The 72,089-nt window shown below is 37.4% G+C and overlaps 3 protein-coding genes and 1 pseudogene across 3 annotated transcripts; 2 read left to right on the top strand and 2 right to left on the bottom strand.

The window, feature by feature from the left end:
* The first annotated feature begins 19,696 nt into the window (after window positions 1–19,696).
* LOC142173665 (putative B3 domain-containing protein At5g66980) lies at window positions 19,697–22,847 on the top strand. Its single transcript, XM_075239280.1, has 2 exons — window positions 19,697–19,858; window positions 22,596–22,847. Exons 1-2 carry the CDS (start codon window positions 19,697–19,699, stop codon window positions 22,845–22,847), a joined length of 414 nt encoding a protein of 137 aa, XP_075095381.1.
* A 1,065-nt stretch (window positions 22,848–23,912) lies between these two features.
* Window positions 23,913–29,624, bottom strand: LOC107825682 (SUN domain-containing protein 1). Its single transcript, XM_016652568.2, has 2 exons — window positions 28,409–29,624; window positions 23,913–24,503 (listed from the first exon to the last, which is right to left on the bottom strand). Exons 1-2 carry the CDS (start codon window positions 29,501–29,503, stop codon window positions 24,207–24,209), a joined length of 1,392 nt encoding a protein of 463 aa, XP_016508054.1. The 5' UTR covers window positions 29,504–29,624; the 3' UTR covers window positions 23,913–24,206.
* Window positions 29,625–40,226: 10,602 nt separating this feature from the next.
* Window positions 40,227–44,047, top strand: LOC107761442 (uncharacterized). Its single transcript, XM_016579662.2, has 5 exons — window positions 40,227–40,384; window positions 40,508–40,707; window positions 41,048–41,136; window positions 42,613–42,726; window positions 43,588–44,047. Exons 2-5 carry the CDS (start codon window positions 40,509–40,511, stop codon window positions 43,798–43,800), a joined length of 615 nt encoding a protein of 204 aa, XP_016435148.1. The 5' UTR covers window positions 40,227–40,384; window position 40,508; the 3' UTR covers window positions 43,801–44,047.
* A 1,336-nt stretch (window positions 44,048–45,383) lies between these two features.
* Window positions 45,384–52,893, bottom strand: LOC107761441 (protein argonaute 4A-like; annotated as a pseudogene).
* Between the last annotated feature and the right edge of the window lie 19,196 nt (window positions 52,894–72,089).

Genomic DNA, 72,089 nt, shown 5'->3' with positions numbered 1-72,089 from the left:
TCAAAAATGGAAAATGGGACGAAGTCCCATTTTTAGAACTTAAACTCTCTGCCCAGTCATTTGCTCTACGCGATCGCGAACAATCACATGCGATCTCGAAGAACAGTTTTCCACTGCCCAGGTTTAACCCTATGCGATCGCGAACAATCACACGCGATCGGGATGCACAAGATTCCAGCTCTATGCGATCATATCCCTCTTCACGCGATCGCATAGAGCAAACGCGTGGCCCAACTTCCTCTCAAGTTTCCCCTACGCGATCACAGCCTCTTCCACGTGTCCGCGTAGCACAGACTGGACCAACCTACGCGATCGCGATCGACCTCACGCGATCGAGAATAATAAAATCAACACTGCCTCAACTAAGCCTACGTGATTGCGTCCCAATCTTTGCAATCGCGAAGAAGGTCTAAAACACCAGCAAACAACAGCTACCAACAGTGCCAAAATGAAGGAAAATAATCCGAATACCATCCGAAACACGCCAAATATACCCCAGCCAAATATACCAACAAGTCCTAAAACATCATACGAACTTAGTCGAGTCTTCAACTCACATCCAACAACACTAAAAACACGAATCACACAAATATTCAAGCTTAATGAACTTTGAAACTTTCAATTTCTACAAATGACGTCGGAACCTATCAAATCACGTCCGATTGACCTCAAATTTTGCACACAAGTCATAAATGACATAACAGAGGTATTCCAATTTTTAGAATTGGATTTCGACTCCGATATCAAAAATTCAACCCCCCGGTCAAACTTCTCGAGAAATTTAATTTTCGTCATTTCAAGCCGAATTCCTCTACCGACCTCCAAATAATTTTTCGGACGCGCTTCTAAGTCCAAAATCACCATACGGAGCTATTAGAATCATCATAATTAAATTCCGAGGTCATTTACACATAAATAAATATCCTATCAATTTTTTCAACTTAAGTTTTCAATTATGAGACTAAGTGTCTCGTTTCACTCCGAATTCCTTCCGGATCCGAACCAACAAATCCGATAAGTCATAAAATAACTGTAAAGCATAAATTGAGCAGTAAATGGGGGAACAGAGTTATAATACTCAAAATGACCGGCTGGGTCGTTACATTCTCCCCCTCTTAAACAAACGTTCGTCCTCGAACGGGTTTAGAATCATACCTGGAGTCTCAAATAGGTGTGGATATTTTCTTCGCATCTCCCGCTCAATCTCCCAAGTAGCTTCTCTGACTGGCTGGCCTCTCCAATATACCTTTACTGATGCTATGTTCCTTTGATCTCAACTTTCGAACCTGCTGGTCTAAAATAGCCACCGGTTCCACATCATAAGTCAAATTACCGTCCAACTGCACTGTACTGAAATCCAAAATATGAGACGGATCCCCGACATACTTTCGGAGTATGGATACATGGAACACTGGGTGAACACCTGATAGACTAGGTGGCAAAGCAAGTTCATAAGACACCTCTCCAATCTTCTTAAGTATCTCAAAAGGCCCAATATACCGAGGGCTCAACTTGCCCTTCTTCTCGAACCTCAACACACCCTTTATGGGTGAAATCTTTAGTAGAACCTTCTCCCCAACCATGTAAACAACATCACGAACCTTCATGTCGGTATAACTCTTTTGTCTAGACTGTGCCGTGCGAAGCCATTCCTGAATCACTCTGACCTTCTCTAAAGCATCCTGAACCAAGTCAGTACCCAATAGCCTAGTCTCACCCGGCTCAAACCAACCCACCGGGGACCTGCTCCGTCTCCCATACAAAGCCTCATACGGAGCCATCTGAATGCTTGACTAGTATCTATTATTATAAGCAAACTCCGCGAGTGGCAGGAATTGATCCAAGAACCCCCAAAATCAATAACACAAGCAGATAACATATCCTTTAATATCTGAATAGTGCGTTCAGACTGTCCGTACATATGAGGATGAAATATTGTACTCAACTAAACATGTGTGCCCAATTCTCGCTGCACTGCTCTCCAAAACTGTGATGTAAACTGCGTACCTCGATCAAAAATGATGGACATTGGCACACCGTGTAGGCAAACAATCTCGCGGATATAAATCTCAGCCAACCGCTCTGAAGAATAATTGGTACCAACTGGAATAAAATGCGTGGACTTAGTCTACCGATCTATAATCACCCAAACCGTATCAAACTTCCTCAAAGTCCGTGGAAGACCAACTACGAAGTCCATGGTAATACGCTCCCATTTCCACTCCGGAATTTCAAGCCTCTGAAGTAATCCTCCTGATCTCTGATGCTCGTACTTTACCTGTTGACAATTTAAACACCGAGCTACAAATCCAACTATATCTTTCTTCATTCGTCTCCACCAATAGTGTTGCCTCAAATCCTGATACATTTTCGCGGCATCTAGATAAATGGAGTACCACGAACTGTGAGCTTCTTGGAGAATCAACTCACACAAACCATCTACATTAGGCACACATAGTTTGCCCTGCATCCGTAATACACCGTCATCTCCAATAGTGACTTCCTTGGCATCACTGTGCTGAACCGTGTCCCTAAGGACAAGCAGATGTGGATCATCATACTGGCGCTCTCTGATGCGATCATATAAAGAAGACCGAGAAACCACATAAGCCAAAACTCGATTCGGCTTGGAAACATCCAATCTAACAAACTGGTTGGCCAAGGCCTGAACATCCAAGGCTAAATGCCTCTCTATTACCGGTAAGTATGCTAAGCTGCCCAGACTCTCCGCCTTACGACTCAAGGCATCGGCCAATACATTGGCCTTTCCGGGATGATAGAGAATGCTGATATCATAATCCTTAAGCAACTCTAACCACCTCCGCTGCCACAAATTAAGATCTTTCTGTTTAAACAAATGCTGTAGACTCCGGTGATCGGTATAAACCTTACAATAGACACCGTACAAGTAGTACCGCCAAATCTTCAAGGTATGAACAATAGCTTCTAACTCAAGGTCGTGGACTGGATAATTATTCTCATGTACCTTTAACTGTCTGGATGCATAGGAAATTACCCTACCGTCTTGCATCAGCACTGCGCCGAGACCAATACGTGATGCGTCACAATACACAGTATAAGACTCTGAACCTGTAGGCAACACCAATACTGGAGTTGTAGTCAAAGCTGTTTTGAGCTTCTAAAAGCTCTCTTCACATTCATCCGACCACCTGAACGAAGCACCTTTCTGGGTTAATTTAGTCATAGGCGATGCAATAGATGAGAAACCCTCCACGAAGCGACGATAATAACTGGCCAAGCCGAGAAAACTCCGAATCTCAGTAACTGAAGATGGCCTGGGCCAACTCTGAATTGTCTCTATTTTCTTCGGATCCACCTTAATTCCTTCACTAGACACTATGTGTCCCAAGAATAACACTGAACTAAGCCAGAACTCACACTTAGAGAATTTGGCATAAAGTCTCTCCTCTCTCAATCTTTGTAATACAATACCCAAGTGTTGTGCATGCTCCTCCTGGCTACGTGAGTACACCAGGATATCATCAATAAATACTACGACAAATGAATCAAGATATGTATGGAATACACTATTCATCAAGTGCATAAATATTGTTGGGGCATTGGTTAGCCCAAAACACATCACAAGAAATTCATAGCGGGCATAACGAGTTCTGAATGCTGTCTTTAGAATATCTGAATCCTAATTTTTCAACTGGTGATACCCAGATCTCAAATCAATTTTGGAGAACACCATCGCTCCCTAAAGCTGGTCAAATAAGTCATCAATAAGTGGCAAGGGATATTTATTCTTGATTGTAACTTTGTTCAACTGCCTATAATTGATGCACATACGCATAGTACCATCTTTCTTTTTCACAAACAGAACCGGTGCACCCCAAGGTGACACACTAGGCCTAATAAACCCCTTTTCAAAGAGAGTTTCTCTTTGAATTCTTTTAACTCAGCTGGTTCCATACGATACAGAGGAATAGAAATGGGCTGAGTTCCCTGCAGCAAGTCAATACCGAAATCAATATCCCTGTCGGGTGGTATACCTGGCAGGTCTGCAGGAAATACATCCGAAAAGTCTCGCACGACCGGTACTAAATCAATAATAAGAATATCTACATCAATATCTCTCACAAAGGCCAAATATGACAAACATCCCTTTCCCACCATACGTTGGGCCTTCAAATAAGAAATTACCCTGCTAGGAATAAAATATAGAGAACCTCTCCATTCAACCTTTGGAAACCTCGGCATAGTCAACGTCACGGTTTTTGCGTGACAGTCCAGAATAGTATGACATGGAGACAACCAATCCATACTTAGGATTACATCGAAATCAACCATACCGAGTAATAAGAGATCCACTCTAGTCTTTAGTTCCCCAATAGTTACCACACACGACCGATACACATGGTATACAGTAATAATATTGCCCACCAGTGTAGACACACAAACAGGTAAAACTAAGGACTCACAGGGCATGTCTAGATAATGAGAAAAATACGATGATATATATGAATAAGTGGATCCAGGGTCAAATAATATAGAAGCCTCCATGTGGCACACTAAAACAATATATGTGATCACTGCATCTGAAGCAACAACATCTGGCCTGGCAGGAAAAGCATAAAATCGGGCCTGACCACCATATGACCGGCCTCCCCCTCTTGGGTGACCCCTAGCTACCTGACCCCCATCCCGAGCTTGGTGGGTGGGTGGTGTAACTGATGGTGCTGGTGTTGTTGGTCGATAACTCTGCTGTAGAGCCCCACTCAACAACCTAGGACAATCTATCTTGAAATGACCCGATTATCCGCACTCGAAATAACCCCTCCTCTGACGGAACTGTTATTTCTGATAACCCGAGGAATTACCTGTAGAAGCCTGAGCGGACGAGGCATGATGAAAACTCTGTGCTGGCAATGCACTGAATGAAGACTGGCTTGAGTGAGCACTGTAAGAACCGTGTCTAGATAATGCACCATGATGAGATGGATGAGTCGCCTGAGCGTGTCTGAAAGAATGACCCCTACCACGGTAAAACTGACCCCTTGAAGGAACATTGCTGAAATCACCTGAATCACGAGGCCTCTTAGCCTCCCTCTCAACTCGCTCCTGACTGCGAAGCATCTCAATCTGACGAGCAATGTCGACCACCTCATCAAAATTGGCACCAGACACTCTCTCTCTAGTCATGAGTAATCGTAGCTGAAAAGTGAGGCCATCTATGAACCTCCTGATCCTTTCTCTATCTGTGAGAATCAACCAGATAGCATGACAGGCCAACTCTGAAAATCTCATCTCATACTGCGTCACAGACATATCACCCTAACGAAGCTGCTCGAACTGCCTACGCAGCTCCTCTCTGCAGGACTAAGGCACGAACTTCTCCAGGAATAGATCGGAGAACTGCTGTCAGGTAAAGGGTGCTACACCGACCGGCGTACACCTCTCGTAAGCCTCCCACCATCTGAAGGCAGCCCCAGAAAACTAAAAAGTAGTGAACGAGACCCCATTGGTCTCCAGAATACCCGTTGTCCAAAGTATCCACTGACACCTATCAAGAAAACCTTGAGCATCCTCTGACTCAGTGCCGCTAAATGGTGGAGTTCGAAGCCTCTCGAATCTCTCAAGTCTCCTCTGCTCATTGTCTGCCATAACAGGAACTACCGAGGCCTGAGCAGCTGCAGCCGACTGGACTGGTAGTGCCCCCGGTATCTGAAGCCCCTGTACTACCTGGTTTGGAGTACAAGCAATAGGGGTATGAGTACCTCCCCCAGCCTGAGAAGTTGGCAGGTGCGGCCTGAGCCGAAACCACCTGAGCAAGACCAGTACAAACTGTCAATATATGGGCCAGAGCCTCGTGAAGGCTTAGACATAATAGGTGTAGGTGGTGCCTGAGCTGGTCCCGCCGACTCAACTGTATCTGGAATCTGCTCCTGAGCTGGAGCAACTGGTGGTACTACAGGTGCTGCTCCAACTGCTGCACGAGCTATACCTCGATCTCTACCTTGGACCCGGCCTCTACCACGGCCTCGACTCTCACGGCCCTAACTGGTGGCACTAGTGGCTGGTCATCCGATCCGGTAGTACGTGTCCTTACCATATGTGAGAGAATAAAATAACAAAAATTTAGTTTCCGGAATCAGCAAATTTGCACGACAGAATACAAGAAAGTGAAATTTTCCTAAGGGTTCTGCTGCCTCTCTCAGATAAGTATAGACGTCTTCATACCGATCCGCAAGACTCTACGAAACATGCTCATGGCTGGTGAGACCTATGTAACCTAGGCTCTGATACCAACTTGTCACGACCCAAATTCTCACCCAATCGTGATGGTGCCTATCTCAATACTAGACAAGCCGACAATCTCAATAAACCACCATATCATTTAATTTTAAAAACATAATGATTAAATTCAGTGGAAGAAAATTCACAAATACATATATAAACACTCCCAAAATTCGGTGTCACTGAGTACATGAGCATCTAATATGAATAAAAATCTGGAAAATACGGTCCATAATAGTCTGAGACCAAATGCAGTAAATAAGGAGATAGGGAAGGAGAGGCAAGGTCTACAAAACATGACATCTAACTCTGAATCTCCGAAAAATCAGTCATGCGAAAGAAATCAACACCCGCTATGGCCGGGAACACCTGAATCTGCACACGAAGTGCAAGGTGTAGTATGAGTACAACCAACTCAGTAAGTAACAATAATAAATAAGGAACTGAAGATAGTGACAAGCTACACAATTATAGTTCACTTTCAGTAATTCCAACAAAGAATAGACATGCTTTCAAATCCAACAGTTTAAGTCAAATCAATTTTATACAGTTCAAGTTCATGTATTCCGGATATAAAATCTTTCAGAAAACTTTACCACAATAACAGATAGCAACTAAGTGCAACAACAAATGAAAAGCAAGTACAACCTCTCAGGGCAAGAGGGTTTTCTAAATTTTCCAACTTGATTCAGCCAATAAATGATAAAAATAACTATGGATTCGGGTAATTTAACCAATATTGAGTTAAGAATACTTACCCCGTTGTTTCCTCTAAAAATCTCCCAAAAATCGCCTATTTCCGAGCTCCAATCCATCAAAAATAGAAAATGGGAGAACTTAAACTCTCTGCCCAGTCATTTGCTCTACGCGATCACGAACAATCACACGCGATCGCGAAGAAAAGTTTTCCACTACCCAGGTTTAACCCTACACAATCACGAACAATCATACGCGATCACAATGCACAAGATTCCATCTCTATACGATCGCATCCCTCGTGGCCCAGCTTTCTCTCAAGTTTCCCTTATGCGTTCGCGTAGCATAGACTGGCCCAACCTACGCGATCGCGGTCGACCTCATGCGATCGCGAAGAACAAAATCAACACTACCTCAACTAATCCTACGCGATCGCGTCCCAATCTTCGCGATCGCAAAGAAGGTCTGAAACACCAGCAAACAGCAACTACCAGCAGTGCCAAAATGAAGGAAAATAATCCGAATACCATCCGAAACACGCCCGACCCCCTCGGGACCCCAGCCAAATATACCAACAAGTACTAAAATATCATATGAACTTAGTCGAGTCTTCAACTCACATCCAACAACACTAAAAACACGAATCACACAAAGATTCAAGCATAATGAACTTTAAAACTTTCAATTTCTACAAACGACGTCGGAACCTAACAAATCACGTCCGATTGACCTCAAATTTTGCACACAAGTCATAAATAACATAACGAAGGTATTCAATTTTTAGAATCGGATTTCGACCCCGATATCAAAAAGTCAACCCCCTGGTCAAACTTTTCGAGAAATTCAATTTTCGTCATTTCAAGCCTAATTCCTCTACCGACCTCCAAATAATTTTTCGGACATGCTCCTAAGTCCAAAATTACCATACGGAGCTATTGAAATCATCGAAATTAAATTCCAAGGTCGTTTACATATAAATAAATATCCGATTAATTTTTTCAACTTAAGTTTTCAATTATGAGACTAAGTGTCTTGTTTCACTCCGAATTCCATCCGGACCTGAACCAACTAACTGAAGGCAACGATCTCATTTGTTACCGGAGAGAATGATATTCATAAAGATAAAATAAATGTCTGTCACCTGGTAGCATTTAATGAAGAATATTCTATAGCATTTAGTATACTGCCCGTTACAAATATGGCATTCATGTCCGCCGTTACACATTCTTCAATGGCCCTCATAATTGACATTAAAGAGGGGCTTGATCCTAGTACCTTATTCTCTAGGTACAACTATAAATAATGAGCTCTACTATCATTGTAAAGGACACGAATTTTCTGGCAAACTTACGCTATACTCTATTAAAAGCTTAATATAATCTTATCTTCTTGCTTTTAGATTTTATTATTGTTGTGCCCGGTAGCCCCGCTCCCGGAACTATTATTTTTGTTATTTCGTCTCCATCTCAAGGCTAAGTATTGCATATTTATATAATTCATCTATCATTTCAGGATCAAATTAATTCACTTGTCTAGAAACCACGCATAAATTCAACTATACTATTTTACGGGTAAACAGTTTGGCGCCCACCGTGGGGCCTAGACAGTTGTGTGATTAAGTTGGTCCTTGCCTCTTTTACTAATGTGTCTTGATTATTTGTTCTTAGCAAAATCCATAAAAAAATGGCAGATAATAGTGTTAGCAACACACATAATCTTGAGGCCCAAGGAAACCAGCCTCGGCATGAGGATTCAATCAGTGATACCCGCAGCGAGGGAACGAGGCCACACCAGTCCATGGCAGACAGTATTCGCAATATGTTCGGGAGGCGACTCCTGATGATGCTGAAGAGGAGCATATCGTTGAAGCGGTAAGGGTCCTGCAGGAGAAACAAGAGGCCATTCTCGGCCATCTCACACAGCAGGATAAGGTTATGACAGAACTAAACCAGGTGTTATCAGGTGCTTCCAATAACGTGAACGGACGAGGTCCAGTTCCTCCCGGTGCTCCCGCAAATCAAACAATGCAGAGGGTAGACAACAACACCCCGAGGGGTGAGGTTGTCTTCGATGGGGCCGGGGGGAGATGATACGGTCACAACAACGAGAGCAATCCATTCAAAAGCGAACTCATACGGTTTATAAAGGAAGTGAACGCCCGCATGGACCAAATCCTGGGTGCACCACAGGTGCTGAAAGGACCGAACTCTAAGAAGTACTCAATTGTTGTACAAACCGAGCGCGACACCAGAATTGATCCCGAAGCGATTTAAAATGACCGACGTGCCGAAATATGATGGGACTTCAGACCCTCAGAAGCATATCACCACTTATACGATGGCGGTGAAGGGGAACGATTTAGCTCCCCACGAGATCGAATCAGTTTTGCTAAAGAAATTCGGAGAGACTCTCACGAGGGGAGCCTTGATGTAGTATTCGCTGTTGCCTGAGCATTCCATAGATTCCTTTGAGATGCTCACGGATTCTTTCATTAAGGCCCATGCCGGAGCCAGAAAGGTGCAGGCCCGAAAGGCCGATATTTTCCAAATTGCACAAGGAGAGTTTCTGTTGCTGCGGGAATTCGTGACCCGGTTCTAGAAGAAAAGGATGTTACTCCCAGCTGTTCCGGATAAATGGGCGGTTGAAGCATTCACCAAGGGTTTGAATCCGAGAAGTTCCGATGCTTCCCGAAAGTTGAAGGAAAGCTTGCTCAAGTTCCAAGTGACGACTTGGGCGTATGTTCACAACTGTTACGAGTCAAATATAAGGATTGAGGATGATCAGCTCGTCTTCCCGACGTAGGCTAAAGGTAGGGAGAAGAATAAAGAGAAATGAAAAGATGATTTCGACACAGATAGATGGTCTTCGATGAGCCAGTTTTTTCCCTATGAACGGGCCGAAGGACGCGGCAGAGGTTTCCGGTCGGCAGACAAGTTCGTTACTGATAGAAGAATTGATCGTGACCGGAACAACAGTTCATTACAGGACAAGGAAACGTTAGGTTCTCGAGATCCTTCCTACACCAGACTATCAGAATACAAAGTGTAGTAGAGTTGGTATCGGCTATGAGGAACATTAAAGAAGCACGGTTCCTAAAGCCGATGAGGTCCGATCCCAGCCAGAGGGACCATAATTTGTGGTGCGAATACCACAGGACAAACGACCACCGGACTGGGGACTGCCGACATATGTGTGAAGATGTGGAGACACTACTGAAAAATGGCCATCTCAAGTAATTCTTATGTGGTCGGGCCAAAAACAATTACGGTCGCAACCGTGATAACATGGAGCCCTCAAAAGCAGAAAAAGATCCCTCGCGCCAGACAATCAACATGATTTTCGGGGGGAACGAGATTAACGGGATTACTTTCCCAGCAGCAAAAAAGATGAAGGTATCAGTAACCCACAGCAAGAGGCTCCGGGAAGTCGCTGAAGATGAAATCACTTTCGTGGAGAAAGATGCAGATGGATTGTTACTACCGCATAACGACGCACTAGTAATTTCTTTAAATGTATTAGATTTTAAAATCAAACATATTCTGGTGGATCCAGGGAGTTCGGCCAATATTATACAATAGAGGGTATTGGAACAAGCCAAACTTACCGGAAGCATCATTCCGGCCACGAAACTCCTCATCGGGTTCAACCTCGCAAGCATGACCCAAAAAGAGTTCTTGCTGCCCACAAATGCCGAGGGGGTGATGAAGACGACCCTTTTCGAGGTTGTAGATGGTGATATGGGCTACAACATTATCCTAGGAAGACTGTGGTTGCACGAGATAAAAGTTGTACCATCGACATATCATAAGTTGCTAAAATTCCTAACTCCCAAGGGGATTAAACAGATAAAAGGCGATCAACCGGCGGCAAGGGAGATGAATGCTATTTCTGTCTCTAGTAGCAAAGGGAAGGAGCATACGGCATAGCAATTACAGGAGCCGGAGCCTACTCCTAAATCAAGTTAAGTCAACCAGGGGGGAAAAGTGTCAGAATCTTATCAGGTGCCAAGATATTTCCAGGTACCATAAGAGATGAACGCAACGAAGTCCACAACCTAAGAGCTTGAGCAAGTCGCATTGTTCGAAAAGTTCTTGGAGAGGAAATTCCACCTGGGGACAGGACTGCACCCCGAGCTCAGGTATGGAATTATTGAATTTCTTAAATTTAATGCCGATTGTTTTGCATAGTCGCATGAGGATATGACAGGGACAGAAGTGGCCGTACAAAAGCTATGGATAGATCCTAGCATCCCTACGGTAAGACAAAAGAAACGTCCTATTGCCGAGGCCAGAAATAAATTCGTCAAAGAAGAGGTAACTCGACCACTCGATATCGGTTCGATCCAAGAGGTAAAGTATCCAGACTGGCTAGCTAACGTAGTAGTAGTTCGTAAGAAGAACAATAAATTTCGCATGTGCGTAGACTATAAGGACTTGAATAAGGCGTGCCTAAAGGACTCGTTCCCACTACCAAACATCGATCAAATGATTAATGCAACGGCTGGGCACGAGTTAATGAGTTTCCTCGATGCTTACTAAGGGTACAACCAAATTAAGATGAACCCGGAGGATCAGAAAAAAACTTTGTTCATAACGAATTTCGGCACATCGTGCTAAAATATGATGCCCTTCGGGCTAAAGAACGCCGGAGCCATTTATCAACGGCTCGTAAACAAGATGTTTGAAAAGCAGAGAGGGAAAACAATGGAAGTTTATATAGACGATATGCTTTTTAAGTCTTTGAATGCAGGTGATCATCTTAAACACTTGCAAGAAACTTTTGACATCCTAAGGAAGCATAACATGAAGCTTAACCCCGAGAAGTGCGCATTCGGGGTCAGCTCCGGCAAGTTTCTAGGATTTCTATTGTTATAAAGGGGGATTGAGTTTAACCCGATAAAATCAAAGCCATCGAAGACATCCCGGACCAGCTATCAAGTGTAAAAGAGGTTCAAAGGCTTACAAGGAGATTGGCCGCTTTGAGCAGGCTCATTTTCCGGTCATCACAGAAATGCCACTGTTACTTCGCGCTGCTCAAAAAGAAGAACGACTTCGAATGGACCCCGAAATGCCAGCAGGCTTTGAGGGATTTAAAAAGGTACTTGTCAAGCCCTCCGTTACTATCAAAGCCGGAGGAAGGCAAAAAATTATTAATCTACTTAGCAGTCTCGGAGGTAGCGGTAAGCGTCGTTTTAGTCCATGAGGACGAAGGTACACAATCTCTCATTTATTACATTAGTAGAATTTTAACGGGAGCAGAAACTCGCTACCCGCATTTGGAGAAGTTGGCCTTAGCCCTTGTAGTCGCCGCTTGAAAGTTAAGGCCTTTTTTCCAATGTCACCCGATAGCGGTGGTAACCACCTTTCCCCTGCGGAATATGCTTCATAAATCCGAACTTTCGGGTAGGCTAGCCAAGTGGGCCGTCGAAATGAGTGAATTTGACATAGAATATAAACCTAGGACTACGATTAAGTCACAAGTTTTGGCCGACTTTGTGGCCAATTTTAGTCCAGGATTGTTACCTCTGGCTACCAAAGAAGTAATGATGGTGTCAGAATCGACATCAGGAGTTTGGACCCTATATACGGATGCAGCTTCCAATATAAAAGGGTCCAGGCTTGGCATAGTATTGACCACACTTTCGGGAGAAACCCTAAGTCAGACTATAAGAACGGTTCCTCTGACTAACAATGAAGCGGAGTATGAAGCTTTGATTGCAGGACTCGAATTGGCCTGGGGACTAGATTTTGAGGTTATAGTAATCAAATGCGACTACCAGTTAGTGGTGAATCAGGTCTACGGGATCTTCGAAACCAAAGAGGAACGCATGCAACAATACGTAGCAAAGGTTCAGGCTATTCTTGCTCGGTTCCGGGAGTGGTCGATTACACATATCCCAAGGGAGGAAAATGCAGAAGCAGATGCATTAGATAACCTTGGCTCATTAACAAAATGAAGGTATCGGACTATGGTACGATTGTACAGCTTATGCACTCGGTTCTGGACGTAGATAACTATTTTGAGTTAAACGCGACTAATTTGGTCTAGGACTGGAGGAATGAGATAATTGATTACATCGAGCACGGAAAGTTGCCTGAAGATCCTAAGGCATCCCGGGCGATGCATGCCAAAGCAACACGGTATAACTTCAAAGGAGGTCAATTGTATAGGAAATCTTTCCAAGGCCCGCTGGCCCGATGCTTGGGAGCCTCTGAAGCGAACTATGTTATGCGAGAAGTTCATGAAGGAATATGTGGAAATCATTCGGGCGCAGATTCCTTGGTACTAAAGTTTGTAAGGGCGGGATATTACTAGCCTCGAATGGAGCAAGACGCCAAAGCTTTAGTTCAAAAATGCGATAAGTGTTAACGCTACGCACCATTGGTACATCAACCAGCAGAACTGTTGCACTCGATTTTGTCTCCATGGCCTTTCATGAAGTGCAGAATGGATATCATCGGACCACTGCCACCGGCCCCTGGAAAGGTAAGGTTTCTTTTGATTTTAACTGACTATTTTTCTAAATGGGTTGAAGCAGGTCCTTATCAGAAGATTGGTGAACATGAAGTGGTGAATTTCTTATGGAAAAACATAATTTGCAGAATTGGAATACCAAAAGAGATAGCCTACGACAACGGGCCATAATTTATAGGCGCAAATGTAACAAAGTTCCTTAAAGACTTGAAAATCAAAAGGATCACATCTTCGCCCTATCATCTAAGCGCAAATGGTCAAGTGGAGTCAACGAACAAAGTGATTATACAAAATCTCAAAAAGAGATTGGAAGTAGATAAAGGCAGATGCGCCGAAGAACTGCCCAGAGTACTATGGGCGTACGGAAAAACGACCAGATCGAGCACCGAAGAGACTCCTTTTTCCCTTGTGTATGGAGCAGAAGCCCTGATCCCGGTGAAAGTAAGGGAACCTACCCTGAGATACTTTCAGGCGAATGAAGAAGCGAACAACGAAGCAATGTTGGTCAATTTGGAACTACTCGATGAACACAGGGACTTGGCACATATAAGGATTGCAGCTCAAAAGCAAAGAATAGAAATATATTATAATCGAAGAACCAACCTCCGTTATTTCAAAGTAAGAGATTTGGTTTTAAGAAAAGCAACTTAAAACACCCGGGAACTCAATGCAGGGAAGTTAGGTCCAACTTGGGAAGGCCCCTACCGGGTTTCAGCTGTCACCGGGAAAGGATGGTACGAGTTGGAAAATCAAGATGGAGAAAAGTTGCCAAGCAACTGGAATGTAGCATACCTCAAGAGATATTATTGTTGATGAAAATCACGTGTACTAAAGGTATGTGCATCACTCTTTTTCCCTTCGCCCAGTTTTTGTCCTAATTGGTTTTTTCTGGCAAGGTTTTTAACGATGCAATAACGAAAAGCATTCTACGAAGAAAAGTTTCAACAGCAGCAATAAGACCTTCTAATAACAAGGCACACAAGCGAATAACCACTCCGGAGAGGTTAGATAATCTTTTGCTCGGTAGCAAAGTTCCCACCGGGAAGTTAAGTTTGCTATCGAACTAAGGTTACCCGACCGTTCACAAGTGCAAGCCACTAGGGGATTGTTAGATAGTCTTTGGCTCGATAGCATAAATTCCTAAGGGGAAGTGAAGTTTGTTACCGAACTAAAGAATATTATCTAGCAGTTCATTGGTGGAATCCTCGAAGGTGCAGAACTTCCAGTGTTCAAATTCGCATTCGAACACTAGGGGAAATGATATGAGGATGCGACAACAATGACTGCTAGGTCAACCGAAATACGAAAACCGGAAATGTAGTTATATCATCGAGACTGGGGACTGCGTGGCCAGCCCCGTAGAAATAAGTTGTACAAGTAGCCACAAGAAATGGCAATTTCTTATTTAGCATAACGAATGCATATGTGCTTTTTGAAATTGGAAGGAATAAAGTAAAGTCCTTTTATTTCTATCTTGTTTCTTGTCGGAATGATGAATTTTTTTGTCATTTGAAAGTTAAACAAGTACTTTAAATGCTAGTGCTGTAATGAACAAGAGACGTCCTCTTCAAGAGCACCGTAAACATAAGAGGGTCCTCTCATATGAAAACCCTCACGATAAAGGGTTGATTTCGGAAGAACTTGTACCCGAAATCCAAATGCTTTCTGGGGAAAATACACCCAAAGCCTGCATAATCAGATACAAACAGTAAAACTTGCGCAAAACACTTAAGCAAGAAAGAACGCAAAGATTAAAACTTGCACAAATGTTCAAACAAAAGAACGCAGAAAGAATCATGAAATACTTGAGCAAAAGATGTTTTTATTTACAATAATTGTTCCAAAACGGCACAAGTACAAAAGATAGGAAAAGAAATGAAAAGCTAAACGGCTGCATCTCTGGAGTCCGGAGGAAGAGAATTATCCGCGCCCCCAGGGGAAGTGGGTAGATCTGCCACCGGCTCGATATCTTAACCTTCATCATTTTGGCCTTCAATATCTTCGCCTTTTGGTTCCTCTTTAGTTCCTGAGAACTCAGAACCGGAACCAAAAGAATCAGAAGCATCGGGCCTGGCCGGAAGACCCCTTTTAGTAGCTGACTCCTGCTCACGGGCTTTAGAGATTTCGATATCAAAGTCGATATCACCTGCTTTAGCCTTTTCAAGGTTTTTCTCCTCATGATATACATAACATATGTTGTTTCAACAACGAGGGAAGCCGCTCGACGCTTGAGTTCTTCTTTAAGTTGGTCAACCTCAGCAGAAAGATTTTCTCGTGCGAGTCTAACGGACCGAAGGCTAACATCGAGATCACTGACAGTAGAGTTGAAAAGTTTGTTATGCTCAATGGTCCTCTTATACTTCTCCTCCAATAGGGCATATTTCACCCCGACAGCAGCAAGCTCTTCAGTTTTGGAGTTCAAGGCTACCTCCAAATTATTTAATCTTTCAGTGGAGGCTACCTCGCGATCGGATGCAGCAAGTACGACACTATGGACTTCAGCCCATTTGGCCCTAGCCTCTTCGAAATTGAACCCTCAGTGGGGTGATCTCTTGGCTAAGGGTCTCTACTTCTTTCTCACTTTGCTGCAAACGAGACTCTTACACAGCAATCTCAGTAGCTTTGGCTTCTAGTTCTGAGAGGCGAGCAACAGTTTCGTCCCGCTCGGCCAAAAGTTGATCCCGCTCGGAGGTAAGTTCTTACTTTTCTTGAATCAACCTTTGGAGACCCTCGGAAGCAAGGAAATTGGACTACGAAATAAGAAAGGAAAACTCAAAATACTGCTAAATCAAAGATAGAAGAAATGACAAAGGAAATGAAGAGTATACCGTTGCAGCATTGTGTATAGCATTGTTCAACAAGCACTCTCCCGAGAGAGCCTGTATCTTTTCCTAATCTTTTTGTGAAGCCAAAAGCTTCAGATAGTTTGCAAGTTCCACCGACCGGGATAACATATTGCACCTGGTAGAGACCGAAAGAGTAACGCTTCTCCTACTTTGCGGATCTTCTGAGGGGGCGGCGTAATTTTTCCCCAAATTCCTATGAACCGGGGACTGGGGAGAGGAACATCCTCTTCTCGGATGGACGCGGCCGGTGGAGATGTTGTAGAAGTTGCTGGTGGAAGAGTCAGTGAAGAAGGAGATGAAGCTGATGGCGTTGAAGGATAAGAAGTGTCTACGGCAAGCGCAGTGCTAGGTGTTGGTTGCTCGTTAATCGAAGACGGCAGGGACCCGGAACACAGCCCCACAATACCGGGCGCAACGACTGGGATCTGAAAACGGGAGTTGGCATTTTCCACCATCTCAAACCCCCTCAGAGCGCCGAGGCATCATCCTCGGTTAGTGTAACTAACTCAACAGATTGAGTAGTTTGTTGAGCTGAGGAAGGTCGTCATCTTCTGTGTAGAGAAGCTCCCTCCTTGTTGGCTTCTCCATCATCGTCAATCATCACGGTATCTATGGCTGGCCCGGGTAGAGGGCTCGTCACAACGACTTTCGGAGATGACTCGGGGGTGGCATTCTTTGCCCTCTTATTCTTTCCCCCGACCACGGAGGAACGCCTTCTTTTTGGTTGCTTGTTCTCCAGCTGTGGACTCCAAGGAGAAGCACTCGCACCAGAAGCAGGCCCGGAGATACATGTTCGATTAAACGCCTCCTGAAGCAGCCTCGCCGTATCAGAAGGATCAGCCAAAACATCCTCCTTGGGGATGACAACCGAGCCATGGGATAGACCTGAATTCACGAAAGAGAGAAAGGATTAATTAATCTCCTCACACAAAAAGCAAAGACGAGACGAGTTTAAGTTACCATGATTTTTGGTCTTCCACCCGTATTTAAGGGCCAGTTCTTTCCACGTACGGGTTTCGAGCGTAGTGACGTCCAAGATTTGCTGGACCCACTGGTCCAAGCCTTCAACCCTAGGTGGTACCCATCGAGTTGATGAAACAGGCGAAACAAGGGGGATCAATAATGATATGAGATGATCTCTAATGAAGGAAAGATTAAACAAGGAACTTGCGAGTGCAGTTCCATGATTCCGGAAAGGATGAAGCCGTTTCCGGAATGATATCATTGGTGGTAATTGCAACGAATTATTCCATCCACCCACGGTCGTTGTCATCATCCATGTTACATAGTAGAGTATGGAGGCCACGTTTGCTGAAGTTCACCATTCCCCCACAGAAGATCTTGGGGGAATAGAGGTTCATCACATGAGCTAGGGATAGCTCATCTCCCGTTTCTTGGCACAGGCGCCGAAGACAAGCAATCGTTCTGCACACGGAAGGACTTACTTGTGCTAAGCACACCTGGTAGTGGAGGCTGAACTCCACGATAACGGAGTCAAGTTCTCCACTCAGAGAAAACGCCCCCAAAGTGAAGGGATATATATAGAAATATGTAAAACCCTTCTTGGGTAAGGCTACCCGCTCCGTCAGATCAAGAGCGATAATGTCTAAATCCTGGCAATGGCAATCTTCCTTCACAGCAGGAATACTGAAAAGATGGATGAAAGAAGGGTATCTGCCAACGGCCCATGTACGAGGGTTAGTGGAAGGAAATTTCCCTTCGAATTCTTTAGTTGTGACAAGACTTCTGGGGATGATGGTACTCACTGTATAAGGAGTAGCCTTATCGGCTTTGCCTTTGTTCTTTGAGGAACTAAGGTTTTTATAAAAGAAGAAGTCATTCTATGTTAGAAAAGAAGGAAAAACTTTTTTCTTATGAAGAAAACAAAGAAAGGTTGAAGAACAGAGTACGAGTTGAATGAAGAGAGTTTGAAAGAGTTTGAAGAATTATGAGGTTTGAATGAAGGAGTTTGATGCGTATAAGTGAAGAAATAGGCGGCTAAAATCGTGGCCATAATTACCTCGATAACCGGCAAAACTAATGCTAAATCATGGGATGACGCGTGTTTCGGGCATTAAATGCGGAAAGACGTGCATCTAATCAACCGTCAGAAACTTTTCAGAGGGGTCAGTAAATTTTTCGCCAAAAAGAATATTTCTACCAACCTCCCGGTGACACAAAGTTATGCCACCGGAAAGTAGAGGGACTAGAGTATGGGGTAAAATATGTTATATTAAATGATCGCATGAGAAAGTGACACATGGAGTCGAAGATAGAGGATTGCTGAAACCGAAGGCAACGATCTCATTTGTTACCAGAGAGAATGATATTCATAAAGATGAAATAAATGTCCGTCACATGGTAGCATTTAATGATGAATATTCTACATCATTTAGTATACTGCCTGTCACAAAAGGATATGGCATTCATGCACGCCGTTACACATTCTTCAATGGCCCTCATAATTGACATTAAAGAGGGGCTTGATCCTAGGAACTTATTCCCTAGGTACAACTATAAATAGTGAGCTCTACTATCATTGTAAAGGACACGAATTTTCTGGCAAACTTACGCTATACTCTGTTCAAAGCTTAATATAATCTTATCTTCTTGCTTTTTGATTTCATTGTTGTTGTGCCCGGAAGCCCCGCTCCCGAAACTATTATTTCTGCTATTTCGTCTCCATCTCAAGGCTAAGTATTGCATATTTATATAATTTATCTATTATTTCAGGATCAAATTAATTCACTTATCTAAAAATCACGCATAAATTTAACTGTACCGTTTTACGGGTAAACAAAAACTTCATTCGAAAAGTTTCTTCTGATTCTAGAAGATATTATAAACTTCAATTTGTAGAGCTGAAGTATTAGAGTATATGTAAACGTGAGTTTTTGACCAAGAAATTTAATAAATATAGTGCAGTTTTCTGGAAATTAACTATTTTAACATGATAAGTGGAGTAATTTTCAACTGATATTTAACAAGTTTAATTGATTAAATCAGTTTCATTAATCGCATTCACTATCAAGTTATCACTCTATTGAATATCAGAAATTGTTTGTGATATGTATACACACATAACTCTCTCTCTCACTCAAACACACACACACTATTAACCAAATGGGAGAAATGGGATCTTTATGTTGCAGTTGTCAAATTTTACTATGTTTAGCTTTCCTCCTTCCCACCTTCTGCAATCGTACTAAATATAAACGTCAGAGATAGTAGTAATTAATCAATCAAAAAAAATTCTAGTTTGACAGGTCTTTTAATAAGCTGTGTTCTTTTTAACTTTTATACCGTTCTCTCATTAAGTTGTTTTTCCTTGTAATTCTTTGAAGCTCTATATAAATAAATAACCATTCTAAAGCTGTCCAATTTTTATTCTTAATTAGTTAGAATTAAAGAAGTAAAGAATGAAGAAAGGGGGAAGAGGAAGACCGAGGAAGAAGCAGCCTTTGGTTTCAGAAGAAGAAGATCAACGAAAACTCATCATCTCAACTTCCTCCTATTCTTCCTCACTGGACAGGCCTGAGTTCTTCAAGCTCTTCGATCCTCATCGCAGCTCTCATCAACTTGTACTAATTTCTCGAACTTAACACATATATTTTCGTATTGTTTGAACCATTTCTGCTCATAAATAATGTAGGTCGATGAATATATAACGATGTTGTCTAAGTATTTGTTTCTGTTTTTTTATTTTTGTGTACTTCTTGATGTATATTTACTACATGTTGTGTTATTATAATATATACGCGTGCATTTCCTTTTTATCAGCATATATATATATATATATGTCCCAGTATTTGTGTGTGAGATTTGCTTGTGGTGTGGGGTGAAGAATGGTGAAGGGTTACATATTTGCACATTTTATGTGTGATTTTGTGTCCACATTAGATTCACGAGTTAAGTTTGATGAATTTAACTTTAAGATATTTTTAGCACGAAGTTACTGGAGTTTTAAATTTGGGGGTTCACAATTTAATATCTCTTGATATTTTAAATTAGAGCTCGAATGATCTGTAAAAGTTTAAAACTTAAGGTTTAGAAGGAAAAAAGTTCAAATAACTTTTAAAATTATTTCAAAAAAATTCTTTCAACCAAACACTATTAGAGACATGTCATTTAGTTTTTTACGAAACTCAAAATACAATAACAACAACAAACCTAGTGTGATCTCATAGGTGGGGGCCTCTATAGACCCTTGGCGTTTGGTTCAAGGAAAAATATTAGACAAAAATTTTCTCCTATTTTTGAATAAACGCCGAACATAGAGATGTCTTACAGTTTTGAGTTGGTATGCTACCTCTGAAATCGGTCAAATCAGTCGCAAATCGGTCGAAAAATAATAAATTAGCGACCGTCAAATCAGTCGCAAATCGATCGAAAATTGTGTTTTTTCGATCGATTTGCGACTGAAAAGTGTCAGTCAGAGAACACGTGGTCGCAATATATTTGCAACAGAATCAGTCGAAAATTGGCGATAGATTTAGTCGCAAACTGAAAAATATGGGGACATTTGAAATTAAGTCATTTGCGACCGAATCAATCGCAAATTTAGCGATTGATTCAGTCACTGACCAGAGTTAAAAAAAATATATAAATAAAAAGTTCCGATTGATTTCGTCGGAAAATTAGAAATAAAATTAATTTTTAATTAATTATTCCGACTGAAACAGTCGTAAATATTGATTAATTTTTTAATTTGCGACTGAATCAATCGCAAATCTGGGTAATTCCTGGTGAAATTTGTGACGGATTCAGTAACAAATCTAAGCATTTTAAAGCAAAATCTTGCTGTATTTCTAATTACACTGCCTGCCAAATAAAACATCCAACCAAACACCTAACAATCCAAAATTCAATATTTTACTACAAAATGAACAGTAATATTTATAACAATTCAACCAACTAATCAAACAACCAACTATCAAACAACATAAATTAAACATATCTCTAATTTCAACTCTAAAACATTCAAATAGCATATTCAGAATCAGTCTCCTCCTCAGACTCAATTGCAGCTCCTTTCTTGCTTTTCTTTTTTAATAATTTTTGGATCAAATCATGAGTTGCTTGAAATTCTTGCGACATTTGATCCACTTTTTGACGCATAGCTTCTATGTATTCTTGGGAAACTGATGCCCCAGTGAATAATGTTGCTGGTGGACGATTGGAAGTATTAGCACTTAAGTTGTTTCTTAACTAACATAACTTGAATGTATAAAAATTTTAACTCTTTAAAATATTGTTCAACTTTAACTATTATAACCTAAATTATAAGAAGTATTAACACTTAAGTTGTTTTTATATAAACAAGAATTCCATACTTATAGAACATACCCAAATTATTCTAAATTTTTTCTTGATTTACTATTGGATACATACAAGTATACTAGCCATTTTCACAAGAACATCTAACTAAAAAGAAAAAAAAATAGCTAATTAATCTAAACAAGTAAATTTTTAACAAGTCACTATATACATATTATATTGCAAAAATTATTGCTAATTTATCTATACTATATTGCAAATTATATAGCTAATTTATACATACTATTTTGCTAAATTAATAAAAAAAAAAACCTGAAAAACGGCCAACGGATCTGCTGCCGAACCACCACCGGAGGGGAGATGAGCAGCCGGATTCCTGCACCAAAAATGAGTTAAACAACTTGGGAACAAACGATTTGGGTGAGGTGGGGTGGAGGATGGAGAGGGAAAGGGAGAGGGAGAGGGAGAGTGAGGAAATCATACCTTATATGGTTAGATTAGAGGGAAGAATCAAGAAAAAATCAAGAAATATAGCGGGTGGGGGCAGAAAAGGAGAGGGGAGGAAAGAGGGAAAAACTAGAGAAGAAAGAAGAAAAAATGGGCTAGGGCTATAACTAAAAATAGATTTGCGACCAAATCGGTCGCAAATTTGAAATTTGAACTTTCAAATTGCGACTAATTCGGTCGCAAATCCCGTTGACCAGTCAGACCTCGTTTTTATTGAAGATTCCGATCAAATCGGTTGAAACATTTAATTTAATTTTTTTAAAATTTTAATTTTTGCGACTGATTCAATCGCAAACCATAAAAAATATTTTCGCGGTAATTGCCGCGTAATTGAGCGACTGAATCAGCCATAATTTTGAGCCAAAAAAAAATAATATGTATTTTTAATAAAGTTTCCGACCGAATCAGTCGAAAATTGCGACCGATTTAATTTTGTCACAATTATTCAGTCGCAAATTTGCTGTTTTTTTAGTAGTGAACCTTTTGTATTGCAAAGCATAACATTTAAAAGGTCTAACACTTTGGTTTTTACAGAAATTATCAAAGGACTTCACTAGGAAATTTGGGGAAACTATCAAAGAAAGAACCACAATTAAAGACTTGTGTGGGCATGTTTGGAATGTGTCTGTGGAAAAGACAGAAGATGGACTACTTTTTATTAGAGAAGGATGGGAAGATTTTATCAATTATCACTATGTGAAGGGTGGCTACTTCTTGATTTTCAGATATGAAGAGGACTCTTCCTTCACAGTCAAAGTACTTGGCTCAAATGGTTGCAAGGAATGAGTGCCTATTGCTATAGAAAATATTGAAGGAAGAGACTCTTTGATATATAGTTAATGTTGTAAACTTAAGACACTGTATCTTTTGAGTTATCATCATTATCAAAAAAGAAGATATCTTTAAAAAGGATTTCTTTTGCTCCAATATTTTATCCAAACAGAGAAATGAGATCTTTTGGAGAAGAAAGAGATCATTATACCTTTAACCTCGTAGATGTCAAAGTTACCATTTTTAGCTTTCGTATCTCCTTCCCCCTTCTGCACACAAAAGACATCGCTTTCAGGTTAAAAGAAGCCAATAAGAAATAAATTCTATGTACCCTAGAACCTACCGTTTTTGAAATTTCTTCTATAAATCACTGCCAATCTGATGAGAAAAGAAAAAAAGGCATCCTATTTAAAAGCTAAGGTCTTGATATAGGGCTCTGCTTTGCTATTTAGTATAGTGACCCTCAATGACACTGATAATAATCGTAAGTACTCTTGAGGGGAAAGCACATCAGAAGTGGCTTAAGGAGACGTGAATTCTTAAGTTATTATATGCTATCGCAAAAGAAAAAAGGAGATTCAATGCGACTTATGTAACCGGATGAATGAAGGCGGCAAAACTTCGCTCCTGTTGCTATATTGACACTTTCTTCTGCTGCTGAGATGTATTTTATAATATTGATATCTCAATCTCCCCATAAAGTCTAATACATGTGATAATGCTTAGAAGCATACAAACATCATACAAAAGTCGAGCAATATAACGTCCATGATTTTAATTTGATCACCTTCAAGTATGTGTTTCTTTCTCTGTCCCTCTTTACCAATTTTCTTTAATGGAGAATAATCCCCGGTAACTCAACAAGGAATTCATCAAGTTTGAACCATAATGAATGACTCTTATGCCGTTTATTCCAGTACAAGGTGGGACTAATTCAATCGCTCCATCCCACCCCACTACACCACCACCAAAAAAGAAAAAGAAATAGAAGAAGAGACAATGTTGTAATGATTTAGAAAGCATAAATTCGCATCTCTAAAAGCAAGATTGTCAAGAAAACAAGTACTAAAAATGAAAGGGTTTACAGGAAAGTCATAATCTTTACATCGCATAGAAGGGAATCTCATTTCCAAAAAAAAAAAAGATACAAGGGAATCAAATCATCAATTTTACAGTTCGGGAGCTGAAAGGAACAAGACATTTTTACACCTAGCCCCAACTCAGTACTGGTCAATGACAGAGGAGAATGATCTTAAAATCCATACTTAGCCAAAAGATTACAACTCACACGTCGGATTGGGTTCTACCAGAAAGACACAAAAGCACTACATTGTTAAGGAGAGGAATGTCAAAATAATTTATATTATTTTACCATCAAGACTGCATTACCAAAGAGTTTGGTTCACGGCCATGTACCCTCAACCTATAAATGCATGTGTGCGGTATCCCATGGTTGGACGTAAAATCAAACCGGATTGTGTCAACGACACTAGAGCCTACAGATTCTAAAACACTGAAAGTCTGAGCATTGCTCTTGTCAAGATCATATATGAACTCCGTCAAAAGGAACATCTTCTCGCTATCAGCTGCTAGATCAGTCTCCTTTTTATCATGAAGCCATCCGGATATCCTGCAGTTCTTCGGAGCACTGGACCTATCGTAAGCAACACTCTGTTCAAAAATATCCAGGAGTTGTTAGTACCTTGGATACCTAAGAAGCATAACAGCAGAGAACCAGAAATCTTTTTTGTGATAAGGTGTGGTGTATGCAGAAGCTCCACCGGTTACCTGTTACCTCCCGCCAACACAAGTACCGAGTAACTCTGCCCACCTAGGCTTAGGTAGATAGGAAGAAATCACCTAGTGTTTGTCCCTTATTGAGTTAAGGCCACATCCTTAGGTGTCGGAGCACAAGAAATCATTCAACATATAGCAAGTTAATGATATAAATTGCTCATCAAGTACACTGCAATACTGCATCATTAAGTGGCGCTGCAAATTCACTAGCATCAATAGAGTGCTAATCACAGCAGGATAGACACAGTGGGCAGAAAAATCAAAACTTCATGGTGGTCATAAATAATCGAAGCTAAAATGTGGGAAAGAGGACAAGTACTGATACATAGCAAACATGGTGAAACTTTCTTTTTGATAACCAAGAAATCTCCAAGACCTTGCGGCCCATGGTTTGAAACTAGGTGGATAATAGGCCATTAAACTTGTCGCTATGAATTTTTCAATTTAAGTGTTTGAAAAATCAGTCTGTGCGGCTCGGGGGGGGGGGGGGAGCATGCAGAATGCTTACAAATATATGCTTATGTCCAATGGACACAAAACTTGTTCAATATGAAAATTCACTTCCCAAATGTGATAGTACTTACAAATATATGCTTCTGTCCAATGGACACAAAACTTGTTCAATGTTTTCATACCATGTCTCATGAAAATTCACTTCCCAAATGTGATAGTTTGTTCACACAGTTTCATCCTACATTAGCCATTAGGACCGTTCACTGAAATATCTCAAAAAATGTGATTTAAGGTCTACAGCTGCTCAGCAAGGTCAACACGCATGTTACTTCATGCCACACTTTTGCTGATAAATCTTTTTCCTAAGACCTTTGGTTAAAATTATTGACCGGTCAACCAGTGTTGTTAAAGGCGCGCTTAAGCCCTGAAGCGAGGCTCAAATTATGTTGAGCGCTTCGCCTCGCTTTGTGGGCGCTTCAGTGTTGCATTAAGGCTCTAAACCATACTTTTCCTTGCCAATGAGTGAAATCCCGAAAAGACGACACTAAATAATTGATACTTCACCTTATCATAATTTTTTCCAATTTCTTTGTCCATATATTTGTTATTCATGCTTATAATTATTGGTGTTAGACTACATATACATATTTTTACTCTTTCTCTAGTTGCGCATTTTTACATTAAAGTCCACGCTTTATTTGCGCTTAAAGCCCCAACGGACCTTGGAGCTTTTTTTGCGCTTTTCGCCTTTGATAACACTACGGTCAACATAATATTGTACATTGCTTAGAGCTATGAAACTCCTAGCCTTCTATTCAATCTAACAGAGTAAGAATTCTTGCTCAAGGTTCACCCTAATTGCTAGAGTTCAGGTCTCAAGTATGAAGCATCACAAAAATAGTTTGCGAAAGAAATAAGGAAACTCTTAATTTTAGGATTCCAATATCACCCTTAATGCGAAGATTTCACCACCACACAAATGGTATGAATTTTTTCACCACGCGTTTCAAAAGATTTTATAGTCACACAAATAATTTACAACCACAAGTTACAAAAGTTTTCCCTTTTCCTTAAAATCCTAAGGGGAGCCTTGGCGTAACTGGTAAAGTTGATGCCATGGGATCAGGAGGTCACAGCTTCAAGCCGTGGAAATAGCCTCATGCAGAAATGCAGGGCAAGGCTACGTACGATAGACCCTCGTGGTCCGGACCTTCCCCGGACCCCGCGCATAGCGGGTGCTTAGTGCACTGGGCTGCCCTTTTTTCCCTTAAACTCCGTGCACAGTCAAATAGGTTCACATAAATTGAGACAGAGGGGGTAAATAACATTTGTAACAAAGCATGAGTGCTCACTAAACCTAGGTAACTAATAATATTCACTTATCACAGTTCAACATATTCACCAATGAGAACGGAATTGGCCAATCATCACGGATATCAACAAAATTAAGAACTAAAGATATGGCTGGAGTACTTGTTCTCAAGAGAACAATGGTGCACTAAAGAAACAGTAGAAACTAAAATAGGCTGATCGGGCACTTCAACAATGAGAAAGTAGAAAGGTTCAAGAAGGCGTCTAGAAACTTTTCAATATGTTCACCAAAAGGTAAAATGGACAATAAAACCGTTTGAGAAATGGGGGATAGAACCCTTCTCTTCTTTTTTTTTTTGATCAGGTGGGGGATAAAACCCTTCTTTGATGTTATTACCAATTTAGAGCCAAAAAGGCACACTGTAATCAGGACAGGTGATTTCTATAGTCATGCTACTGATCAGTAGACAAGAAAGCAAGTCTGGAGAATTATCCAAACAAAATAGACTACCAAGTATCACTTAAAAAGTAGAAATGGACAGAAATCGAGGTCCACTTTAAATAATGGAAGAGATCAAATGATGAAGATAGGCAAGCAAAACAAAAACAATGATGAACAGATAAGCAAAAGTACACAGAACAGAATACATCTTGGTCTGGGTAAGAACCTACCCCAGACAATTCTCAGCAATCAAACCATAATGATCCAATATGAGAGGATACCAACAGAATCAGTCATGTGCCCGGGTCAAGATTAGCGCAGTTATCTGGTATAGTTGGCAGATTAAAGGTTTCCAGGGCTCTAGAAACTGAAAAAGACCCAGGCATTTCAAAATAACACAAACAGACATAAACTTATAAATATAAACACATAACTGCACGTATGTACCTATCACAAACATAAGCAAACAACCATATAGTGGAGAAAGTTTGCCATAATAATCACACTTGTGGATGCAAAAGCAATTGAATATATTAGTTCAAATGATCATAGCTAGGAAAGGAAAAGATAGAGATGAACAGGATTTTCAGGTATGTATGTGAAAACAGAGGTGAAAGGCTACGAGAGGGACACAATGAAGGCAAATGAGGATGTACTGAAGAGAACAACTCTCAGCTATTACAGGTGTATCTAAAGCAGAATACTTGATAGTGCCGATATGACTGATTAGTATGAAAACCATTCACCTGCGATCTATCACTAATCTTCAATTAATTTTCCAGCCAACAATTGCCTAGTTTGGGGCCCAAACCATCAGTTTTGGATCAGTCCAATCAGTTATCCAAGTTACATTCCAATAAAAGGAATATATACAAGCATTATAGTATCTCCAGATAAAGCTCCTCTCATTAGAATGCAGGGTATGCCAATTGTAGAATATATCCCTCGATCATTAAAAACACAAACATGAGGTAGGACGGGCTTGCCGCTTCTAGGTTAAAGATTCTCACCCCCCACAAAAAAAAACTCTTACTACGAAAGAGAAGACTCACTAAGGCCTTGCCTGAGCATGCACTTTCTAATTTCGAGTCCTTACACTTAAGTTGCACGTTAATTGGAGGCTTGAGGTGAATTTATGAAGCATGCAAATTAGTAAGCAACACTAGATGGAACATACTTTCATTCTGATTAAAACTGGAAAACTTACTTTTAATTGTACACATTTATATATAATCTACTTGTGCTTCTTTTGATATTCTCAATTTCCATAAACATATTCAAATATGTTGTCTAGGCACAAAAAGGCTCAATTCATGCTGACCCAACCTAGGCTCAGACCGATCAATTTCAATTGAAATCTGAAAGTCATGCTCAAATTCAATTGTGCTCATAATGACTAAGATGTCAGAAGATTCCTAAATTCATGCTTTCTGAGTTACTCATCACATAAAAAGTCACATATACTCATGAAGCTCAGATAAACGCATCATACTAAACAGTCAGCATCCCCATAAGCAGAAAGAAAAAATGATACAATAGAATCATCACTACTATCCAATGGAAAAAGTGTTACCTTTGCAACATGTTCCAGGGTGACAGCTTCGGGTATAATAGGTGTCCGGAGTCGGATCTGGACAAAGCCCCTATCCCCTTTAAGGGGAAAACACTGACCAGGTTCTCCAAAGCTGGGTGTAAGAATCTTCTGAGCATCATTACTAACTGCATTCCGGTTTAACAAACTCCAAACATCACCACCACCAGACTTCGTAATAAATGGCTCTGAATGCTTCACTACGCGAGCCCCTCCCGAAGCCAATGCATAATCCACCCTCCCTAATCCATCAGCAGCATGTTTCTCTATCTCTTTTTCCACTACCTCTCTCGCATATGCCCGAAATTCATCCAAACTCTTATCATCAACTTCCGTGTCACCTTTAGTCTTCCTATACTCCTCAAATAAATTATTTAGCTCGTCCTTGGACACCCAATCTTTCTCTCGAAATTCATTCATCAACTTCTCCAAATTTTCACTTCTGCCACTCACTTCCTTCAACTTCAACTCCAATTCCTCCCCTTTCTCATGCACCTTCACGCTCAACTCATCCCTCACATTCCTAATCCCTGAATCGAGTTTTTGATCAATTACTTCGATTTGCACTTGCATCATTTTCGTAGTTTTCTTAACAAACGACTCCATTTCAGCGAATTTTCCCTCAAAATCCCCAGAAATTACAGCGAGACCATCAGAGTCGTTAACATTATTCGAATTCATAACAAGTCTACGGACCATCTGAATTAAACCAACTAAAACAAGCAGCAGCAACAAATTCTTAGTGAATACACTAACCACAGTCAACCACCTAGGCTTAGGCGGTTTCGAGGGTTTCTTCGCTGCTGCTGCTGCTGCTGAGCCGCTAGCACGGCGAGTAGAGGATGTGGGAGCATTTGTATTGGGCAAAGGTTTCTTCACCACTTGAATCGCATCTCGGCCGTCGCTTCTGAAGGAAATGTTGGGGGTTGAAATTGGATCGGCCGCGGCAGCAGCGGCGGCGGTCGCTAAGTTGGAATCGGCTAAATCTAGGGCGGAGGGTTGTTTCTTCTCGACGGCTCGGCGACGGGTTGAGCCCGAGGCTGGATTGGCTGTGATGGATACTGTGGAAGCTGACATTGTTGCAAAAAAAATCTCAAGAAAACCCTAGAAATTGAGAGAGGGAATTTGGAGAGATAATGGAGGGACGTGAAGACTTCAAGTTCAAAGTGGGAGTGAAATTCAAATGAACCGGTTCGATCCTTTTGACTTTTAAAGGCGTCCCTTTAAGTTGAAATTTTGACGAGGCTGTTTTTTCCGTCTAAACGGCTGTTTGAATTGGAGATTAATTTGTTTTTTGTTGGTGAGTCTACGTAAGAAAATTAACTAAATAAAATTCTTAAATTCTTTTTTTAAATCACGTGAAAAAAACTTTATTTCCTAAAGAAACTTCATTTTCTAAAGCGCACTCTCCGAATTATCAATCTTATTTATGCTTGTATTCTTCACTCTTCAGAAAGTATGCACATGTCTCCCTCCAAATATATTTGATAGTAATTTTATTTGCTTCCAACAAATATTACGATCTATAAACAATACTTTGTATAGTTGCTTGAATGAGGAGAATTAATCTCCTCTTAAATTCAACATACTTTATATATGTTTGTTCTTTGCATCTTTTTATACTTGATGTGTGGCTATATTTCCATAGTTTCGTACATTATGTGCCTTGCATTTTACATGCTTTAATGATAAATTACACTTTATTTGTGCATAAGAGAGTATATTTCATGTGTAGGTGAATTGGAGATGAAAGTAGAGCAAAAGGGGTACTTAAACGTTGAAAGTGTGCTCGAGAACAGTGAAAATGAGAGACCAGGCTTTAGCCTAGCGAGGCCAGCCTAACGCCAGGCTGGACTAGGCTTTAGCCTGGCGAGGCCAGCCTAACGCCAGGTCCAATCCGAGTTTTTGAAGACTTAATTCGTTCCGGGTTTTGACTAGGACCCGGCCTACATGTTTAGCGTTTCTTCTACACATATAAATAGACCTAAAACACCACTCGGAAGGGGGTGGTTTTCAGCAGCCAAAGGGGTTCTATCAGCAGCCATGTTTTTGGGAAGCTAGAGGCAAGGAGAGCTGGTGGAATCACCTCTTGGGAGTTAGAATCATCTATTTGTACATCTTTTCATCTTTACTCTGTATTTTAATTATGTAAAATATTTGGGATATTGTTAATATAAGTATGAGTAGCTAACTTTCTAATCTAGGGTTTTGATGGAACCTATTGAGGGATGATTTTCTTGTTATGTTAATATAGATTTGTCGTAGTATTTTCTCTATTTGTTCAACTATATTATTCTTGTGGTTGATTGAAGGGCTCTCAATTAGATGTGCCTATTTAGTATGTATTACTCGGGAGAGAGTGCATATTTAGGTAGTTGTTGAACAACATCACTCCTAAACGTATATGAGGGATCAATACGGAGGTTTAAAGGTGGAATTAGGGATAACGAAACCTTGGTGCGATCTGAGTGAGCTGTGCTTAATGCTAGCTAGCGTAATTTGGGAGAATATGTCTAGTAAATTATGGTAATTACTCGGAAAAGAGTTACGACAATTAGAGTGCTCATGGTCGATAGAGAAGACTTAGGCAAATTTGTAGAAAACGTAGCGGAAAAGATTCTGATAATTAGGGAAATTATAACTCTAGACCTCCTTAGTCATGTCTATAATTTCATCCATGTTAATTGATAGTTTTAGTGCTTTCTAGTATTTGTTAGTTAATTAGATAAAAACAAACATTATAATCTTTATAATTAGGAAATTATTCGAACTTGTGTTTCTTTGCAATATTGAACAGCTGTAGCTAAGCCTTAGTTCTCTATGGGATTCGACTCCGGACTTGTAAACCGGATTATATTTGCAACGACTGCTTAGTCCTTTTTATAAGGCATAGTTGGGCGTGATCAAATTTTGGCGCCGTTGCCGGGGATCTAACGGTATAAATGTAGGTGTACGTATTGCTAGGTTGCAAGTTTGAACTTTTTTTTTCTTTTTTTTTCTTGTATTTGATTTTTTTTTTTTTTTTTACTTGTTGATTTTAGAAACATGGCATCTTGGAATTATGACAGTTTTGATGCTGGTAATTCTACTTTTGATCCTCCTTATGCATATTGTGGAGGAAATCACCCATGGCAAAATTATCAAAATATTCTTGAAAGCGAGTTATGTGCACCAACTCAATCTTATGTGTAGAATGCGTGTGATATGTGTAGTGGTCAAGATGGTCACTTTCATGGTTGTGCTTATATATCTTATCCTCCCCCAATCCCTTACTTTGATGGTTCTTCTTTTTCTTGTGAAGTTAATAGGAACAAAGAACCCAGGGATGATGACCCGAAAGAGATCAGTAATATGCAAAAGTGCCTTGATATGTTAAAGTGCCTTGTGGAACAAAATAGTAAAAGAGAGCTGCAGATAGAAAGGCAAGAGAAAACTATTCACAACTTGAAAGTTCAAGTGAATCAACTGGTTGAAGATCTTAATGCTCAACAAGCCAATATTGTGAATAGTATCCAAGAAGAGCGTGAATTAAATACAGAAATTGAGGTAACAATAGAGGGGTCCATAGTAGAACACCAACAATCAATCAAACTAGAATTTGAGGATGCCGATATTGTAAAAAAGATACTAGAGTCAAGCAAGGACATTGATGATACATATTTAGTTGACTCTAGTGTCATTAGTGTTGAGGATGTAGACAGTCCCAATGTTCATGTAGTTGAACGCATTGGTCCACACTCCAAGCATTTTTCCACATTGTGTTTGGATGATGATATAGAAATAGAGTCATCCGAGCCACTTGAGGAGTCAGGGAATGAGGATCAAAGCGCCTACATTCTGAAATGCTTCTTGCGAGAAAGTCGGGAATACACATATCATCTAAAGGCCAAAAAGTGCAGAATACTACATTGTTTTATTGGGCCAGTCAGATTCATTCCACCACCCCAGGAGCATGATCACAGAGTAGAATCAAAACTTGGGGTCCAATTCATATGTTCAAAGTGGAGGCAGAAAGTGATTCGTGTCATGCCGCGACGTTAAATCAAGCGCTTGTTGGGAGGAAATCTAACTTTACTGCTTTATTTTATTTTTTATTTTATTATTATTTTTTGTAGTGTCAATTTTTACTTTTCTAGGAGCATGAAAAGCAAAGCTATTGGAAGGATGCAACAACAAACCAGATAGTTGGAACTAAGTGTGAGGTACCCGCACGAAGGACCAAGCGTGGAAGAAGTCTGAGTATCCCATGAGTTGCTAGTGTTTCGGCCTTTGGCCTACCATGGAGTCTCTTTTACCCTCTTATTAGTTATGGTGTGCATTGGGGACAATGCACAATTTTAAGTGTGGGGTGAGGAGATTGTCTAGGTAACTTTCTATGCTATTTTAATTATGTTAGTTTAATTGAATATTTTTTTATTTTTTTTAGAGAACAAAAATAGAAAAGATTGGACTTTTCCCAACGATGGATCAATTAGACAATTTTCTTGAGGGATTTAAGTCGAAAGGAAAAAAGACAAAAAGATTTTATTTTGTTAGGTAGTGTAGTAATTCCCCCTTGGTTTTTCTTTGTGTCGCGGTTCTTTTCCAAGGATTTTGTTTGAATCGGGTGTAGTTAGTTTTATTTGTTTTTAGGAATATGAACCATTGTGCCATGAATTGAATTGAAGTAATATCTCTTAGATTTGTTATGCCATGAGAATAGTTAGTAATATGGTTGTGACGCTTAGGCTCGGGTTTTGACTCTCGCATAAGTGCCTTAAATCGTAGATTCCTAATTTGCTTAACTGCTTTGACTGGAATGTCGCGATGAAACCAATCCTGATTGAGTTATGTACCATGTATGTGTGAGGTTTTGTATGTATTCTATGCATTGCATTTGATGTCTAGAACTTTTCTCGTGTGTTTGCAAGCAAAATAGTAGTATTGTTCAGTCTAGGAAGTGATATAGGCGTTTCTTTGTTAAGTCAGATATATAAAGTTTACCCACCTAAATGTTATGTACCGTAGTTAACCCCGTTGAGCCTATAATCTTATTTCTTTGGTAACCACATTACAAGTCGTACCCCTTTGTTTTAATCGACCATATATTTGAACATTTTCACCTCTCATGAGCACTTGAATTGTTATGAACTTTGTAAAAGTTAAAGTGTGGGGTGGTTGGTTCGGCTTTGGCGTGGAACTAATGAAATAAGGAGAAAGATGCACTGTTTTGAAAAAGTAAGAGTCACTTGAATTGAAAAAGAAAGAAAAGAAAAATCAGCTATATTGTTGTGAAAAATATTCCTTGATAGTGGTGACTCTTGATGTAATTGTGGTTAAAAAAATATATGGAGTTAATATAAATTGAAGTGAAGGTGGAGTGTTTGGTTTGGCATTAGTATGGGATGTGTGTTAAAGTATATGTATTGAAGTGCTTAAGGGAGGTGTAGTCACTCATATCCAAATGTATCCTACCCGGCCCGCAACCTACATTACAACCAATGAAAGTCCTACTTGATCTTAGACTGAATAAACTCGATTAGTAGAGTATTACACTACGGGCAAGCCTATGGTGCATCTTTTGTAGCATATGAATGTTATTTCTGAGAGCGAGTGAATTCTTCCTATATAGAGTTCCTACGGTCTTAAAATTCATTGTGTGTGGAACTAATCTCTTTGATTGGGTGAGGGCACATGATTCATAAAGAAAAGGTAATGTTGTTGACATCCATGTTAGAGTAAGTAAGTGAATTGTGAATAAGGCATGGTATTTGTGAGTCGAATCTTGAGGCGAGGATGTCACACTTGTGTGCTTAAACTATTTTAAAAATTCTTGGTGTAATGAGCTAGGAGAATTGCTTAAAAAGGCCGCATCCATAAGTGTAGTTTGATTGCTCCAGGACGAGCAATGTTTAAGTGTGGGGTATTGATGTGTGGCTATAATTCCATAGTTTCGTACATTATGTGCCTTGCATTTTACATGCTTTAATGATAAATTACACTTTATTTGTGCATAAGAGAGTATATTTCATGTGTAGGTGAATTGGAGATGAAAGTAGAGCAAAAGGGGTACTTAAACGTTGAAAGTGTGCTCGAGAACAGTGAAAATGAGAGACCAGGTTTTAGCCTGGCGAGGCCAGCCTAACGCCAGGCTGGACCAGGCTTTAGCCTGGCGAGGCCAGCCTAACGCCAGGTCCAATCCGAGTTTTTGAAGACTTAATTCGTTACGGGTTTTGACTAGGACCCGGCCCACACGTTTAGGGTTTCTTATACACATATAAATAGACCTAAAACACCACTTGGAAGGGGGTGGTTTTCAGCAGCCAAAGGGGTTCTATCAGCAGCCACGTTTTTGGGAAGCTAGAGGCAAGGAGAGCTGGTGGAATCACCTCTTGGGAGTTAGAATCATCTATTTGTACATCTTTTCATCTTTACTCTGTATTTTAATTATGCAAAATATTTGGGATATTGTTAATATAAGTATGAGTAGCTAACTTTCTAATCTAGGGTTTTGATGGAACCTATTGAGGGATGATTTTCTTGTTATGTTAATATAGATTTGTCGTAGTATTTTCTCTATTTGTTCAACTATATTATTCTTGTGGTTGATTGAAGGGCTCTCAATTAGATGTGCCTATTTAGTATATATTACTCGGGAGAGAGTGCATATTTAGGTAGTTGTTGAACAACATCACTCCTAAACGTATATGAGGGATCAATACGGAGGTTTAAAGGTGGAATTAGGGATAACGAAACCTTGGTGCGATCTGAGTGAGCTGTGCTTAATGCTAGCTAGCGTAATTTGGGAGAATATGTCTAGTAAATTATGGTAATTACTCGGAAAAGAGTGACGACAATTAGAGTGCTCATGGTCGATAGAGAAGACTTAGGCAAATTTGTAGAAAACGTAGCGGAAAAGATTCTGACAATTAGGGAAATTATAACTCTAGACCTCCTTAGTCATGTCTATAATTTCATCCATGTTAATTGATAGTTTTAGTGCTTTCTAGTATTTGTTAGTTAATTAGATAAAAACAAACATTATAATCTTTATAATTAGGAAATTATTCGAACTTGTGTTTCTTTGCAATATTGAACAGCTGTAGCTAAGCCTTAGTTCTCTATGGGATTCGACTCCGGACTTGTAAACCGGATTATATTTGCAACGACTGCTTAGTCCTTTTTATAAGGCATAGTTGGGCGTGATCAAATTTTGGCGCCGTTGCCGGGGATCTAACGGTATAAATGTAGGTGTACGTATTGCTAGGTTGCAAGTTTGAACTTTTTTTTTCTTTTTTTTTCTTGTATTTTTTTTTTTTTTACTTGTTGATTTTAGAAACATGGCATCTTGGAATTATGACAGTTTTGATGCTGGTAATTCTACTTTTGATCCTCCTTATGCATATTGTGGAGGAAATCACCCATGGCAAAATTATCAAAATATTCTTGAAAGCGAGTTATGTGCATCAACTCAATCTTATGTGTAGAATGCGTGTGATATGTGTAGTGGTCAAGATGGTCACTTTCATGGTTGTGCTTATATATCTTATCCTCCCCCAATCCCTTACTTTGATGGTTCTTCTTTTTCTTGTGAAGTTAATAGGAACAAAGAACCCAGGGATGATGACCCGAAAGAGATCAGTAATATGCAAAAGTGCCTTGATATGTTAAAGTGCCTTGTGGAACAAAATAGTAAAAGAGAGCTGCAGATAGAAAGGCAAGAGAAAAACTATTCACAACTTGAAAGTTCAAGTGAATCAACTGGTTGAAGATCTTAATGCTCAACAAGCCAATATTGTGAATAGTATCCAAGAAGAGCGTGAATTAAATACAGAAATTGAGGTAACAATAGAGGGGTCCATAGTAGAACACCAACAATCAATCAAACTAGAATTTGAGGATGCCGATATTGTAAAAAAGATACTAGAGTCAAGCAAGGACATTGATGATACATATTTAGTTGACTCTAGTGTCATTAGTGTTGAGGATGTAGACAGTCCCAATGTTCATGTAGTTGAACGCATTGGTCCACACTCCAAGCATTTTTCCACATTGTGTTTGGATGATGATATAGAAATAGAGTCATCCGAGCCACTTGAGGAGTCAGGGAATGAGGATCAAAGCGCCTACATTCTGAAATGCTTCTTGCGAGAAAGTCGGGAATACACATATCATCTAAAGGCCAAAAAGTGCAGAATACTACATTGTTTTATTGGGCCAGTCAGATTCATTCCACCACCCCAGGAGCATGATCACAGAGTAGAATCAAAACTTGGGGTCCAATTCATATGTTCAAAGTGGAGGCAGAAAGTGATTCGTGTCATGCCGCGACGTTAAATCAAGCGCTTGTTGGGAGGAAATCTAACTTTACTGCTTTATTTTATTTTTTATTTTATTATTATTTTTTGTAGTGTCAATTTTTACTTTTCTAGGAGCATGAAAAGCAAAGCTATTGGAAGGATGCAACAACAAACCAGATAGTTGGAACTAAGTGTGAGGTACCCGCACGAAGGACCAAGCGTGGAAGAAGTCTGAGTATCCCATGAGTTGCTAGTGTTTCGGCCTTTGGCCTACCATGGAGTCTCTTTTACCCTCTTATTAGTTATGGTGTGCATTGGGGACAATGCACAATTTTAAGTGTGGGGTGAGGAGATTGTCTAGGTAACTTTCTATGCTATTTTAATTATGTTAGTTTAATTGAATATTTTTTTATTTTTTTTTAGAGAACAAAAATAGAAAAGATTGGACTTTTCCCAACGATGGATCAATTAGACAATTTTCTTGAGGGATTTAAGTCGAAAGGAAAAAAGACAAAAAGATTTTATTTTGTTAGGTAGTGTAGTAATTCCCCCTTGGTTTTTCTTTGTGTCGCGGTTCTTTTCCAAGGATTTTGTTTGAATCGGGTGTAGTTAGTTTTATTTGTTTTTAGGAATATGAACCATTGTGCCATGAATTGAATTGAAGTAATATCTCTTAGATTTGTTATGCCATGAGAATAGTTAGTAATATGGTTGTGACGCTTAGGCTCGGGTTTTGACTCTCGCATAAGTGCCTTAAATCGTAGATTCCTAATTTGCTTAACTGCTTTGACTGGAATGTCGCGATGAAACCAATCCTGATTGAGTTATGTACCATGTATGTGTGAGGTTTTGTATGTATTCTATGCATTGCATTTGATGTCTAGAACTTTTCTCGTGTGTTTGCAAGCAAAATAGTAGTATTGTTCAGTCTAGGAAGTGATATAGGCGTTTCTTTGTTAAGTCAGATATATAAAGTTTACCCACCTAAATGTTATGTACCGTAGTTAACCCCGTTGAGCCTATAATCTTATTTCTTTGGTAACCACATTACAAGTCGTACCCCTTTGTTTTAATCGACCATATATTTGAACATTTTCACCTCTCATGAGCACTTGAATTGTTATGAACTTTGTAAAAGTTAAAGTGTGGGGTGGTTGGTTCGGCTTTGGCGTGGAACTAATGAAATAAGGAGAAAGATGCACTGTTTTGAAAAAGTAAGAGTCACTTGAATTGAAAAAGAAAGAAAAGAAAAATCAGCTATATTGTTGTGAAAAATATTCCTTGATAGTGGTGACTCTTGATGTAATTGTGGTTAAAAAAATATATGGAGTTAATATAAATTGAAGTGAAGGTGGAGTGTTTGGTTTGGCATTAGTATGGGATGTGTGTTAAAGTATATGTATTGAAGTGCTTAAGGGAGGTGTAGTCACTCATATCCAAATGTATCCTACCCGGCCCGCAACCTACATTACAACCAATGAAAGTCCTACTTGATCTTAGACTGAATAAACTCGATTAGTAGAGTATTACACTACGGGCAAGCCTATGGTGCATCTTTTGTAGCATATGAATGTTATTTCTGAGAGCGAGTGAATTCTTCCTATATAGAGTTCCTACGGTCTTAAAATTCATTGTGTGTGGAACTAATCTCTTTGATTGGGTGAGGGCACATGATTCATAAAGAAAAGGTAATGTTGTTGACATCCATGTTAGAGTAAGTAAGTGAATTGTGAATAAGGCATGGTATTTGTGAGTCGAATCTTGAGGCGAGGATGTCACACTTGTGTGCTTAAACTATTTTAAAAATTCTTGGTGTAATGAGCTAGGAGAATTGCTTAAAAAGGCCGCATCCATAAGTGTAGTTTGATTGCTCCAGGACGAGCAATGTTTAAGTGTGGGGTATTGATGTGTGGCTATAATTCCATAGTTTCGTACATTATGTGCCTTGCATTTTACATGCTTTAATGATAAATTACACTTTATTTGTGCATAAGAGAGTATATTTCATGTGTAGGTGAATTGGAGATGAAAGTAGAGCAAAAGGGGTACTTAAACGTTGAAAGTGTGCTCGAGAACAGTGAAAATGAGAGACCAGGTTTTAGCCTGGCGAGGCCAGCCTAACGCCAGGCTGGACCAGGCTTTAGCCTGGCGAGGCCAGCCTAACGCCAGGTCCAATCCGAGTTTTTGAAGACTTAATTCGTTCCGGGTTTTGACTAGGACCCGGCCCACACGTTTAGGGTTTCTTCTACACATATAAATAGACCTAAAACACCACTTGGAAGGGGGTGGTTTTCAGCAACCAAAGGGGTTCTATCAGCAGCCACATTTTTGGGAAGCTAGAGGCAAGGAGAGCTGGTGGAATAACCCCTTTGGAGTTAGAATCATCTATTTGTACATCTTTTCATCTTTACTTTGTATTTTAATTATGCAAAATATTTGAGATATTGTTAATATGAGTATGAGTAGCTAACTTTCTAATCTAGGGTTTTGATGGAACCTATTGAAGGATGATTTTCTTGTTATGTTAATATAGATTTGTCGTAGTATTTTCTCTATTTGTTCAACTATATTATTCTTGTGGTTGATTGAAGGGCTCTCAATTAGATGTGCCTATTTAGTATGTATTACTCGGGAGAGAGTGCATATTTAGGTAGTTGTTGAACAACATCACTCCTAAACGTATATGAGGGATCAATACGGAGGTCTAAAGGTGGGATTAGGGATAACGAAACCTTGGTGCGATCTGAGTGAGCTGTGCTTAATGCTAGCTAGCGTAATTCGGGAGAATATGTCTAGTAAATTGTGGTAATTACTCGGGAGAGAGTTACGACAGTTAGAGTGCTCATGGTTGATAGAGAAGACTTAGGCAAATTTGTAGAAAACGTAGCGGAAAAGATTTTGACAATTGGGAAAATCATAACTCTAGACCTCGTTAGTCTTGTCTATAATTTCATCTATGTTAATTGATAGTTTTAGTGCTTTCTAGTATTTGTTAGTTAATTAGATAAAAATAAATATTATAATCTTTATAATTAGAAAATTATTCGAACTTGTGTTTCTTTGCAATATTGAACAGCTGTAGCTAAGCCTTAGTTCTCTGTGGGATTCGACTCCGAACTTGTAAACCGGATTATATTTGCAACGACTGCTTAGTCTTTTTTATAAGGCATAGTTGGGCGTGATCAATATTCTATATAATAATAATAATAATAATATAAGTTAATAATAAATGCACTATTAATTTCCACATAACAATCACTTTATCATTTATTATCATATCAATATTTATTTTACTATAATCTTCTTCAAATGATTCCTTAATTTATCTTTTGGTTACTTAACTTAAGTTTATCTTAATTTAGTGACCTATAAAACATCTTATGCTACAAAAATGGGACACAATTCTAAAGGAGCAGGCGACCATAATAAGAGTGTATTTTAAGTTGTTTACTCATTTGTAGTTGGAAAATGAATAGGCAACAATAGTTTGTGTTGTTCCTTTAATAAATTTAATTTTCATTTTTAGGTTATTACCAAAAAAAGAAAAAGGAGTTTGAAAAAGCTCTTTTCTTTTCTCTCTCTTTTTCTATACCCAAATTCCGCCAAAATTCGAGCCCTAATTTACTCCGCCAGTAGACACCACCACCTGCGCCTCTGCTCCCAAAACCTTTGTTCGACTGTAAGTTCGTTTTTTGTTTTCTCAACGAACACTAAACTCCCAATTGTGACTTATAATTTCTCTGTATCTGTTCCCACTAATCTTCTAAAACCCTTTTTTCTCTGTGCTGTTATTTTGGTTCAGAATGGACAACGGCAACGGCAACGCATCAGCTCAGCTGACGGCTGAGGCGGCTGCACAGCTACAGGAAGGTATCGGGTTAGTGCTAGGTAGATGGACGGCCCTTCAGATGGCTATCGAGAACGACTGGGGTTGCCGTGGCTCTCGTGAAAAATCCAATCAGCTCAATCTCGACATATTTTCCGCTTTCACAAATTCCAAAGGTACTTCAGCATATGATTAATACTCCCTCCGTCTCAATTTATGTGTTTTAGTTTTACTAAGCACGAAATATCCTTTGATCTTGGCATGTCATTCAGAGTTTCATCAAGGGTAAAATGAAAATGCTGAAATTTATAACTTACTAAATATAAAAAGAGGCAACTTTTTTTGGATCAAACTAAAAAGAGAAGCAACACATCAATTGAAATGGAGGGAGTAACATATTAAATCCATTCCCAGCTGCTAATGTATATTTGTTTTCTCCCTTCTTTATTAGTATTTGATTAAAAACTTTGCTTTTCGTTTATTGTTTTGTGGGTTGATCCTTGTTTTCTTATGCAGAAAAAGTATATATGGATGATATAGAAGAGATTCTAGATGAGTTCATGTTATCTCTAAATACTGAAGTCAATGATGGCAGCCTTGAGGAGGTACGGTGCCCACTCCTTGTCCTGTAATCCTTATCATTTTTGTTTCCTGTGTTAACAACAACAGCAGCAGCCCAGCGAAAACCCACAAGTGGGGTCTGGGAGGCTAAGATTTAAGCATCCTTACCCCTACCCTGGGAGGTCAGAGAGACTGTTTCCGATAGACCCTCGGCTGATTCGTGTGTCAAGACAACATAAAATATTCGTGGGAATGACTTTTATAGACAAAGAAATTAAGTGGAGCAGTTTTTATGCCTGTTTTTGGAAAATTTCAAACAAACTTCTTGTAAGTACTTTCTTTTGAAAAGTAAGCACTTCTAATTTTCCAGAAACATAATCAGGCTTTGAAGTACGTCTCATCCGATCTGAAATAATTCGACAAGTATATGCTGTGTGCAAACTTCTGGTGTGATTCAAGTGTGTAGATATTTATATTGTAGCACAAGTCATTAAAACAAATTTGGGGTCTCAGTAAAGGTTTTTGTCGTTATCAATCAAATATGTTTACTCTGATGCTATTCTCTCCTTTTGGTTATGCTAAAGGTTATGATATTGCATTTGACTACACTTTCAAATTTAATTCTTTTGGTGAATGCGAAAGAGAAGCCTAATTACTATTTCGTGTTCGGCCAAAAAAGGAAGCTAGGAGTATGGATTAGTTTTGTAGGAAAAAAAAAAGAATATTAGATTAATAGTATACTGATATGAGTTCAATTTGGAATTGATCGCATGACTAGCATCCTCTTCAGAACCAATCTTCATTGCTGCTCTGGTGCTTTGTTTCATACAACCAAACTGTCCATTCCAATTGGGAATATCAAGGTGACTTAAGAACCATATCTTAAATTCAGTGTGTTTACCTTAATTGATGAAAAATGAGATAGACGTCCACAGAATATCATGATGTGTTATTTTTACCTGTAATAATAAAGCTTAGAAGGCTTAGTAATAACTTGCTACGGATATCTCATGGGAAGATATAAATGAATTCTGGGAATCAATTGATAGTTTTGTCCACAACTTGAAGAAGCATGTTTGTGGTTTGCCCTCCCCTTTGCGGTACCCCGCATCCCTTCAGGCAGCCATTTCCCAGTTCTCCGTAGTTCTGTCCCATTCTCTCTTTTTTTATCTGGGATGAGAAGTTCTGTCCCATTCTCTTCGCTTCCATCCTCTAACCTTTGTACAAGGAGGCATCAAACGAACAAAAAAGAAGATCAGGAAAGGGGCAGGGGCTTTTTCTTTGATATTTTCTATTTGTTATTGTTATCTTGAATTTTGACCAAACTGTTGTACTGTTCCTGTTAGGCAGAAGTACAATTTTAGAATATAAGGACTAAAATGGTAATTTGTCCTTTCTAAATTATGTTGTTTACAGTGATTGGAGAATTTATTGTCCATGTAATCATGCATTTCTGTAAGGCTTTGGAGTGAGATCTGATGTATGCTTCCCTAACAATTAATATCGGTGTTTTCTTTCAGGTAGCAGAAAAATTGATGTTTATGCATGAAGAGTGCCTGGAAGGCAATTTCAATTCGATCAAACTGCTAAGAGAAACAAATGTTGGAAGGATACCTGCTACTTATGTCAGACAAGTAAGCATCCCCTTTGTTATGGGCAGTATATGTTTTTTCCTCTGTGATCGCTAAATTTTTTTTCTGTTGATCGCCTACTACTTCGCTGTATCCTATCATATGCATAAAAAAAAGTGATGAAGAAGAACTAGTATTTCGGATGAGTTACTTGTGTGGAAGTAATATAGGCCTTAATTCATATTTAGTACAAATGAAGCTTGGGTAATTCAGGTATTGGATAATGTTAACTGTATGAGATGAAGGTAATTATGCACGGTGTACTTTTGCTAATTGTTCTTAGGAAGTAGGAACTTGAGAAGAATGAGAAACCTAATATATTCAACCGTTTTATAAGATAACAAGCACAACGCTGTATTCCTCCATTTTCCTAGCTGAAATGGTTGGTGGGAGGTGCACGTTACTGGAACGTGCTAGTATATCAATCAATCAACTACTCTTCAATCCCAAATTAGTTAAGGTCCAGTATATGAATTCTTTCTGATAAGGTAATCATTTTGTTCATTAAGTGTAAAGCAACAGTAGGAAGATGCTGAATGTGTACTGTACAAAAGAGGCAAAAACTCAATTCCTTATCTTATTCAATATAAGGAGCTGAGAAATTCTAGCTTTGTCTACATCATATACATCAGCCTTTTGCACCACAAAGTTAGCAAGTATGAACATCTGCATTTAAGGACAGTCTCCCTTTTTCTTTCTGAGTGTCTTTGGTTTCTTTCACTCATTTTGTCGACCCCAAGGGAAAAGTGCCGTAAATTGAAACTGTTGCTCTTGAATTTTGCTCCCGTTATGCAACTTTTTTGTAATTGGAGAATGTTGTCCAGTGATAATTTGTTTTATTGCTTACTTTGCAAAACTTTCTAGGGTGCTAGCGATGACGACGACAGTAGTGATGATGGGAATGAGAACTTGGTTAACAATTCATCAGATATGGCGATTGATTCCGTGGAAACACAGTCAAATTTGGGCCAGGGTATGGTAGTTGATGAGCCTGTGATGAAGCAGCAGCCTGCTGAAGTGGACGAAGACGGGTGGACAAAAGTAGCTACAAGGCGTAACAAAGGTAGAAGGAATTAAAGCACTACTACAGCCCATGGAGTATACAAAAATTTTGTTCCCTAAACCTTAAATGAAGAAAGCTTGGTATGTTGGTGAACTATTATTTTAATAGTTGTAATTATGGCCATTGTAATGTGGTTTTTGCTTCCTCTTGCATTGATGAATTCTCCACCAATTATCGTCTAAGGCTCAGAGACGGTCTTTTTGCTAGTTGCAACAAGGAAATTTGTAGTTGAGTTACTGGAGCCTCGTTGATGTTCCTTAATGCGCCTTACCTTCTTTTTTTTTGCTGTGGTTTACCAACTGTACTGGAAAAGGTGAAGCAAGGCATCAATACTTGATCTAAATTAAGTAAAACAACATTATTGTAGTCCCTCACTATGTTCTATACAAATAACTATCAACTTGGGGTGTGTTTGGTACGACGGAAAATGTTTTTCCATTTTGCCCTGCTTGGTTGCACAAAATAATTTGAAAAATATTTTCCTAGATATCACATTTTCTTGAAATTGGAGTAAAATGATTCCCTAGAAAAAGTTAAGAAAATATTTTCCAAAAACTACACATATTCTCACATATAACCCCTCCCCTTCTCTTGCCTACCCCGCCCTCCCTCCAAATTTTTTTTTTTTAGATTTCAGTTTTTTTTCTTTTCCGTCACCGCCCTCCTCCCCCCACCCCCTGCATTTTTTTTATTACCTTTTTTGTACTTTTTAATTTTTTGTTTTTTTTCGTTTTTCTGCACCATCCCCGCCAAAAAATATATTATTTTTTTGTATTTTCAAATTTGTTTTTCTGTTTTTTCTTTTTTTCCCCACAATTTTTTTTTTTTTTTTTATGTATTTTCAATTTTTTGTTTTCTGTTTTTTCTTTTTTTTTCCCCGCAAAAAAATATTTTTATTTTCAATTTTTTTGTTTTATGTTTTTTCGTTTTTCTGCACCATTCAGCCCCCACCCCGTGGCAATTTTTTTTAAAAAAATATTTTCAGTGCTGGTTTTGTAATTTTTTCGGTTTACAGGTTCAAAATTTTAAGAGTTCCAAAGTTATGAATTTAGAGGTTTATGTGTTTGGAAGTTTGCCGGTTTAGAAATTATAGAGTTTACGGGTTCGAAAGTTTAGCGGTTCAGAAGTTAATCAAATTTATGGGTTAAGAAGATTGTCGGTGCGAAAGTTTATGGCTTCGTGTTTATTGTATCTAAATTATTTATGAATAATTGAGAAGTTATTTTGCTTAACTTGCGTACCAAACACCGGAAGATAAGTAAGATTAATACTTGTTTTTCAAGAAAATATTTTTCACGAAAAACATTTTCCGTTATACCATACACACCCTTACTTTCCAAACCAACGATATAATGGTGCTCTTTGTGTTTTGTCCGCCCCTAGTCCAAGGCGTAATGATGCACGTATAGGCAATAAACTTTGTTATAAATGATTGTCGAATTTTTCCTTTTTTTTCAATTAATTAAGAGATTTTTCTCGTAAATGATTAAATAATCAATCTTCTCTTAAAATTTGTTATTTGCAGTTGAAAAAACTATACAACATGTGGCTAGAAATAACACCAGAGGTGAAACCACAACGAAGGAAAAAGCATGAATTTAGCAAAGATAATAAATAGAAGATGCAACTAAGTTAACTCTCTCATATAGACGAATGTTTTACCGAAAGGTTTAAACAGCAAATGCAAAACTAAAGTTCCCTAAAACCTCTCCCTTGTCGATCAGATATACAAATAAAGCCAATGCAGTGGCTTAAAGGGAGACAAAGCACGATATATTTGATTTACTGATTTCTGGCATTCATCACAACATATAACCAGACACCAACAGTGGCTTAGAGAAATGGTGGCAAAAAGCATCCAGACCTCCACTAATACTAAGTTCTAATATTTAGTATTACAGAACTAAAAGTTTCCCTTAATTTAGTTTTTTCTCCAAATGTAAGACTTAGCAGAAAAACATAGAACTGCGCACATTCCTGTGAAGCCGAGGCAATGCGGGAACCGCACCACCACCAACTGCTGTAACTCCACCGTGGCTCGATGAGGTCTCTGACAGTTCATCAAACTTGATAAACTGTGACATCTGTGCTGCTGCCAAGTGGGCATAACATATAGGTGCAACTGCGCGAAACGTATTAAGAAAAAACAAAATTGTTCATCAGATCAGTATTAGGAGTAGTATGTGATGATATTCTATATTTTACACCTTTCAAGCCAGTAAAGAATCATAATTCCTGAAAAAGCAATACTAGTAAAACACAAATGATTTTCTTACCAACAGAGATGGCTGTAGTACTTCTCTGATACCTGTAGTACAGTAGAAAAGATGAATAAAATCTCTCAAAGAAGGATTTGAACAACAAATAACATCAACTCATAGAAGGAGACTGTTTACTTACACATATGATAGTGAATGGACCAGCTCTTGCATGTCATCTGCTGAAAATCCAATTTCATCATGCAGGACATGGTAGTGAGTCGGTCGTGTTGTTCCCTTAATAGCACAAAGATGACAGAAGCTCATCATAGAATAGAAGCAATTAATATGAATCATAGAGCAGACTCAAACAAGGGATTTTACAAAACTCACAATAGGCCCAGCATGAGCACACATGTAGAAGTCGTTGTTCTTAGGATGGCAAATTGCATTGTCGATCACAGTCCCTGCATAGAAAGATATTTCAAAGGAAGTTTATACAGAACGAGTCAATCAAATTATACTCCAGTAATAACACAAACTAGGTAGCTAAAAGTACAAACCAGGAAGAACATTATCAGGTGAGTTAGTCTGGAAAAACTTTGTGTGGTGGTTCTTTTGTGCAACAACGACTGTGAACTTTGGAAACCAATTCTCATCCAGATGGTTGCAGGCCTAGAGAATATGGTCATATTTAGTGATCAGGAAAAGAATAGGTGTCATGGAAAAACTAAGTTGCAGTTACTGCATATTCAAACCTCGATAATCTGATCGAGCTCAATGTTTATGACTTGGTTGAACTGGGACTCACTCACTCCGTCCCTGTTAACATCCATGACAGCTTAATCATTAGCAACTATATAAAATTTTAATGTGCAGGAATGAGAAGAAGAAACCATAAAATATACATCATGTGGTAGTGTGAAGACTATCCTTAAGTTAGATGTTGCAAAAATCAATATAGCCCTAAATCAGAGAGCTTGTACTGAAAGCATAGTGAAAGTACATAAGAATTAAAGCCCTCAGAAGTAATATCTTCCTTTGTTTTTATATTTTGCTTCAAGTCTACTTGAGAAGGGGAGAAAAGGTTGTGATGAACTGGGGAACTTGCACAAAATGTGGATATGGAGTTGAAAAGTACAACAATTTCTAGTTCCAGATTCACAGAACTGCATTTGAGTAAATGATACAAGATTGAATCAGTTCTCTTAACTTGCTTTCTAGAAATTATACCTGAAAATTATAATATGCTCGGGTTTCACTTTGTTAGAACTTGAGTAGAAGTCCACCAGCAGCTCCCTGTATACAGGACAAACTTCTTAAGCAACAAAACATGGGGGCATTCGATATACTTACTTAGAGAGTACTCTAGTATCAATTAAAATCAGCACGGCATGGTAAATATAAACATCTAAACACGGACAACAACATTGTGTCAGAAACTACCTGATAAGGCCATCATCTTGAGTATCTGATACTTTTTTGTAAAGAGAGTCTATCATTTCCAGCTTTGGTGACTGAGTACGAACAGCTGCTCGATAGCGCGAAATAAGGGGCCATTGTCTAGAACTGACCACCTGATAATCTCAAATCCACAGAGTCAGCACCATCTAAGACTTAGAGATAAGTAAGCGATATAAAATGAGCAACATTATCTTTGAGTACCGCTGCAATGGATGGAATGTCTGCTCGTCCAGGTGAGCCATGAGAGACATCCATTCCGATAATGATTGTGGGGACTTTTGAAATCTGAGGTAGTACAGGGGAAAGCTCCATAGCCAAAAAGGAATTCATACCACCCAGCTGTGCAAAGAAGCACCACACATGGAAGAGGTGTTTATTAATCAATCAGGAGTCAGTAAATAGTTGGAGTGAAAACCTTTTGCCAATTCAAACTTGCCTTTGCATTGATTTTCAAGAGCACATTGGTAAGGTACTGATCGTTGATCTTTGTTGGAGCAATACATTGTGTAACAATTCCAAGATCGGATAAATTCCTTCTCTTCCAGGGGCCTTCAACATGGAAAATTACCAAAAAAGAGACAATTAAAAAAGAGATTCCAGCCATTATTATATAAAACTTTAAATGTAAATTTCAGAGAAACCAAGATTGGTCGGCTCTAAGGCAACAACCATAAAGGTCAGAATTCTTCCTCTCTGGAAGTATGCAGAGAAGGAACTGAGGCGGAGATGGAAGTTTTGATTTCACTGCTTCTAGCATCTTCTCAACTCTCACAGGAGCAGGATTGCGTCTGAACTGCGGATTCTCCTCAAAGATATGATCAAATGGTTTACTGATGGACTACATAGATGATGGAACACGTTAATGATGCAGAAATATGATTATATATGTGTATATATACATGCACTCTAGAGTTGGAAAGGTACTCACAATTCCTTTTTGTTGCCCACACCTTTGTAGATCCATACAAAGCTTACGGACATCACAACGGGCAGAGAAGTTCACAACTGCCCAACGCTCAAGTTTGCTCGGTTCAACCAATTGCTGTGTTGGTAAGACTCCAAAATCAAAGGACTAGCATTGATAAGTCACCAGGAGAAAGTAATATTGTTAAGCAAGATACCCATACCTTCTGGTTAAAATTCCACCTTCCATTTCTAGGAAACAAGTCTTGATCTCTGCCTACCTTCAACTGTAGAACAAGAAATAAAAAATGTCCATTCTTGTCAGACATTGCGTACAAACACAAATTCTCTAATCTAAAGTGCCAACCTGAGAAACTTCTAGCAATTAAAGATGACAAAAGAGAAACAACAGCAGGAAATTGAACATCGATCATGCTCACCTTTGGAGTTGGCAAGATACGACCTTCAACTTGAGTAAACTGATCACTGATCGAAATTCCAGCAGATCCAAGAAGAGGGTCAGCCTTATAGTTGCTGGTCTTTAGAGCCTGCAAGTTTTACATGATAGTGAAATGCATAGCTCGTATGAAATTAGAACAGGCTACAATTGATTCTAGAGCTTACATCACTCAATGTTCTCATTCTTTCTTGGGGCTTCTGTCGGGATTTTTCTACCAGGGAAGCCCTTTGTAGATTGGACAGCGCCTTGGTATAGCGTTGCAGAGACACCAGGTGGCAAAGCTGACAAGGCAGAAAGGAAAACTGTGAGGTCACAAACATTAAAAGCTGCACATATTAGGTGTAAATTGTCTATAGTACCTCAAGAGGAATAAAAGTTGGATGTTTGGGTTTCCCAACGTTTATACAAGGAAAATCTCCAGAATAATTCAAAGGAATATGGCGATGATGAGTGAAATATTCATAAACAGTCAGCTCAACCTCTTTCTCTTCCCCAGCCATACCATTTCCACTTTTCTGCTTCAATGTGAAACTGAAACACAAAACAACTGAGATTAAATCTTTGCGTGCTCTAAAGCAAATCAGTCCACAAAATGTGGAGAAAAGAAAAATGGATTCATAATGAACAAACAAACTGACGTCTGCTCTTTGCAAGGCTTTTCAGTGAGGCCGGTGATTTTGTATTCCCTATTTGAGGGGCTGGCCTTGATTCTCAGACTCTTGAGCATCTTCTTGGCCTGGGATAGAGGAGCAAATACAAAAATTGAAATGCAACTGCTGCAAAGAAGGAAAAGAGAATGAGTAATAAATTACCTTGGACCAGTCAATCTGGTAAGGATCTCTAGCATTTTGATTTGCCAGAAGGAAGTCTACCACTGGCCCTGGCTGCACAATCATTGTTGTTGATGCATCTGCAAGCTCAAACATTATACGATAATGATTTGGGGGAGGTGAGAAAATGCAGTGATTTTTCTGGTTAACAATTTACCCATGTTCAATGATAGGCCTCCCTGAGTGACCCGGAAACTTGAATGGAAACCCCTGCATCCTAAAACTCCTCCACCAAGCTCAGTGAAGTTTCTTGGCTCATCATGATAAAAAGATTGTCGCACAATCAGGCAGCCCCTGTAACAAAACAAAAAAAATTGAGTTTTAGATAACCAGAATAAGTTGTCAAGGCAGAGAAAGAAGCAACTCCATACCGTTTGGCAGCATGCTGCCTCAAAACTATGTCAAGCACTCTCACTGCCTCTTGATACTGTTCAGAGTCTTGTCCCCGGAGTGCATTTGTAATTGCTTGCATTGGTATTTTTGCAGCATACTTAATTACCACTTTATATGCCTTTGACCGTGGCTGCCTCTTTGACCTTTTTTTATCAGCCTCACCGGGGCTCCCTTCAAGACTTCCACCTCGAGTAGTGCTTCAATACTGCACCTAGAAGAAGAAGAGAGATCCTCCAACACAACAGTAAACTCAAGTTTGTTGTGAGGTAATGCACCAATTGTAAACAGGCTCTTCTCACCATCATAGGCAAAATCTTTGCCGGCTAGCTCCAATGCATATGTTTGTTGCACCTTGTCCAGAATTTTTCGTCCTATGCCTTTTGCCTCTACAGGATTTCCATCTTCATAATTTAGAGCAACCTGAGGCAATAATAATCAATATTTTTTCAGTTCACTTTGAAATTTAATCAAGCCAAACACAGCATTTCACATTGTACTTTAGCACAAAGAAATTGAATGCAGTATAAGCAGATGAGAGCTTACACTATAATGGAAGAAGTATCCATCAGAGTTGGTCATCCCTACTTTAAAATGGTTGGTGAGTAGACGAATCTTTTGCCCTTTTGATCCAATCCCTAGTCGAGCCATAGGAACACGGCTTGGTTTTGTTGTTGTAGCTTCACCTTTTGAAGAAGCCATTCTAACGACCAACCTAATTCAGTAATTTGTTCAGTGAGAAGCTAAAAAAACAAGACTAATGGAATTTTATGTGTCATAGCTTTATAAAATGATGTTTCATCTTTCTGGTGCGAATAAACCAGTAAGATATAATATATCCTGTCAGTTTGTCAAATGAATGATATGATACAGTTGTAACATCATGTAATCTTAACAGAACATATCACAACAGGACTAAATTTTCGTCTGTAGATTCAGACATGCTGCAGTTTGTGGCTATAAAAATATAATCACACACAGCTTTAAAAAGTAACAGAATTTGAGAAGAAAGAAAGAAAAGCTCAGCATACAAGTAATGCACAGACACATAGAGGCACATAAATAGACCAAAGAAATGCACGTATTTATTCCACTTAGCCAACTGAAAGATCATGCATGAATCCTAAAATAAATGGCCTAGTATGTTGAATGCAAGTTATTAAAACAGAGGGCCTTGATCTGAAATGAAATGGGAATATAGAAGGACATTCAAACATGAGTAACAAACTATTACCTACCAGTAAACCAATGATAACAGAAAAGTACAAAAGTTGTACCCTTTATGGTTGATCATATAAAGATATCTACATTTGGTTAAAGGGTGGCACACAACCAACAAAGTTTGAAAACCATATTACAGATATTATCATCTAGCTGTCAGGACATTAACTGCAATAAATCTTGAGCGACGACTATAAAATCTCAATAGAACATGTTGCGAATGGTTCTCAGTATTCATTTTCCAGTAAAAAACACAAGAAAAAATAAAGTAATATAATATTCTGGTAACATGAAGATTCAGATGAGATACTAACAGTATTCATCTTTCAGAAAAAGGGGAATTAAGGGAAAAGATTAAACCACAAAATACAATAAAACTCCAGAAATTATAAGGGATTTGCAGACAGAAAAGGCTCCATCTCAACATGAAGAAGCAACCACATAATTCATAGAGCACGTGAAGTCATACATGCATACAAACATGGTACTTAACATTTTAAGATCTTATAATTCCTGAAATAATCCCTCTTCAACTAAGATAGCTAATACACAAGAATCAAGATCCACACTCCAGCACATATTACCACAGAGACAAACACAAGCATATATATATACAAGCAAAATACAAATAGTTTAGCAATCTAAACACACGCACATGCATATGGTTGCACATATACACTCCCCTATAAGCAGCTACTCCCCCCCCCCTCCCCCCCTCCAAATTTTTACTTAATTCCTGAAATTCTTGGTTGTCCCAACATTTTTTTTACTTTTCTAAATAGTAAAAAGATTCCATAGCACTCACTCAGTCTTCCTAATACATCTTTATTTCCAATGCTACTTCTCTACATAAACAAACTCAAAAATATGTCTTCACGTGTTATTCAACAAATAGTACTTCATATAAATCATACATTCAACTCTCTCTAAAGAGTTCAAGTAAATTAGGATATACCTGAAGACTTAATTAATGGTGGAACGTCAGAGAGTTGTAAAGTTAGACCTTAGGCTTCTGCAGAAAAGTCAATATAAATTCAAAAATCAGAACATGCCTCTTCACTTTGCAAAAAGAACTAAAATATATTTTTTCTAGAGTTGGATTTTTTTTTTCATGATTAGTGAAAGCAACTTCAATTTAAGCATGACTAATAGTTTAATTTAGGGAAAATACATATGTTGCTCCCTGTACTTGCCCCGTAGATTTTACTCCATGTACTTGTCCAAATTAAATTTAGTTCCTCCTTCCTAACCCCTCTCCCAGGATGTATGTTGTGTGTGGCATATACTCGTCCTCTGATGATGCCACATAATAAATTTTATTTTAAAATGATTATTAGTCTAATAATATAATTAATTAAGATAGTAATATTTTACCTAATATACCCAAATACTTACCATAACCCGTTTATTCCATTTCATTTAATTTCATTCCACCGTAAAAATTTCCCAAAGAAATCCAAAATAATATTCCCTGAAAAGAACATTGTTGAGCGCTTGAATACCTGCAACTCAAAGAATCTGCATACTCTTTTGTTCTTGTTGAATTATTTCATCTGCAATTTTATGTGGGTCTCGTCCATTAATAAGCAAAAAAATATATTTTTGGGTTAATAAGATAAAGAAGCATTACTCCAACAAAATTGGAGAATGAAGAGAGATTTTGGTTGTGAGGTGTAATCTTGACGTGAATGCTGATAGTGTGTGTGGCATAACTTGTAATTTTAAAGAGATGAATTGAAAAAATGAGGTGATATTAAGACTCCAAGTTTTTATTTTGTTAGTCTATAAGTAAATTGGGTACTATTTTTGTTCATAATTGAGTACTAGTTGTTCCCATCTGGTAACTCAACGTAAGCAGATGGGCAAAAATGGAGGAAAGATATCTGAAGAAGAAAAGAGGAAAGAGGAAGAGAAGAAAAAAGATAAAAGAATAAGAAAAGAAAAAAGATTAGTATTCCCATTAATACAACTAATTAATAACAAGACATGCATTATCTACGGGGGCGAAGCTAAGTTCACCAAGGGTGGTCAATTAATCCTCCTTCGTCGGAAAATTATACTCTGTATAAATTAAAATATTATTTGTTATTAATTAAAAATAGACTTTGAACATCATTACATAGTCCACTAGCAAAGGTTTGAACACCCTTATTGAATTTTATGACTTCGCCACTGATTATTTAATCACTTTTTGATCATTTTTAAGCCTTTTGGAATGTGAAAATAATTCCTCCAACATGTCATTTATTAAGGAAAAAATAAATTCAAAATGACACCCTAAAGGTTGAATGGAAACTCACATTTTGGGGACAAGTATAAGGAGCATATTTTCCCTTTAATTTATACAAAGAAAACAAACTAGGAGTATTTCTTTTCAGAATAAAAAGTTGATCGGCATAGCTGGAATATGGAAGTTGCTATAGACCAAAAAGAGCAAAGATTTCCATTTTTGGCAAACAGATTCAGAGCAAGAGGTTGACTAAAAAAGACACACATACGCACACACACTGAACATGCAGATAGCAGAGACAAACACTGATACAAAAGGCAAAATTAAAATAATGTACTCCCTCCTTTCAGATTATACTGGTATTTTTCTTTTCAGTCTAACATATTTTTAAATTTATAAATAATTTAATTTTAAACCCTTTATTTTATCCATTTTATCATTAACGAGAAACTTTTATAACCACACAAATGTTAAGGTCCATAAAGTTTTTGCTCCTTAAGCTTTTAAGACCACAAGTTTCAAAAGTCTTTTTTTTTCTTAAACTCCGTGCCGAATCAAACTACCTCGTCTAAATTGAAACGGGGAAATTAATGTATATGAATCAAAGCAAATAAGCTAGCAAAAAATCAATTTCATGAGCATCTTATACATGCATACCCCAGAAACAGTACATATGCAGAGAGCAAAGAAAACTCAACACAAACAACATCCATGTTATACTACACACACACACACATATATATATATATACACACTCCGTATATATAGAGAGAGAGTAGATACCTCAGTTTTTAAAATTTAAAGAGTGGTAAAAGCAGACCCCAAGAATCCCTGCAAAAGTTTCCTCTCTTTTGTAAGTAATGGATAGTACAATATTCTTGTCTTTACTTATATGCAAAATTAAATCAGTGTACAAATATATCTCCTAATCTCCTATAGGATAAGGAGACAACTTTTACGAGTAAATGAGCACAACTTTTACAACTACTACTAGTAATAAAGTAATGTAATTAGCACACAATTAAAAGTTCAAAGAAACCAAAGAGACTAAATAACAGCTGTATTAAAGACTAAAGTTTTCCTTTTTTGCTAACGAATTAAGACATACCAATGGACAATGGCTCAAGAAAACATAAACAATAAAACAAGGAGACTGCCCATAATGATACCTGTTCGATTTCAAAACCCTTTTACCCAAAACGGAAAAACGGAACTTATTCCAATGAGTTACTGTAAAAGGATATATGAACAGGCATTGAACTTCATGAGAAGACGAAGCAACAAACCATCTCATATATAGACTCATACATACATATATACATACAATATATGCATACATATATACATTGTCATTATTACCCATAAAAACACCCTCCCTCAAAACCCCATTAGCAAGAAACCACAAAAAAAAAAACAGAGTGAGTAAAATCCTTTTTACCAAAAACGGAAAACCTAGCTTCTTCCAATGGCTAAATGTAAAAAGATATATGAAGATACAGATTTTGAAAAGAAAAAGAACATTGGACTTCAGAAGGGAAGACGAAGCAACAAACCATCTCGTAGACTAATATATACATTTATATATACATGCATTAAAGGTCATTATGACCCAAAGATCTCAAAAAACAACGAGTTTAAACAGACTTACAGAGAGAGCAAAGCAAGAGACGAAATAACGAGGAAAAAAAACAAAAGCAATAGGCGAAACAGATACAGTAGTACTCATGAAACATACAAACAGTGTAAAACCCAAGAGACTTTTCGCTTCAAGATACACTAGTCATGAAACCATTAAGAAAGAACAACGTTAATGCACAATGCTTACAAAGACAGAGAGAAGAGCAGAGGATAAACCAAACCTTAAAAAAAACAGCTTTGTTAGAAAGAGAAAGATCAATATGAAAAGAGAGAGGGAGAGTAATAAGGTTATATATCTATATTATGTTGATGTACATATGGCAGTCGGGGGTGGTAGGGGACTAGAAGTGGGGTAGCAAAAAGATAGGTTATTGGTACTACTGCTGCTGCACTGCTAGTAGTATACCGTATTTGTATTTTGAGTGGAGAAACACGTACGGGCGATGGACCACCTAATAATAATTAATTAATATGGGTGTCCTTTTCATATCTTTCTTGCAACTGCCCTAATTTCACTCCTTATTTGACAATATCTTATTATAACATTTTTATTATTGTTGTATTTGTATGTAGTGGGCTGTGTGTCAAAGCTAACAATTTTTCTAAGGTTGTTTAAACTTTTAAAAGTAAAAAAAAAAAATCGATAAAGGATGTTCAATATATATTATATACCTTTAAAATTTAATATTTTATTTATATACATGATATAATCAAATGACAAAGGGTGGTCAAATGACCATCTTTGATAGGCTGTAACTTCGTCCCTGTTTGTATCAGAAATATTTATTCCAAAATAATTTATCACGAAATTGAATTTTTCTTCCATAATTTTCTCGCGTTTTCAATTTATATGTGACATACGTGCATAATTTACTGGACATAGAGTTAAAAAATTACTATGGAACTCGTGGCCTTAAAGATGCCATAAAATTTTTGTGATTATAATAATATATCGTTAAGGATAAAATAAAAAATTTAAGGTTAAATTGATTTCAAATATAAAAGGCTGTCGAATGCATTTTCATATGTTCATAATTTTTTTAAGGTTAGTTTGTTATCCTTTTAAATATATACTAGTATTAGGGTACGCGCGCGTGTATTCATGCTGATGAATATAATAATTAAAAATAAATTACGTAAATAATATTAATTTATGGGATTGAGTTATAAAATAAAATTTTATAAAATCATAAGCTCTTAAAATAATGAATATTAATCCCATTTAGCTAACGTAATAAATAAATAAAAATTATGTCATTCTTAATGCCTTGTCAAAACTTTGATATATATATATAGTAGAATATATGTTGATTTTTACTCAAATATCGTGTAACAATAATATGTCCTTAATGGTCTTAAAAATAAATTAGATTTGCTCAAGTACCTAATATGAAATTCATATTACTCAAATTGAAAAATACGAAAAACAACAAGATATTTTATATTGCAAGATTTAGTTATCATACAAAAAATTTAATTAGATGGTTCATATTTAAATACAACAATGTTCTCTTTTATAAAGAAAAGGATATTGTCATAGAAAATTAAGGTAGAAAATTAATGTTTATTATTATTATTGTTATTATTATTATTATTATTAAAAGTCTTTTATAATTCATGTAAATTTAATATACATTCATATAATCATTACAACAACATTAAAATTAATTATCTTATCTGCATATATATTTTAAGATATTCTTTTAGTTATAAAGCATAATTCAAATTAGGTAATTAAAAGTTATGTGTTAATAGAATTTTAGTGATACAGTACTTGAGTTTACTGATTAGATGTTATTCACTTAATTAACGAACAATATTATTGATATAAGTTTTCTTTTATCATTTGGATGATTTTGTCGTAAGACAAATCTTAATATTGATATATGTCACGAACTTTATAGTTACATCATACTTAAAAGAAATAATTCAATAAGATAAAATTTTAATGAATTTAAAGTTTTAAATATTGGGATTTCATACATAGTTCAAGTAAAAAACTTATAATAATTTATTTATTTAAAAGGCTTGAAAATTACGAAAACAAGCAAATGACTCCATTTTATCTCATCCTTTATCACGTTGGACTATTCGGCTTTATTTAGCTAGCCTCTGATTAGTATGGAAACAATACTCGTGACACCAATGGTCCAACAAGTCATTATATTCAGAAAATATAATTTAGACATACATACTATATATTCCTATATATCATTAAAAACTTGTAGTCTTTATGTAATAATTATATTATTACAACATATTCATATATGTTCTTTATGACAAATAAAACACTTGGCATGTAGACGATAATCTAATTTTGTTTTATTCAAGTGTTTGAGTTTTCTAATCTCATTATCCTATAAAAAAAATTTAAAATTAGATCAAAAATTTATGTAATTATTTTTTATTATTATATTTACGTGTTTTTACTAAAGTTTTGACTATGAAATCTTTTATTCTTTAAATTATGTAGCAACGCCTAATATTTAGGAATTTAATAGTATTATCTACACCCGAAATAAAACTAACATCTAGTAATTTAATATTATTTAAACCCTAAATGAAAATAATTACATTACTTATCATTAGGACATGACGTTAGCTTTGTGACACAACATAATTATTATAATTTTTAAATTCAATTTCAAAATACATAAAATATGAAAATAAATAAGAACAAATTAATCTTGTCCGATATTTCTGTTCTTTCATTTTTCATGATTAGTTTTTCAGTGTCTCTGAAATCATGCTACGAGATTTAACATACAAGTTTCAATAACATTTGCTTGGCTATCGAAAACAAACAGATATTTAGTGTAAATTAGATGAAGTTTTGGGTATCTTGCCGATTAAGGTTGAGAATGTTCTAGAGAAGGATTTGTGAACAATATTTTAGTGTATTCCATAGTTAGATTACATAGTTCAAATAGGAAAGAATTTTTAAAAGGTAAAAACTTAATTGACTTTAAAGTCTTAAATATTAGAAACCTTCAAATAAGGAATAATATAATTATAAAAAATTTAGTTATTTCAAATTCTTAAATAGAAAAATAATTAAATGACCATTTTATCTAATGTGAACTCTATTTTAAAGGGGTAAAAAAGACGAACGACATTTCGCTAAGGGCCTTCGTGCTTTTAATATAATATAGATATTTGGTTGTATTTGTACATATTTTTTAAAGTTTAAAATTTAGTGGTTTGAATAGCTAAGACAAATACTAGTTTCTTTTTCTAGGATTTCATAAAGTATCTTTATATAATATTTCATTTCTAAACTTGAAATTTGCATAAACTTTTCTTATCCGTGTCATTGCAACCCCTAACGAAAGAAAGAGATAACCAAAATCATCTTCAAAAAAGAATATTAATTTGAAGTTAATAAATACAAATAGATATAAATAAAGTTCTTTAATATGTGGTGGAGCTTTTAGAGACAATAAAACTTCATGGGGTTTCTTCTTGACAGGAAAATATTGTTAGAAAGGACATACGTTTTAAGCAAATGTATATACAGAGACAAGTTGAAGAGTTGGAATAAGTTGCATAATTTGGAAGATAAACAAGGAAAGATTACCTTTTCTAGCGAGGTAATTGGTTAGGGGTAAATACCTATTGGATGTTTACACCAAACAAAATATTTAATCTTAACATATAAATCTAAAGTAAAAATGCATATCGATTAACCATAAATATATGCATCAAAAGCATATATTGTAAATTTATTGATTTAATATATAATGCAAATGCAGATTCAAGGATAGGTATGGTCCTCTTAGAATTTAGACAATGTATAGCTCCACATCTCTATCAAAATGGTGTAAACAAAAGGTCATACAACTAATCCTTGGGATCGTGCTTAACTTAGTTCCAATTTTGGAACTTTAGGTGGGATATTATCTTCTTCTTTTTTAGATGTGATAGTCTATTAATAGGTAAAGAGTTTAAAAGCTAGTTTGGATGGTTGTTATGTACCATTTCATAATGCATCGTATATGTCACGATCCCAAATTCCCTCTGTAGGATGTCGTGATGGCACCTAATCTTTAAGACTAGGTAAGCCTATCAATGCGGAATAATAATAAATATCTGAAATAAATAAACTACAATTCAAACAATTTCAACTCCCAAAACCCGGTAGAAATAAGTCACAAGCTTCTAAGAATTTATTCTCAATGTCTCTATATGTCAAGGTCTAAATAAAATATAAGGAAGCAACATAAAATGATAGAAGGGGATTCCGGAGTCTGCGGACGCTGGCAGATATACCTCGAAGTCTCCGTGCGCAGGTAACTCACTGACGTCTAGGCTGGTAAAATGTACCTGGATCTGCACAAAAAGATATGCAGAAGCGTAGTATGAGTACACCACAGCGGTACCCAATAAGTGCCAAGCCTAACCTCGGTAGAGTAGTGACGAGGTCAGGTGAGGCCCTACTGGAATATAATAATTGCATGGTAAAATGTTTATCAATGTAGTAAAATAAAATGACATTGAAAATGAATCAAATAGTATGTCACATTTAATGACACCAAATAATTGCAAATAATATCTCGTGGAAATCAAAACAGAATTTCCTTCAACTTTATGAAAATCACAATAATAATCAAAGGCAACTACGGCCATAAATCAATATCAACAAGGGCACTCCCGAGGTACCGCCTCGTAGTCCCAAATCATAAATAAATTCACAATATCTCATCTCCTTATATCACCGCGGGAGCCTTCACAATTTATTTAAAAAAAACATTTTTCCCGAAATAGCATCCAGCATTTTAGCCATCCTTATCACACCGCATAACTTCTAGTAGTTCCCCTACTAGCCACGCGTATCAAGCCACCCTTATCTCACCGCATGCGTTTTAACACCCAGACCTTATACCACCGTATGCGTATCAATATCACAATATATCATAATTTGCACCTCAAGTACTCAAATAATTTAACTTGCCAAAATAATTCAACAACTATATTTTTCCACAATAAAGAGCTCACGGCTCATGCCAAAGTAAATCATCAATAATAGTTTTTCACAATAAAGAGCTCACGGCTCATGTCAAAATAATTTATCAATAATATTTTTTCACAATAAAGAGCTCACGGCTCATGTCAAAATAATTCAGCAATAATATTTTTCCACAATAAAGAGCTCACGGTTCATGTCAAAATAATTCATCAATAATATTTTTCCACAATAAAGAGCTCACGACTCATGTCAAAATAATTCAACAATAATATTTTTCCACAATAAAGAGCTCACGGCTCCCTCCCAATGAGTATAAAAATATTTAGGAGTAAATAATTTAGGAAAATAATATTTCAAAATCTTTACTATGTTGCTTCAATATCAAGTTTAAAAATGTCAAATACTTCATATTAATAATATTTAATTTAAAGAAAATCAACCTTCAAATAATGCACAGAATAAAAGAAACCAAGTTTCAACTATAGTAAAATAATTAGTAAGAAAAGATCAAACAAATTTGAAGTATATATCTCAGATCAATGATGAAGAATATAACAAGATAAAATAATTTAATAAATGCGCAACAGTGATCTACACAATTTTAAAATATAATTTTTCGCAATTTAGTCCGTGTACACACTCGTCACCTCGTGCACACGACTTTCAACACATTTCAATAATCACATCAATACCAATCCTAGGGAAAATTTTTCCCACACAAGGTTAGATAAGTCACTTACCTCGACTTGCTCCAATTTAACCAAGTATTATGCTTTTTCCTCGATTTTCTGACTCCGATCGACTCTTATCTAGTCATAATTAATTCGATACAGTCAACAAAAATTATAGTAATCAATTTCATAAGAAAATATTATATTTTCATTAAAATCCAAAATTAGCTCAAAATTTGCCCGTGGGTACCACATCTCGGAATCCGGCGAAACTTATAAAATCCGACAACCCATTCAATTACGAGTCCACCCATACCAATTTTACCAAAATCCGATAACAACTCGACCTCCAAATCTTAAATTATCATTTTTGGAAGATTTTGCAAAAATCTTGATTTTTCTTCCATAAATTCACGGATTCATGATGTAAATGAGTATGGAATCATGAAATATAATCAATATAGGATAAGGAACACTTACCCCAATGTTTTCCCGTGAAAATCGTCCAAAAATCGCCCAAGAACCGTGCTCCAAAAATCCAAAACGAAATGAATGAAATGAGCATTTTTGGTCCTTAAGTATCTGCCAATCCGTCACTAAAAGTCCATTTTTCGTCACTAAAAGTCCACCAGAAACAGCTCTAGCAGTCTTACTTCAATTGATCATAACTTTATGTACAAATGTTCAAATGATAAATGGTTTAACTTTCTGGAAACTAGAATCCATCGACTACAACTTTCGTGTTTTGCAATTATTCTGATTCCTTATGCATTGCGAAATATAAGCTCCCAAAGTCGGCTGCATGCATCAGAATTTCTGGCGAAATTTCTGGCGAAACTGCTCTATCAGCCTTCATTCAATCCGTAATAACTTTTTGTAAAAATGTCCACATAATGCATAGTTTAACTTTCTGGAACCTATAATCATACGACTACAACTTTTATGTTTTGCACATTTTCTGATTACTTATGAATTGCGAGATATAAGCTTCCAAAGTTGGCTCCACGCACGGAATTTCTGCAACAGAAATTTCCAGCACTCTTTGTCCGAAATCCATTCCGTTTACCTTTCGAAATTCACCCGAGACCCTCGGGACCTTAACCAATTATTCCAACATGTCCCAAAATACCATACGAACTTAGTCGATCCTTCCAACTACATCAAACAACATCAAAATGATGAATCGCACCTCAAATCAAAATCAATGAACTTTGAACTTTTAAATTCTATATCTTGTGTCGAAACACATCAAATCAATTCGGAATGACTTCAAATTTTGCATACAAGTCATAAATGACATAACTGAGTTATGAAAATTTTCAGAATCGGATTTCGAACCCGATATCAAAAAGTCAACCCCTCGGTCAAACTTCCCAAAAATTCAACTTTCGGCATTTCAAGCCTAATTCTGCTACGAACTTCCAAATAAAATTCCGATCACGCTCCTAAGTCCAAAATCACCATACAGAGCTGTTGGAATCATCAAAATTCTATTTCGGGGTCGTTTGCACATAATTTGACATCCGGTCACTATTTGAACTTAAACTTTTAATTTTTCATCAAAATTCCATATCTCGGGCTAGGGACCTCGGAATTTAATTCCGGGAATACGCCTAAGTCCCAAATTATGATACAGACCTACAAAAATTGTCAAAATACTTATCCGAGTCCATTTGCTCAAAATGTTGACCAAAGTCAACTCAGTTGAGTTTTAAAGCTCTAATTCACATTTTAATTCATTTTTCACCTGAAAACTTTTCGAAAATTTTTTACGTACTGCACACGCAAGTCGAGTAATGATAAATAGTGCTTTTCGAGGTCTTAAAACACAAAATTAATTATTAAACTTAATGATGACATTTTGGGTCATCACATTCTCCACCTCTAAAACAAACGTTCGTCCTCGAACGGAGTTAGAAAAAGTACCTGAGCTAGTGAATAAGTGTGGATAACAGCTGCATATATCAAGCTTGGCCTCCCAAGTTGCCTCCTCAACTGGATGACCCCTCCACTGAACCATTACAGAAGCAATGTTCTTTGACCTCAGCTTTCGAACCTGCCTATCTAAAATAGCCATTGGTTCCTCAACATAAGATAGATCCTTGTCCAACTGAATCGAACTGAAGTCTAACACATGAGACGGATCGCCGTGATATTTTTGAAGCATAGAAACATGGAATACCAGATGAACCGCAAAAAGACTAGGTGGTAGTGCAAGTCTGTAAGCCACCTCTCCAACTCTCTCAAGAATCTCAAAAGGCCCAATATACCTAGGGCTCAACTTGCCCTTCTTCCCAAACCTCATCACACCCTTCATAGGCGAAACCCGGAGCAATACCCGCTCACCTACCATTAATGCAACATCATGAACCTTCCGATCCGCATAACTCTTCTGTCTAGATTGGGCTGTACGAAGTCGATCCTGAATCAACTTAACCTTTTCCAAGGCATCCTGAACTAAGTCTGTACCCAAAAGTCTAGCCTCGCCTGGTTCGAACCAACCCACTGGAGACCAGCACCGCCTACCATACAAGGCCTCATACGGAGCCATCTTGATGCTTGACTGGTAACTGTTATTGTAAGCAAACTCCGCAAGTGATAAGAACTGATCCCAAGCACCCCCAAAATCTATCACACACGCACGAAGCATATCCTTCAGTATCTGAATAGTGCGTTCGGACTGCCTGTCCATCTGAGGGTGAAATGTTGTACTCAACTCTACCCGGGTACCCAACTCACGCTGTACTGCCCTCCAAAACCGTGAGGTAAACTGTGTACCCCGGTCAGAGATGATAGATACTGGTACACCGTGAAGTGTGACAATCTTGCGAATATATACCTGAGCCAGCTGCTCTGAAGAGTAAGTAGTAATCACATGAATGAAATGAGCTGATTTGGTCAGCCTATCCACAATCACCCAACTGCATCGAACTTCCTCCGAGTCCGTGGGAGCCCAACAACAAAATCCATAGTGATTCGCTCCCATTTTCATTCTGGAATTTCCAACTTCTGAAGCAATCCACTAGGTCGTTGATGCTCATATTTCACTCCATTATGTATTTCTTCATCTTCCTCCACCAATAATATTGCCTCAAGTCCTGCTACATCTTCGCAGCACCCGGATATATGGAGTACCGCAAATTATCAGCCTCCTGGAGAATCAATTCACGAAAACCATCTACATTAGGCACACATAGCCTACCCTGCATCCGTAATACATCTTCATCTCCAATAGTGACTTCCTTGGTATCGCCGTGCTTAACTGTGTCCTTAAGGACAAGTAGATGGGGGTCATCATACTGACGTTCCCTGATACGATCATAAAGTGAAGACTGGAAAACCACGCAAGCCAAAATCCGACTCGGCTCGGAAACATCCAATCTAACAAACTGGTTGGCCAAGGCCTGAACATCCATGGCTAAAGGCCTCTCTGCTACCGGTAAATATGCTAAGCTACCCAAACTCTCCGCCTTACGACTCAAGGCATCGGTCACCACATTGGCCTTCCCCGGATAATAGAGAATGGTGATATCATAATCCTTAAGAAACTCTAACCATCTCCGCTGCCACAAATTAAGATCCTTCTGTTTAAACAGATATTGTAGACTCCGGTGATCAGTGTAGATTTCACAATGGACGTCGTACAAATAATGCCGCCAAATTTTTAAGGCATGAACAATAGCTGCTAACTCCAGGTCATGTACAGGATAATTCTTTTCATGCACCTTTAACTGTCTGGAAGCGTAAACAATCACCTTACCGTCTTGTATCAACACTGCGCCGAGACCAATACGTGACGCGTCACAATACACAGTATAAGATCCTGTACCTATAGGTAATACCAATACTGGGGCTGTAGTCAAAGTTGTCTTGAGCTTTTGGAAGCTTTCCTCACATTCCTCGGTCCATCTGAATGGAGCACCCTTCTGGGTCAATCTGGTCTTAATAGTTGTTTATAATCAATTACCGAATCATCAATTAACTTCATGTTAACGAAAATCTCATTTCAAACTTTCACAATACTGATAACGAGACATGAGTCATGAAGACCTCAAAATTATTTACCCAAATTAACGAGTCACATTTAATGCCACCTAGGCGGGCACCTACCTCGTAGGTTAAAAATTAATAATTACCACACGAATTTGACAACTATGCACAGAGAATTTCATATAAGAATTTTCAAATAAGCCTAATAGGCATGACTCCCTATTAGTACTATAGTACAAATTTAATTTCACAAGGGAGAACTTAAACACAAGAATTTTCCTCACAAGGATCTCGTCCTTTTATAACTTCCACCGCAGCTCGTAGCCCGGTTTAAACATATCAATTTATATAAAAATGTGAGGATCTCGTCCTCAGTTCTGAATCACAAGTAATATGCACATCGTGCCAATTGCAAATTTCTATTTTCTCCTTTTAAATAATTTCGGTTACACCAAATCATAACACATAATGAACCCCACACCGGTAGGGCATATAATTCATAATTTGCAATTAATTATTCGGAATTTACATCAAAATTTACCGAAATGAGTAACAAAAAGCCACATTTAGCCTCGCAGCTCTTATTAGTGACCAACACGAAATGATAGGTGTAGTTATCTCCATAAAATCTCCCAACAGGGGTAAACACATAAGTAAATTATAGAATTATGAAGCTCACTCATAAGTGGAGCACAATAGGAAGACTCGTTTCGATATTGAGAACCGAATCAACTTTAGGAAATCATTCCTTTATATTATATCAAAGTCGTACCTGTAACGACATCAACTGATGTAGCAACCTCCGCCATACCATAAAAGAAATATATCAATGGCTGGGTCTTCACCTCTAGGACGCCTTTTACCCGTCTGTCCTCCACCCCTAACTGGTCGTGTGGGTGGTGTAGTAACTGCACTAGGTCACGTAGCCTGAGTGATTTAATGAAATAAGTCTCTCCCAAGTTTGGGAATTTTTTTCTCCTAATGTTCCAGTATCACCGTATTCATAATAACCCCTTTGTGGGTTAGGCCGCTCATATTGAGTTTGTGCCAGATAACTGGAATAACCATTGTAGGAACTCATGTCGGTGGTACATTAAAAGAACTTACTAGAGCACCCCGAGTAATCCGATGTGTGGACTGGGCTGGACGACTGCCTGAGCCAAGTGGGCGGTGTTGCATTGGCTGGTCTGCCCTCTTCATAGGCTTACCACGAACACTGGTGGAGAATTATCTCTCCCAAGGCAAATTTCTTCTTTTGTTATGCTGACTCAACACTGTTGAGCTGACCCATTTCTTAACATACTCTTTGATTCTTCTTTGGGGTAACCCTTACCCCTATTTATACACAAGGATCACAAAAGTAGAGCTCCATACAGATAAATTTTGTTGTGAACCACATAGTCCAGACTCTCGTCAACAAGTGTACTTACTCCGAAGCACCCCAAAATCCGCAACAGTGACGTCCACGCTGAGTAGACCTTCTACAAATTTAGAGTTGTTTCTATAACTCATTTGGTATTGAAGTATAGGATTATTAAGGAGGCGTACATACCGCAAGTCCTAACCTTATCCTCCACAAAATCTCAGTTCTTAAACATGTGTAAATTTTAGGGAACCTTTCAGTACCACATATATACATTTCAGGCCAAAACTGATATAATACATGACCCCGCAATCTACCCATTGATAGTGGACGGCATGAAGTCATAGGTCACAACGTCCGAAGATCCACAATAATAACCTTCACAGCTCGAATAAATCAACCAGACGCCAATATCCGTTGCACCCCGCACATGATTCACTAGGTGATCTCTCAATACGCCCACATCTTCAGTCGGAACCACACGTTAAGACAATGTTTGAGCATCTCTAGCTCCCTCGTAGTCTATCTGCGGCATCACGAACCCTCGACACACAACTGATATTGAGTGCGCAATGTCATACATAAGTGGATACAAATGAGTATAAGATATATCTTTCAAGCTAAATCAATGACGCACGATAAGGAGTCAAAGAAGTGAATATTTCCTAACAGTTCCATAGCCTCTCGAAGATAAGTACAGACGTCTCCGTACCGATCTACAAGACTCTACTAAACCTGCTTGTGACTTATGACACCTATGAACCTAGTGCTCTGATACCAACTTTCACGATCCCAAATTCCCTCCGCAGGATGTCGTGATGGCACCTAGTCTCTAAGACTAGGTAAGCCTATCAATGCGGAATAATAATAAATATCTGAAATAAATAAACTACAATTCAAACAATTTCAACTCCCAAAACCCGGTAGAAATAAGTCACAAGCTTCTAAGAATTTATTCTCAATGTCTCTATATGTCAAGGTCTAAATAAAATATAAGGAAGCAACATAAAATGATAGAAGGGGACTCCGGAGTCTGCGGACGCTGGTAGATATACCTCGAAGTCTCCGTGCGCAGGTAACGCACTGACGTCTAGGCTGGTAAAATATACCTGGATCTACACAAAAAGATGTGCAGAAGCGTAGTATGAGTACACCACAGCGGTACCCAATAAGTGCCAAGCCTAACCTCGGTAGAGTAGTGACGAGGTCAGGTGAGGCCCTACTGAAATATAATAATGGCATGGTAAAATGTTTATCAATGTAGTAAAATAAAATGACATTGAAAATGAATCAAATAGTATGTCACATTTAATGACACCAAATAATTGCAAATAATATCTCGTGGAAATCAAAACAGAATTTCCTTCAACTTTATGAAAATCACAATAATAATCAAAGGCAACTACGGCTATAAATCAATATCAACAAGGGCACTCCCGAGGTACCGCCTCGTAGTCCCAAATCATAAATAAATTCACAATATCTCATCTCCTTATATCATCGCGGGAGCCTTCACAATTTATTTAAAGAAAATATTTTTTTCCGAAATAGCATCCCGCGTTTTAGCCACCCTTATCACACCGCATGACTTCTAGTAGTTCCCCTACTAGCCATGCGTATCAAGCCACCCTTATCTCACCGCATGCGTTTCAACACCCAGACCTTATACCACCGCATGCGTATCAATATCACAATATATCACAATTTGCACCTCAAGTGCTTAAATAATTTAACTTGCCAAAATAATTCAACAACTATATTTTTCCACAATAAAGAGCTCACGGCTCATGCCAAAATAAATCATCAATAATAGTTTTTCACAATAAGAGCTCACGGCTCAGGTCAAAATAATTCATCAATAATATTTTTTCACAATAAAGAGCTCATGGCTCATGTCAAAATAATTCAACAATAATATTTTTTCACAATAAAGAGCTCACGGCTCATGTCAAAATAATTCATCAATAATATTTTTCCACAATAAAGAGCTCACGACTCATATCAAAATAATTCAACAATAATATTTTTCCACAATAAAGAGCTCACGGCTCCCTCCCAATGAGTATGAAAATATTTAGGAGTAAATAATTTAGGAAAATAATATTTCAAAATCTTTATTATGTTGCTTCAATATCAAGTTTAAAAATGTCAAATACTTCATATTAATAATATTTAATTTAAAGAAAATCAACCTTCAAATAATGCACAGAATAAAAGAAACCAAGTTTCAACTATAGTAAAATAATTAGTAAGAAAAGATCAAACAAATTTGAAGTATATATCTCAGATCAATGATGAAGAATATAACAAGATAAAATAATTTAATAAATGCGCAACAGTGATCTACACAATTTTAAAATATAATCTTTTGCAATTTAGTCCGTGTACACACTCGTCACCTCGTGCACACGACTTTCAACACATTTCAATAATTACATCAATACCAATCCTAGGGGAAATTTCCCCCACACAAGGTTAGGCAAGTCACTTACCTCGACTTGCTCCAATTTAACCAAGTATTATGCTTTTTCCTCGATTTTCCGACTCCGATCGACTCGTATCTAGTCATAATTTATTCGATACAGTCAACAAAATTATAGTAATCAATTTCATAAGAAAATATTATATTTTCATTAAAATCCAAAATTAGCTCAAAATTTGTCCGTGGGGCCCCCATCTCGGAATCCGGCGAAACTTATAAAATCCGACAACCCATTCAATTACGAGTCCACCCATACCAATTTTACCAAAATCCGATAACAACTCGACCTCCAAATCTTAAATTTTTGTTTTTGGAAGATTTTGCAAAAATCTTGATTTTTCTTCCATAAATTCACGGATTCATGATGTAAATGAGTATGGAATCATGAAATATAATCAATATAGGATAAGGAACACTTACCCCAATGTTTTTCCGTAAAAATCGCCCAAGAACCGTGCTCCAAAAATCCAAAACGAAATGAATGAAATGAGCATTTTTGGTCCTTAAGTATCTGCCAATCCGTCACTAAAAGTCCATTTTTCGTCACTAAAAGTCCACCAGAAACAGCTCTAGCAGCCTTACTTCAATTGATCATAACTTTATGTACAAATGTCCAAATGATAAATGGTTTAACTTTTTGGAAACTAGAATCCACCGACTACAACTTTCGTGTTTTGCAATTATTCTGATTCCTTATGCATTGCGAAATATAAGCTCCCAAAGTCAGCTGCATGCATCAGAATTTCTGGCGAAATTATGATACAGACCTACAAAAATTGTCAAAACACTGATCCGAGTCTGTTTGCTCAAAATGTTGACCAAAGTCAACTCAGTTGAGTTTTAAAGCTCTAATTCACATTTTAATTCATTTTTCACCTGAAAACTTTTCGGAAAATTTTTACGTACTGCACACGCAAGTCGAGTAATGATAAATAGTGCTTTTCGAGGTCTTAAAATATAAAATTAATTATTAAATTTAAAGATGACATTTTGGGTCATCACAGTATAGTATTGTATTGTATTGTATCGTTTGATATAATGTTTGTATAGATTCTATTGTTTGTCGTCGTTTCATGATGTCATGCATCAACAATATGAAAAGTAAACTTGCAATATTATAAATAAAAGGTAAGGTACGAAGTAAAATTATTTTATAAAAAGGTAGGGTAAAAGATAAAATAGGATTATTTAATAATTAATAAGGAAGGACAAGATGAGAGAAAAAAATAAGGAAATGATGCGACCACACCAAATCGGTCGTTCCATAAAGAGACATTTTTCGTCGTTATATAACAACGGGTTTAACGATACTATACAATAAAATATAAGTAACAATCAAAACAAACAGTATATTTAAAGTAACAATACGATACAATAAAACTGGTAACAACCATCCAAACAAGTTGTAAGGTGTATATGTTATAATAGTTTGTTAATGTTAGACTAATTGAGAAAAATATTCTATCTCACGCACTATTACTCTACAAAGGCTTCAGAAACCTTATTATTTAAGATTATAAGTCAAAATATATACAAAGAGAATGAAGGGAAAATAGAAATTTGCTTAAACAATATTTGGATGATATTTAGTGTCATTGGTAGATCAACAATACTTACTTTATTTATATTGTAAATATCAGATTTTGAAAGAAAAACTATTTTTTAACATTTATGGCTTCTCCTATCAAATCGAGCGCCATTTTCAGAACAGACATAATTATTTGTCTGAACATTTTCTATTTAAACCATAGTTATACATCATCTCCTAACGCTATAAATTTTCACTTTTGCAGGTTGTCACTCAAGTCTCAACACATTATCTTACAAAATAAATGCACTTGTACTCCTTTACACAAATTCCCGATAAGAGTTTTTTTTACGCACTTGATCCCTTTTTAACTAATATTTTAAAAAAATAGCATCATTTATTGTTTATTTCATAAAGAATATTTTTTTTTTCATTATTAGCATATTACAAAAATTAAGCCCAACATTCATCTTCTTCACTCCATTTTTCAAAAACTGATGCATATGTGAATGCCACCTAAATTCAAGATGTAGTGATTTATAAGTCTTTTATACTTTGTATATCAAGTATCACTTTAATTCAAAATGCATTTTCATGTATATAATTTTTGTATATTTATTTGTGAAGTGACATCTTATTTTAAGATGTATTTTTAATGTATATTTCAAATATATTTTATATGTCAAGTGCCATTTTAATTTATGATGTATTTTTTATATATATGTTTTTTGTATATTTATATGCCATCTTAATTAAATTTAAGATATATTTTTTATGTATATTTCACATGTCTAAGTGTCATCTTAATTGAAGATGTATTATTTATATATATTTTTTGTATAGTTTATATGTGTTAATTTAATATATATTTTTTTTATATACGTTTTGTATATATTAACGTATATTATTATCAACGTAATATTTTTATATATGTTAAGAAAGGAAGAAAGAAGGAAGAGAAAAACTTAAGAAAAATAATTAAAAAAAAACGAATGGAATAAATTTAGAAAATATATTGGCTTCGGCAGAAAATAAAATTAAGAAGATAAAGAAAAAGAAGGAAAACTAATAGATAAAGAGAAAAAAATGCATGATTTTTATACAAAGAATTATTGACTTTCCATTCAAATTGCTTATGTTTAAAGATTAATAATTAATATTCCTATTTTAACGGAACTGTGTGCTACAAATATAAATATTTTAATGCCACAACTGTAATATTGGATTTCATGTTACGAATTTGTTATATTTTTTTAAATTATGACAGTTACGTAAAGTTCCCGAGGTTTTGACCAATATTGTCCCTTATCTTTGAGGGTAGGTCTATTTTGGTCCCTCGAATATAGCCCTAAGCATATTTAGTCCCTTAAGTATGCTAAAGTGGAACACCTTTAGTCTCACTAACACAATGTGTTCAAAAACTAACGGTGTTACCCAACTCTGATTCATGAAGCAAATCTTCTGCTCTGAAACAAAAGTTGCCTCTTTTTTTATTGGATAACGCAAATTATCACTTTAATTTCTCATTTTTAGATAATGTCTTCTAAAATTTCGACCTTGAAAATATCTCCTTTTGTGCCAGTTTTCAATGAGAAAATGACATTGTATAGCCGCTGTAAAAATAATAGTCGAAAAAATGTATAAAATTTGTATATATTTTGTATATATATATACAAAAATTATATAAATATATATATATATATATATATATATATTTCTTTTTATTTTTTTTGTATGTTAATATACAAAAAAATATACCAACTTTATATACTTATTCTGCTACCAGATGTAAATAGTTTTTGATACGGGCTAAAAATGATAATACAACGTGGTTATTCGTTTGCTTCAATAATATGCCTAGAAGTGATCCTTGCAGCTCTATTTTTTTCAAATTTTAACTTTTCTTTTTGGAAAAATAAACCGAAAATTTTAAATGTATATATATACACAAAATAATTTATAAATTTTA

This window comes from Nicotiana tabacum, chromosome 19 (genome assembly GCF_000715075.1).
Source record: "Nicotiana tabacum cultivar K326 chromosome 19, ASM71507v2, whole genome shotgun sequence".
Classification (NCBI taxonomy): Eukaryota; Viridiplantae; Streptophyta; class Magnoliopsida; order Solanales; family Solanaceae; genus Nicotiana; species Nicotiana tabacum.
Note: the sequence above shows the minus strand (reverse complement) of the source record. Positions and strands in the feature narration are given on the sequence as shown.

Coding starts and splice junctions, on each gene's coding strand:
- LOC107825682 (XM_016652568.2), bottom strand. CDS start 29,503: ATGTCAGCTTCCACAGTATCCATCACAGCCAATCCAGCCTCGGGCTCA. Junction 24,504..28,408: donor CCCTGGAACATGTTGCAAAG/GTAACACTTTTT, acceptor ATTTTTGAACAG/AGTGTTGCTTACGATAGGTC.
- LOC107761442 (XM_016579662.2), top strand. CDS start 40,509: ATGGACAACGGCAACGGCAACGCATCAGCTCAGCTGACGGCTGAGGCG. Junction 40,708..41,047: donor CGCTTTCACAAATTCCAAAG/GTACTTCAGCAT, acceptor TTTCTTATGCAG/AAAAAGTATATATGGATGAT. Junction 42,727..43,587: donor CTGCTACTTATGTCAGACAA/GTAAGCATCCCC, acceptor AAAACTTTCTAG/GGTGCTAGCGATGACGACGA.
- LOC142173665 (XM_075239280.1), top strand. CDS start 19,697: ATGAAGAAAGGGGGAAGAGGAAGACCGAGGAAGAAGCAGCCTTTGGTT. Junction 19,859..22,595: donor ATCGCAGCTCTCATCAACTT/GTACTAATTTCT, acceptor TGGTTTTTACAG/AAATTATCAAAGGACTTCAC.